Source organism: Orbicella franksi, chromosome 1 (assembly GCF_964199315.1).
Source record: "Orbicella franksi chromosome 1, jaOrbFran1.1, whole genome shotgun sequence".
Classification (NCBI taxonomy): Eukaryota; Metazoa; Cnidaria; class Anthozoa; order Scleractinia; family Merulinidae; genus Orbicella; species Orbicella franksi.
In genome coordinates this window covers 28,468,556-28,520,876 of record NC_138145.1, presented here as the reverse complement: position 1 = coordinate 28,520,876, position 52,321 = coordinate 28,468,556, and the positions used below count along the sequence as shown (strand labels likewise).

Below are 52,321 nucleotides of genomic sequence, written 5' to 3'. Positions count from 1 at the left end.
TGAGACTTACCGCGAAAATTTTATTTTTTAACTAAGTAAATAACTGTAAGCTAATTATAAATTTTGCATTCCAAAACTGTAAGTTCAACTTCTAAAACCAAGCATATATTTCGGGTTTTTTTTTTTTAATTTCATCTTGACTTCCTAAACAAACTAAACCTAGGAACCGTTTCTCATCGTTTTTTTTTCTAATACTTGCTCAACTTCGTTGTTATCCTCGGGAATGCAGCGGCTGTTAATCAAGGCGAGACGAAGTAAACGGAGCGGTAAAACCTTTCGTCGGGTCGATTTTGCCGTTCGGTTTACGTCGACTCTTCCGACTAACTGCCCTAAGTTTCCGAGGATCCTTCGTTGTTTAATGTTATTCAAAGCCAACATAAACAATAACGGAAGCACTGACTACTTAATAGCGTTTACTATGAAGGTTGCGCGCAAGACATTTAAACTACGATTCTTTCGAAAAATATTTGGATTTTTGGGTACAAATTAGACTCCATCGATTCTAAATAACTGAAATTAAATATCGAAACAAACTTAACGCAGTTCTAGGTGATGTGAACGGATGAAAATCGCCCGTTTGCTTTCGCTTTAGCGCTTTGGTGTTTATTTACTTTAGCAAAATATGCTTAAACCTGAAAAGAAATTACTTATCCTGAATCGCTTTAACTTTGAGCCTATTTAAACACAAGCGAAAATTCCTAAACTTGTATCAGTTTGGACGGTAGAGTTTCAAGTGACTTGTCTTCTTTTGGTGAAGTTTGTGGGTGGACAGTCGGCAAGTCAGATCAATGATTTTTTGCGTTCGATTCTTTTCTTGGCATCCTTGGAAATTACTAAACATGACTTGTACTTTAGCGCTTCCGTTTTTGTTGTCCTTCCAGAGGAAATGTCTAGATACAGTGCTTGGAACACGCATCTTAAATTTTATTATTTTGGCATTAATCTTTTCGCGCAGTACTTACGGCCCTCAAAGCTAATAGAAATTCCAATTCAAACGTGTGGTCTTATGACGTAGTTGAGTGAAACCGAGGAGGCATGGGGGGCAAACTCTCACGTCCTCATTATGCCATCTCCACTTGAGAGCAAACGGCCATATCATTAAAGTGGTCACGTGTCGTCATGAAAGATGGCGGAGCAGATAAATAAACCGGGATTTGAAAGTTGGAATTTTAGTGAGGAAAAGAAAAAACACTTCCACTCAGAGCAGAGTGGAAACAACCCAACAAGCAGGGAAAAGATCGGCCAGATTTTCTGATTTTATTTTTTTCTAACACAATAAAAACGCAAATAAAGAGAGAAAGAGAGTGTTGTAGTTTGTACAAGCAATCCACCATAACTAACCAGGTAAATACTCGTGTCCATGACTAAGTGTAATCTTTCACGCTGCCACAGGGGCCCGAACACTATATCGGCAGTAAAAATAAATGTGCTGTTATTTACCTGTTTTCTTGTGTCTTTTTGAATCTTAAGAAGGGATTTGAATGAAGCGAAGGCGGTTTACATTTCCGAATATTATCTGTACTTATGACGCTCCGATTACGTCTCAAGTTTCGATTAACGTCGTTAACTATGAAACCTGAGAATCTCTCCCCTCGATAAGAGTTATTAGTTAACGACGATAAGAGAAACTTGAGACGTTATCGGAGCGTCATAATTACAAAGAATATTCGAAAATATAAACCGCCTTCGCTTCAAACAAATCCCTTCTAAAGACTCAAAAAGACACAGGAAAACAGCTAAGTAACAACACATTTATTTGTACTGCTGATATAGTATTCGGGTCCCCTGTGGCGCCGCAAGTTGTCCCACAATCTTCTCGAAAACGGCGTGACAAGTTATTGAAAACATTAAGTCATGTAACACAACGCGCAACGGGCGAAACGTTTGCAAAACAAGTCGCTTCAACGGCTACAGAAAGTAGAACTAAGTTCCAACTTTCCCTAACCGCTGTAGGAACTGTTTCGTATGAATTCTGTCCGTTACACGGTATGCTAAACGACGCAATGTTCCATACAACGCACTTGTCACGCCGCCATCGAAAACATTGAGAGACTAGTTGCGTGAAAGATTACACTGAATAAGAGGACAACAAAACAAGTTCTGCTTTTAAGAAAACCACCACTGAAAATAATGTCTGCTATAAAACTCTCATCGTACCACTAGTATTTGCGAGTTGCAAACTGTCCTTGGTTGCTCAAGGAGTCGACTTAAAAACAAAGTTGCCCTTCCCTAGATTCACACTTTACGTGACTGTCAGAGAACGTCTTTACGTAAGCGTGACGCAAGTCTTTGTACGTCACGCTATAATTTGGTTACAGAAATCTAGACAATTCACAGGCCTAAAAATGCGTAAAATGGTAAAATCCAATTGGGTTGCCTTAAATAAAGGCACGGGCGATTGAAAATTCCCTATTTGCGAGATATGAACCCGTAACTCCTTGAAAATAAACAATAAACCCTGCGATAAAATGTCAGCGTGCAAAAAAAGCTAATTCTTTAAAAACGCGCGCTACCCGACAATGACTGTTTTGTTGGATGTTGACATCAAAAACGTTTGCCCCGAAAAAAAAATTCCGAAAAAGCCATTTTCCAAACTGAGCAACTAAGAACATTTTGTGTCTTACAAATACAGCAATGAAATGAGGCATTAAACACAAAGACGCACTACAAACGGGATAACAAAAACAACACTAGATATTTAAAAAAATGCAACTTTAAATTGTGACAGTAAATTTCCAAATAATTTTAAGAATTTTGCAATATTTCAAGAATTAAATAGTATCCAACTTTGGAGACGGCTTCGTCCTCAAGGAAATTAGGTGTCTTTTTTAAAATTTTTTCTCTTTAAGTGTAAATATTTCATAATAAAGAATTTTGCAATATTTCAAGGAATCTGTAAATATGACTTCAAGACCACATTGTATCGAAGTGTAGAGACAGCTATCTCAAGTAGTGCGTCTTTGTGGATCTGAGAGCTTTACAAAATACATTGCATTTCAGCAGAGATTTCCTTCTACCCTCATATCACTAACTTTACAGTGGCCCATATTTGTCAAGGGACTTCACTTAAACACAACTGAAATGGGGTGTAATTATTTTCATGGATTTTTCGCAAGTTCTGGACCATAAAACAAAAAAGACTTCATAGCCTAATTTAAAAGAGATAAAAAAAATAGAACTGATAATTGATATTCATTTTGTAGTTATCCCTTCAGCAAAAGTTCAACAAAGTAATGAGAATTTAGTTTTAACAAGAAAATATGAAATTTCTTTGATGTAGCTATTTTACACATTTGAGATTTTGTTCCTAAACTGAGCTGCACAAATTAAAATGTCCCTTATGGTACTAGACGTATTGAACAGTGGAATCAACAACTTAGTTCATTTCTGCATTCAAAGCATTACTTATATCTAATAATTTCCAATTTTCAAAGTAATAAGAATTTAGACAAAGGGTAAACTCTTTTATAAATGGAGCTCTTGGACACTTGACTTTTTCATACATGACGTGATGTACATACAGCTTTAAAAGCTGGGAAAAAAATCCCTAATTAACCACTGAATCACAAAGTGGAATCCCAATTTTGATTTCTAAATTAATCAATAATTCATTGTAATAATTCTGCATAGTCAAAGTAATGAGAGTTTGGCAGAAATGAAAATTAAATCTTTTTGAAAATTTGTAGCTTTTTAGAACTCCATGAAAAAGCAACGATAAAACCATTGAACAGCCAAGTGGAATCACCATTTTCATTTTCGATTGATCAATAATTCATTTTATAATAAAGTTTCCATATAACGCGCGCTCTGATTGGCTGAAAGAGCGTGCTTTATCAGAGAACAGAACACGGGTTGATGACAGTAAGTTGGCTTTCAAATTTTTACTTCGGAATGTTGACAAATTTGCCCCAAATTAAACATCCCCTGTGATTCAGACAAACGCAATGGAAACGAGCTATTTGTCTGTAGTAAATAGGGCTCACAGAGACCATTGTTAGCAACAGTAGTGTTAAAACTGTACTAAAATAACAAGTTTTGCTAGATTCCCGCCGACAAAACACGTAGCGAAATAAACAAATTCTCAACCTAAACAGTGCTTCGATAAAAGACATCATATTTGTTACGAAGGCAGAAATTATACTTAAGAAGTAAAACAACGACAGAAAACAACAATTGAACTGTCTCTGTTTATGATGAGAAACTTTATTTTTGTAAAAATGCTCAATTGCTCAAACAACACTTACATGCAGTGTAGTAACGCTCGTTCTCTGGTCATCTCAGCGAAGTGAACCGACGAGTGCTCAGTGCAAAGCTTGCTCTGATATTCTCTTCTGTGTTCGGAGCAGAACCAGTGGGAGTCGTTTAATCTTTCAAACTTTTACGCTAGTTCGGGCAATCTTGCTGCATGCGGCTACAAGCCGTAAATAACTGTAGCTCCTTTCAAATTCAACACGGCATTTCGCATATTCATCCGCAAGCTTTGAGCTCAGCGTTTCATAATTTCCACTGGAAAAGTGCACGTTTTCATGGGCCACAATACGGCCGGATTCCTCTGGACTATAAACCTTCACCTGCCTTTAGATCCGTATTTAAAAATTAACTTAAAAGCGAACTTTGAAGGCATCGTTCTTCTCTCGAAAGCCGCTCAGAACTACTCGAAACTGAAAGCTTAGCTGAAGTCCAGTTTGTGATGGACAGCTGTCGCTTCGTTAGCCAATCAAATTATTTGAACAATTCTAACAAGGATTTTGATTGGCTTATTTTAGCGTGCTTTATCACAGAACAGTGCACGGCTGACGCCACTTTTGCTCATTTGGAAACTAAAGTTTGGTTTGAAAATTCAGCCAAATGCGTGGGGAAATTATCGGATTCTTTATCATAAAACAAATAAAGAAGCCTCGACTGTGTTCTGTTCTGTTGTAAAGCACTTAGGAAGCAGTAGAGCACTCAAGAAGTAGGGAAAAACACTCGACTACGTCTCGTGTTTTCCCCTACACTTCTTTCGCGCTCTACTGCTTCCTGCGTGCTTTACAACAGAACAGAGCACAGTCGAGGCTCCTTTATTTGTTAATTCATAATCCCTTATTGTCAAAGTAATGGGAATTCAGTAAAAATCGAAACTAAATCCCTTTTATGGAGGGGATAGACAATTGACATTGACAGACTTGAAAACACCCCTCCCCCTTGACAACTAGATCTATTAATTTTTTTTTCATTCACCAACAATTCACTTTAACACTTGCACGTTGAACTTAAACTGGTGATTAACAGATTGATCAAAACAAAATGTTTCAAACTTTTTCAATGCCAGTCGTCATATTTTCCAAGTATTTTGCCGATTTGGGTTACATGAACTTGCAAAATGTATTGTTTTCAAATTCAAGCTGAAGGGATAGGTATTAAGAAATAAAATTGAATGCTGAAGTCACATTTGTACCAATGGGCCACTGTACAGTAACTACAAATACCACAGACATGCATAGCCAAACAGAAGTCAAATTTCAACTACCAGACATCACAAACAATATCATGCATTTTAAATAAATTTGTTGAAAGTGGATAGCACCTCAGAGAAGAATGTGAACAATAACGTGAATAAACATAAACACAGAATTCTTCAAAAAAATCACATGCAAGCCATAGAATTTGTAAAACAGCTTTTCAGAGAGTAATAATATTTTGTACTCAATAAGTTTATTCTAGTTGTCAACTGTAACAGCCACTAGTAAAATCAGTCAGTCCTTAAAATGTTTTAATAAGGAGTCTTCAATTTGGCAGTTACTCAATTATCAATTTGCCAAATTCTAATCACTTTCTTTAAGCAATGAAATGTATCAAGACACTGTGGCAGCAGAGTTTTTCTTCAACATGTCAATAAAAATTAATTTGAACACAAAATGAAGTCTCTTGTCATTTGTTGTTTTGAAATGGTTAATCAACAGAGAGGAAAGTTTTTGGGAAAAAATTGTCTTTATAATTGGACTGCAGAAACATCTTCAAATATACATGCACATGTATGCAGAACAAGAATAAATGCAATGATAGGTCATCTTCTTTCAGAAGTGTTCTCACACTTGAACTGGAAGCATTGGTTGTAATGAGTCTCCATTCCCATAAGGTACATGTTGTCTTTCCAAATCTGCTTTCTAACCAAGATGCAGACATTATGAGTCTGAGGTGATATTAAAATAATTGAAGCCCTTCTTGCAAAAAGCTTCTCAAACTCATTAATAATTCATCAAGTTTAAACAATGGAAATCATGACCATGACAATGTTTGGATATCTGATCTCAATTAGCACAGATTTTTTACGATCTTATTTCTCCATTTTCTCCTTAGTTTTGGTTTCGATTGAGAAGATATATCAAACACTCAAGACAGTGTTTGACCACATTTCTAAACACCTTGAAGTTCGTCAAAAATACTCCGCTACGTATCGTATTTTCAACTCTCTTCTCGGTGTTTGGAAAGGTGGTCAAACATGGTCTTTTGTGTTTGATATATCACTTCAATTTACTAAAATGTATGGACACAAAATAATCAAGAAGTCCTGCATGGGTTTCAAGGAGGAAATACAGTTATGTGATAACACAGAATAAAACCAAAAGAAATGCTATCCACTGTAAAAACTAATTTTACCTACTGAGCCAGTGCATTTTAAATTGAAGGGGTGAGTGTAAAACCATGCTAAGTGACGATTTGGGTGAAAAAAAAATTTTGCGAAAGGGCTTGAATTTTTGCATGTGGTCTTCAATGTAATAGAAAAACGTGGTCCTGTATTTTTCCCACTGGTTTTTACTTCATTTATACAGACGCCGCTAGGAAAACCGCGTGGTTTTTTTGCATACGCAAAATCTCGAAAACGAAGTGAAGCTTAGCGGAAAAACTACGGGACATTGCTAAACATACCTAAACAAAACTGCATGCAAAATTTGGAGCATTTTCGACAAAGTTCACTTTTGATTAAAATACCTAATGCCCTTTTCCCGCCGAGGCCTTCAAATAAACGGAGCTGGGCGTTTGTTATGATAAACAGAGCCGATCCTTTGTTATAATAGCCTAGCCAAGCCTTTGTTATAAGTCGCAGTCTTGCCTCGGTGTATCATAACAAAGGATCGGCCCGCCGCAACCGCAACGACTTTGATTTCACTTAGAAAGCAGCAAAATGTCAATTTCAGGTCTAAATAGGTTAAATGTTGATTTCATGTTAACACGTGACCACAAGGATGTTGGTTTCACTTAGAAACCAGCAAAATGTCAATTTCACACAGTGCATAAGCTCAATGATGTCGATTTCAAGTCTAAATAGGTTAAAATGTTGATTTCACGTTAACGCGTGACAGCAAGGATGTTGGTTTCACTTAGAAACCAGCAAAATGTCAATTGCACGCAGCACATAATCTCAATGATGTTGATTTCAGGTCTAAGTAGGTTAAAATGTTGATTTCACGTTAACGCTTGACAGCAAGTATGTTAATTTCACTTAGAAAACAGCAAAATGGTAATTTCACGCAACCTATAAGCTCAATGATGTTGATTTCAAGTCTAAATAGGTTAAAATGTTGATTTGACGTTAATCCGTGACGGCAAGGATGTTGGTTTCACTTAGAAAACAGCAAACTGGCAGGAACCCATGATGGGCTCCTGAAAATGGTAATTTCACGCAACGTATAAGCTCAAAAATGTTGATTTCAGGTCAAAAAAGGAGTAAATTAAAATAAAATAAAACAAAAAAACATTTCAATAAGCACTTTTCCAAATACGGCAACGTCTTAAATGGCTATAAATCATGAGATAAATACATAGTTTTCGACAAACGCGATCGTAGCTTTACGTCACGTACCGCCATAACTTCGAAGTTCAAAATGTGCTGGTACCTCTTATGCCTGATGAGGGTAACAACTTTGGTCGCTGTTTAGTTTTGGATTTAAGAATCTGATGACTTCAAGTGAAAACACTCTGTAAATAGGGCTGACAGATTAACAGATTAACCCTTCTGCGCAACGTATGGGTCTCCATACATCTGCATTTCCGCTGATCCCAGAAGCTCAAAACACTACAAATCATGCCGATTTGAAATAAAATCAACATAACCTGGATCACAGATCTATGTTACAATCCATTGCTACTTGTTGGCCATTATTACATTTAAACAATCTAGTTACCAGTTCGAGAAATGTCTGCAGAACGTGATCGCAATGCATGCCGGGAAGGGTCTTTACTCCTCGTGCGGCGGGAAACATGGCAGTCGATACAAGACAAATTTTATATGCTGTGGCTACATGCCCGGCAGCCGGACAGGTTTTTTAGAATACTCCATGTCCGGCAGTTAGACTTAGAAATTTTTTTATAAAGTAAAACACCATAAAAAGAACTTAAAGACAGGCGACCCCAAGAGGAATCGAACCCCGGTCGTCAGCATGGCAAGCGATACTCATGACCACTGCGCCACGGTAACCAGACGGCAGAAAAACCGGAATTTCTTAATTATTTATAGTTACCCTTAGCATTATTGAAAGCTAACCGTAAACAGGCTAACCAGAGAGCTATTTAGGCTAACCGGAGTGCTATTCAGGCTAACTGGAGTGCATTTTAGGCTAACCGGAGTGCTTTTTAGGCTAACCGCAGTGCTTTTTAGGCTAACCGCAGTGCTTTTTAGGCTAACCGCAGTGCTTTTTAGGCTAACCGGATTGCTATTCAAACGTTTTGACGGCCGGTCACTTTCTAATAGTCTACATTATAAATCCCGATATTTCCGGGTGCCGGGCTCACCAAAATTAGTATTCAGCCATATAAACAAGGATTTGACATTGTTAACTGAAATTTTTAAAAAATAATTTTGACTACCGGACACGGAGTATTTTGAAAAACCTGTCCGGCTGCCAGTCATAGAGACACAGCGAATTTTATAAGTCTAAAACCAGTTCTCGCTTTCCAAACTTTGATGATAGCAACACTTGGCAATTGGGCCATGACTCACCAGAGGGTATTTCTCTTGGGCAAGAACTGCTCTTGGACTTTGCTGCCTGGCTCGATCTGACTTTGAACGCCGATGACACGATTACGGTATATCAGCTGCCTTCGAAGTTTCAGAACACATTTTGATTCTTTAAAATGTGCTGATGACTTACGGGTTTATCGAGACTTTATAATGCCTCTCAACCACCAGGCAGGCATACAAGGTACTTTAAAACGATGCTTAAGATATTAGTTGACAGAGCTCTAATGCAGCACACCTCTTTTTTGTTCGTTTGACGCTTGATCGATTCACGTGTTGTGTTCACGTCACAATAACTGATGTAAACAATCTGTTCCCAGATTTCCGCTCTATATATGCTGTGAGATTTGATTTTGACTTCATACACTATAAATGTTCTGCCTGTTTGCTGTTCAACAAATAAACTCCTAAAGACATAGCTAGGAAAAGCCAAGTATTTTTGCACACATTATAACTCGAAAACAAAGCAAAAACCAGCAACAAAAATACAGGGCCGTGTTTTTATATTACATTGAAGACCACATGCAAAAATTCAAGCCCTTTCGCAAAAATTTTTTTTTTCACCCAAATCGTCACTTAGCATGGTTTTGCACTCACCCCTTCAATGCTCCCTCATCATAGGCCTGCAATGCGTGCAGAGAGCTAGATAATAAAGCTCTCTGCACGCATTGCAGGCCTATGATGAGGGAACATATTATTATGACCAAGCAAGCATGTCTGTGGTATTTCAAAATTAAAAGCAGAACTTGGTTTACATCACAGAATGCAATGATCAACTCAAAACTAAACCTTAACATATTTAAACTTGGAAAATAATAGTGAATCACAACAAGGTTGGAGAATGGTGGATGAGTGTCTGGGAGGGAGATTGAGGAAGTGACTGTCCCATTCTCCGAGGTGACAAAGGAACAACAGTGGTCCAGTGGCCAAGCACAAGGAAAAAACTTGAAGTGGCATTCAGTAGTATGCCTAGTGTGAAAGGACTGATGCTTTGAAAACCTGAGTAGAATTTGTCTTGGCCAAGTGACACATTGTCAGTCAGTTGATAAGGAAATTTCATTAAGGTGGCTCAAAACAGTTTCCAGCAGTCAGATTTTGATGGGTCGTTATAAATTTTTGAAAATTTAAGGTGGTTCTGAACCCTATGTACATACAGAATTGTTTTAAACTGTGCCAAAAGTTGCATCTCATCATGCTTATCAAAATTTGCAAAAAAAAAAAGAAAAATTTCACCTTGCCATTTTTGAATTGTAATCCCCTAAAGCTGAAAGTTGAGGTATAAGTTGAGCAGTGCCTGTTTTTAGTTAGTTTGGTGATCAGTTGTTGAAAGTATGTTGTACTATGGATTTTTGTTTGATTGGAGTTAGTTAGTAGTTTGGTCTATTTTTTTTTCCCAAGGTATACAAAAGGGAACCTTCCCATTTTCTCCATTTATTCCCTGAATTTTCCCTGATTTTGAAAAATTAAAATTTCTCTGACTATTTTGGATCCTGACCTGTGGCAACCTATAGCAATAGTGCATCATTTAAAAAAAGGAAAAAAAAGTGGTACAATTCAATTTTTTCCGACCCTAGAATTTGATGATCCCATTTTTGGTGATTTGGAGTACCCTGTAAGGATGCCCTTTGGGGGATTCCCCTGAAGGAACCAGGTTAAGTTTTGATTTGATCACTGCATAAGAACACAAGTGTTTACCTGGTCCTGGATTGCAATAAAATCATCAATTATGTTTGGACCATGATTGAACTGATAAATTGGTTCTGCTTCCCATTTTGCTTGGAAGAGTGAGTAACAATCATTATACTGCATCTTGGACAAAATGCTGGAAGATTTTCCCCTTACAAGATTTTCCTTCGATAGTGATACCTTTGTTGTTCCATATGGTCAAGTCACCTTTGAAGCAGTCACCCTTACATTGGTCTCGTAATTCACTAAGTTATTAAATAAATCTAGAAGTTCTACATGTAAGTAAAAGAGGGAAACATTAAATAAATGTCTATGTTTTTTTCTGCAACAGTTGCAATACAAGAGAAACGGTGATCTTCCATATTTATTGAAGTAAGCATTGGGAATTGCTTTTGAAGCATCACTGGGTTCACTTAGTAACCTACAGTACCTATCCACCTTAATCGAAGTATTTGTAGTTAAAAGTTGTTCAAACATTTGGAAAGTTTAGAACTGCTCCACACGGTTTTTGATACAATGCAGTTCTTTTTTGTCCATTTTGCTTCCCCAAAGAAAGCCCAAGAGCTTTTGTGGGATACGGTTTACTACAGTACTGTGTAAAACCAATGCAAGTGATTTTTGACAAAATTCCTGACTTTTCGTGGCTTTTCAAGGAAAATTCGTTTGGAATGATATTTCGTTGATTTTTGCCGCAAATTTGTGACACCTATTGTTTCAATCCACATGATTTTTTGAACAATAATACGCTCTTCCCAAAAATTTGTTGTAAATTTGCGAACCATAATTCGCTCTTCCCGAAAATGTGCTGCGAATTTTCGAGCAATAATTCGCTCTTCCCAAAAATTCGTTTAGAAATTTTAAATAAACATTCTCTCTATTTATCACTTGTGACTTCACTACAAATGTTTGAGTGACTACATGAATATTCTCTCTGTAAAGTCAGCATTACAACTGCCAAGTTTTGCTTCATATACTGGATCAACTGTTCCACCTACCTACCCCAGTTACCTACTTATTGTCAAATTAATGTTTAACTGTTATTATAATTCCAAAACCCAAAAGCATGAAAGCTGCAACAAACTTGTTGTGGTAGTTCCTTACTGTTATTCACTCTACACATGTTGAAACCCCCACTTTCCTTTAGTATAAAACACGCAAAGTTTCCTGCGTGAAACCCACTCTTCATGCGAAGGTTTATCCTAGTGTTACTCGCATCATCAAAAAGCTGTGCATTACCGCTTCCGTTACAAACCTACCACGCTCTGGGAGATCACAAAAGCTGTCTGTAGAAGCGAAAGCTTTTATAGATCAGCAAATGCAAAATAACGATGAGATGACAAGTGCCCAGATCAAGAAGAAGCTGGTAAAACAGGGAGTGGCTGTTAGTTCATCAACTGTGCGAAGATCACGCAAGCGGCAAGACCTGCCTCTACAGCGGACTAGATACTGCCAGCTTATATGAGATGTCAACAAAATCAAGCGGTTGGAGTACACACAATGACTCCAGGAGAGAGGCGACACTTTCCACAACGTGATTTTCAGTGACAAGTGCTCCATTTCCCTTGCATATTACCAGCACACACCTTACTGGAAGTTATATGAGCCAACCTAGCGAAAGCCCAAGGCAAAGCACTCACTAAAGGTTCACGTCTAGGGAGAAATTAGCAGACTTGGTGCCACAGAGATTTGCATCTTTGATGGTATCATGGATGCTGATCTATTAATTTTTGTAACATCCTAGAGACCACGCTTGTTCCATTCATCAGAGAAAGACTTCCACACATCCAGACAAGCACACATCCAGACAAGCCTAGACCTTCTTCAAGGAACACAACATTAACTGGTGGTGTACTCTCCCTGGAGAGTCCTGACTTTAACCCAATTGAGGACATGTGACATGAGCTTAAGTTCTTCTTGGAATCAAAGGTGAAACCACTCAACAAGCAAGAACTGGTGGATGGGATCAAGAAGTTCTGGGAAAGGAGAATCATGCAGGAGAAAAGTGCAAAATATATAAATCCCGTTCTGCACAAGGTGATTCCAGCTGTGGTGGAGGCTGAGGGTGCTGCAACCAAATATTAAACAATGGCTCTTTTAGCAGCCACCGACCCCTGCTTCGTCGAATGCAGATTCGTTCTTGCACTGTAGGTTGCTAAAATTGGCTTTGTTAGGAGCCACCACATCTCATAAAAGTCAATGACCAACGCGAATCCTTGATTTACTACAAACGTTCTAAATAGACACAAGATTCCATTACGCTAGTTATATTTTTGAATTAAATTGAGTAACCCACATGGCTACATATTTCTGAATGCCTCCCTTAAAACATTCCCACTTTTTATGGCTGCACATGAAACACTTTAACAAGAAATCAATCCTGTAAACTTGAAGTTATTTTTTACCAAAAGGCTGTTACTTCCATTGAAACGTTATAAAGAGAAATTGAATGTTTTTTGTCCGAGTGGAAGAGAGGGGGGTTTAACAATTTTGGAATTCGGAGGGCATTGGGGGCAGAGCATTTTGGAATATTCAAAGGCAAGGGGAGGTTAAAATGATCATGCTGCCTGCAGTAGGGTATGAACATTTTCTGTAATCACCCAATGTTTTATGTCTAATGGTGGTTGCCACAGGGGAGGGGGATGTGGTGGCTTTGAATTGACTCACACATTCAATGTACATTACAAACAAAAGAATTTCAATAACATTGCCTTCCAAAACATATGGCAGTTAACACAAAGGGCTGCACTATAACCCCAAATAACTAAGACATCTTTTGTTATGAAAATTTAAACAAAGACAAATAATTCATCTGAAATAAAACTACTCACTTACCAAGATGGATATCAGTAGCGTTTCTTTTTATTTGATCTTCCCTACTACCCATATTCGTGGCAATACTGAAGATAAGGCCGGGGGGAACAACACTCGCTGAAATACTGAAGATATGGTGGGGAGAGGAGGGGGGGGGGGGGCCGCAGCCACATGATGATGTTTCATACAGAACAAAGCAAAGGAATCTAGCTGGGACACATTCAAAATGGAATTCACTGCACATTGCCAGAGCCAACTCTTTCTAAATAAATCAAATATATTTTTTATTCTCTAAAAGCTTACCTGCAGTCAAATCGCACGCCATCAAAGCTTTCCAGCTCTTTGTGATAAAACAGCAACATTCTTCTGATAAATATATATATAAAAAAAAGGTGCACTAAGATAGGAGAAATCCTCTCTACAAACAAATTATGAAAGCAGCGCAAAGAAAGGCGCTAAATAAACGGTAAATAAGAAAAAAATCAACCTTTTCTCCAGTCACATTCAACTTTCGCGGTTCCACAACATGGACGAACTGTCCTTGCAAAGAGTGCTGGGAGAGTTCACACATCTCGCGCGTTAGCCTCGCGAGTTCGTGTCGTGAAATATTCTCCATATTTTGATCTCTGTTCATTAAACCCTTCACGGATTATATATTAGTGGTAGACTGTTGTGAGTGGACCCTGCCTCCGTCCTCGTTCCTTCTGGAAAGAAATTCATTGGTGTTTGGGTAGCCCGTAATAACGCATTTCAGTGCGTTCGAAAATAACTTGACTTTGCGAGCTTGTCGGATGCAGGTCGGATGGCAAAACACTCCCCGATTTTTATTAGGGGATGGGGCGGATCCCTAGTTGTTAGGTTTCATTTAGTGTTTTCGCACTCCAGTCAGCAACTACATATGAATAATTCGTAGAAGAACCTAGTTTTAACTTGTTATTATTTCAATTCATCTCTTGGGAAGTGTATTTTGTCTGAACCTCTGGTCTGAACCGAGCGGGAACCGAGGCACTCCTGGGTAGTACTGGGTAGAGCTTTGTCTCGATTGTATCGGGATGAGGTTCGTGTCACTTCTTTAGTACGAAGAAATCCACCGCCAAACCAAACAAATGTTATGTACGCGTAACGCTGGATCAAGTAAACAGGATACATTTTCACTTACGGTAATTTTACGACTAAAATTCTATCTGCTTGGTCTCCTTCGCAGCCGTTATGAGGGTCGTCACGCAACGCTTCTCTCCACTAACTATTAGTGGGAAGAAGAGTTCCGTGACGACCCCCAATAACGGCTGCGAAGGAGATTGAGATCTACCTCGATCTGGCCCGATTTGATCCTTATAATTATTGACAATTATTTTTGTGCTTTATACCTGTTTGCTTATTCCCGAATAGTATGCATTATATGATAGTTTTTAATCGGATCATTGTGTAGGCTATGTATATCCCCTCAAAAATATCGGGGAGAAGGAAACTGCCCTAGGAGAGGTTTTAGTTCTTCAGTTAATTAGTAACAGCCACTTTAGTGACAACTGACAAATAGACAATCAAAATTTTAACTGATAACTAACATTTGCGCCCCTCCTACCCCTGCCCCCCCCCCCCTTCCCCATTCAGACCCTCTTATTTTGCCAACACGAGGGCTTTTCACTCCTGCCAGAAATTCAAGTTGCGCTAATGCTTCCAGTCTGGCCCAACCCCGGAGAGATATAGTGTGGCCATTTTTTTTCAATGATAGCTCTCGTTTTATCTACATACGTAGATTCCCGGCGCCTTCAGTCATGCCTAGTCTGGTCCATTAACTGTGTGTCGAACATTGTGCACATCTCCCTTCTTTTTCTTTTTATCTTTCCCGCGTCCTTTCTCATGTCTACCCCCTGTTTGTTAACCCACGAGTTCACTGCTGTTCATCCCAGTTGCACTGCACTGTTTATAATAGCGTTCTTCATCAAAATTATACAAATTACTGCAATGGTCCTCGGTTGTTCCAGTTCTCGTATCCGATTGGTTCCAGACCTCACACCAGTCCACGCATATTCAATGGCGACCACAACCACAAACAAATAAAGTCAGATTCAACACAGGTAACATTAACTTATATTTTAATATTTAAGCTTAAATTAGTATATTGGTAGACAATTAGCTACAACAGGATATGTAACAGTCTCAAATTCAGCTTTTTATCTTTGCTAATGTCAATAGCCAACTGGTTAGGCAACCAGCAGCTAGCAACGTTAACATGATTAATGCGCCTCCATTTTCAATACTGCTTCCGAGTTCAGTTTCTAGCATCCTACACAACTAGCACATCGAGGCATGGGTACATGTTTCAAATTATTTCATAACTTTACTTCTTTATGTTAAATAACCGTCCTTGATAGAACTGCTGAGACAAGAAAAATCTATTAAGGGCTAGCTACCTTTCTATCTTTCCCGCCTCCTCCTCCCTAACGATGTTGTTTTTTTTCTTTCTTTTCATCTAAAAAAATTACTTCTCGTATATTAGCAACATTTTAAAACAACATTGAACGGATATGGGTTAAGAAGTGGATAAGCACAAGGTTTATAATTTTTTTGGTTGTAGTATTTGACGAAAGATGGTTATCTGCGCAATTCTTGAGTTTGTCTCAACTAGGTCTGTCTAGGATTGAAGTCTGGATTACATGCATATATAGTCATTTTTTTTTTTCTTTTTCAAGTTAAATATGGCGTTTTAAAGTTTAAAGTTCTCGTCCATAGTGCATTATCCTGTAGACCTTTCTGTCACTTTCTTATCCGCTGTGTTCATCAGCGATAACGGGCACGTTGTAGTAAGAGCGTGTCTCATCATGCTTGTCCAAGTCACAATATGGTACATTCCTCGTCATCAACACCTCCAGTCGATCAATCAACTCCGAGAAACTGGGACGAGAGGATGGATCTTCATTCCAGCACTCAGACATCAGTTCATATCTATCATGGATTAGAAGATGACAAAAAGTTAAATAACCGCATTGCGGAACAAACCCGATCAATCTACAATATTTGTTAAAGGCAACTTGAAATACATTACAAGGCTAAATCAGTTTCTCGACATTGTGTAGGTGCATGGAGGGGCAAGATGCGCAAAAAAACGAAACTTTTCAATAATTGTGATCCAAAATAATATGAAAATGAAATGAACGTGACGTGTTGCATCCTGGATCGCGCCCAGAAATGTATCATCGGTAAATCTTATGATAAGCTATGTCAATGATTAGTTGTTTATAAGGAAATTTTGTAACTAGACCAATTTTAATTTTCACTACACTGTATTAGTATTTATTAGGTTTTATTATTGAATTTGTGACTCTTTTTTCGCTCTGTGTCCCCTATTAACCTCTCTAAACCTTAATTCCCATCCATGCTTCAATAGAAAACATTTACCGTGTTTCCATCGAGTTATAGAAACACGAGTAGTAGTTTGGGAAAGGAGCCGAAAAAAAAAAGCTTGTTTACTTTGATCAACAAAATGCAAATTCTCTTTGCTCGCGCCATCATTATATGCCATCAGATAGTGAGTAGCGTAGCAGTGTGCCCTTGTTAACAAAATGACGGCCGTTTCTTGGCGTTTTCGATGTGTCTGTGAAGAGGATTTAGATAACTTGAGGTTTTGAACGACTGGTAGATTTATACTGAAACAATTAGATTATTCGCTCGAGATTTCTATGCGTGGCACGATTTCAAACCAATCAGCGCGCATGTTTTCTTTGGGCTATTTGCTAAATCGCAATATTGCAAGGGTTTAGACAAATCTTGTGAAAATTTGGATGTGTATAGTTCATGTTACTGATACATGTACTTCCAGGTAATTCAATTTAAGCCATTGGAAAGTGATAAACTTCTGGTCCATAACATTGGTTGTTTTTATAACAGCGAATTGAAGTGTCCGTAGGTTGAAGGTGTTCTTCAGCGCTATTTGTTGCCTTCATGTGTGCCCCTTGTCTTATGTTAGCAGCAGCATTAACAATTGTCAGGATAGCTGCGTCTTGACATAGTTGCTTGTTCTCATGTATCAGTTGTATTCTGGAAAGACAATTGAACCCAAGCTAATTTAATCACTTACACTTCATCAGAACACATATCAGGCCTTTCCATGCGATAACCAGTCTTCAAAAGTCCACACAGCTCTCGATTGGTTAACGTGGGATACGGCACACCTCCTGAAATGTACCAAAAAAATATATATATATTAATAAGTCATAAAAAGGTAAGTTAACAAACCGAGAAAACATCAACCACAAATTATTGTCTCATAAGAAAGTAATGGCTAATTTCGGAAATAAAGGAAGAAAGAATTTAGTATAAATAAGAAAAAGTAATAGTTTTCGTTTAACTTACCCATGGTGGCCATTTCCCAAAGAATTATGCCGAAGGACCAGCTATATGAAAATATAAAACATCAATAAGTGCTGTTCTGTAATTACATGTACTCAACACGACTAAGATTTTAAGGCTTTCTCTTTTTGTCCTTGTATTATAATGACAAGCTGCCCCACGAGCAACTTCTACGCTTCTTTCGTGCTCTCCAAACTTCCTGCGTTTCATAACTCGATAATACATGCTAAATCCTTGAAAGGGCAAGTTGCACTTTTCCATGTGTGCGTCTGAGGGTTACGGAAAAGGCTTTGCCATCACACAGAAAGATTGACTTACACATCACTCTTGATGGTGTAAATGCTGTCATTAATTGATTCTGGGGCCATCCATTTCACAGGAAGCTTCTTCGTATTCTTTCCACTATACACGTCCTCGTATATCTGTCTCATCAACCCAAAGTCTGACACTTTGACTCGGTTATCACTGCCAACCAGAATATTACGAGCTGCAAGGTCACGATGAATGAAGCCTTTCTCTGCGAGATGATTCTAAAACATCACGAAAGAATTAAAAGAGCACAATTTATTTATAGAAATAAAGATTATGATACTTTTTCTTTTTTGTAAGCTATGTATTCAATCTTATTAAGCGTGTTTGAAATCGTACCACTAAACGAGGCACGCAAGACCCATCTCGGACATACAGATCGGATGATTTGTTTAGAAAACTTTTCTTGTTGAGGTCGAGAGTCACTACTAGAAAGTATCTTTACATTTTATCTCAATTCGAAATAGCTATATTAATACCTACCATTCCCTTTGCTATTTGCCAAGCAAACGAAAAAAGCTTTTGAGTAGTAAAGCTGTCTTCTTCTTCGTCGTCATCATCATCAATATTTTCAGTTGATATAAATATGGCGGCAGCGTTGCTGTTTCTCTGAGATGTCGATGGCATCGGCAGCAGTTCCATTCCTTCCTGATCCAGGAGGTCGCCTTCTTCGTTGTCATCATCATCAATACTTTCACTTGATTTCAATATGGCGGCAGCGTTGTTGTTTCCCTTTGATGTCGATGGTATCGGCAGCAGATCTATTTTTGGCTGAAACAGAAAACCGCTACTGTTTTCTTCCTCTTCGTCGTCATCATCATCATCATCATCATCATCATCAATATTTTCAATTGATATCAGTATGGCGGAAGCGTTGCTGTTTCCCTGTGATGTCGATGGCATCGGCAGCAGTTCCATTCCTTCCTGATCCAGGAAGTTGTCTTCTTTGTTGTCGTCATCATCAATACTTTCACTTGATATCAATATGGCGACAGCGTTGCTGTTTTCTTTTGATGTCGATGGCATTGGCAGCAGTTCCATTCCTTCCTGATCCAGGAAGTCGTCTTCTTCGTTTTCGTCATCATCAATACTTTCGCTTGATATCAATATGGCGACAGCGTTGCTGTTTTCTTTTGATGTCGATGGTGTCGGCATCAATACGATGTTTTCCTGAGGAAGTAAATCGTTGCTTTTTTCCTGAATAAAGAAGGCAAGAAAACAAGAACATAACCTAACAAGTAATGATAGTAAACTAAGCGTGTGTAAATTATTTCGTTATTCATATTTTGAGTACGGAGGGCAGGATAGAAATTGTGGTGCTTGTTTCAAACATAATGTAGCGTAAGAAAAAAAGCTAAACTTGGTGAGTTTTTCTTGTATTGATTGTAAAACATTTGTAGTAATATGTCGAAGTTGCGCTGCTGTACAATTGTTTTTTTTTTATTTTTTATTCTCAGTTTTGATTTTGGTTTCAATGCAAAATCTCTCTCTTCTTAAAAACAAAAACAAAAAATAGGAGGATTGATACCCGAAAGGCGGGAGACATTATAAAACCTTACATTCCGTCGAGAGGTCAGAGCCGAAAAGTTACATCGGACTAGATTGGTGGGGGGAGGGGAGGGTGAGGTAAAGGGTGAGTTCAAAGACTGGGTAAATTGTTGTGAGAGTAGAGGGGGATAGCTTCTTTATCTCCGGGATTTTAAAGAACCATCAAAAGGCTCTAGTTCGTCCCTTTATGGGATGTCCTTGGCTATTTATCCATACTCCCATCCTGCTATTTAAATGCAGTCAAACTGATCACGTTTTAATATTTTTTATATCTGTCAACTTTTCTTTTTACGTGGAATAAAATATTCTTCTAAACTTTCCTATTGAAACTTTGACGTCAGGGCTAAACCGTTTTCCAAAACAAATTTGAAGAGAATATTTGGCTAATAGCATTATAACGACAAATTGGAGATTAATGATAATATATTCTTAAATGGTATTCAAGCTGTTTCTTACCTGAGAAAGCTGTCCAGAGGACATGGCGATTTCTTTGTTAACTTGAAAACCACCAGGAATAACCAAGGCCCGATTTTCATCCTGAAGGTCTCGTTGTCCCTGATAAATATACATTAAAAGTTAAATATTTTAATTCTTATCGATATTATTATTCATTCACTCGCCCATTCATTCCTTCCTCCCTCCCTCCCTCCCTCCCTCCGTCCCTCTCTCCCTCCCTCCCTCCCTGCCTCCCTCCCGCCCGCCCTCCCTCCCTCCCTGCCTCCCTCCCTGTCTCTCTTCCTCCCTTCCTCCCTTCCTCCCTCCCTTCCTTCCTTCCTTCCTTCCTCCCTCCCTTCCTCCCTTCCTTCCTCCCTCCCTCCCTCCCCCCCTCCCTTCCTCCCTCCCGATCAATTCACCCTGGCGGTCAGCTTTGTGACATATCAATTGAAAGGTTATTTTCTTTTAAGCCTTAAATATTTGATTGCAGATACACTAGATACACTATACAACATTCCCCATCCCTCAGGTTACATACTGGTGAAGTCAAAGGCCTCAGAACTTTTAGTCGCCACTCCATCACACCACTCACGTTCTTGAAGCCCTGAACAGATCTGATTAGAATAGTGTTTAATGTAAGGCACCTACTTGGTCACATTCGCTCACTTCTTTTTGAGCATTGAATACTTCCTTCTCTTCATAACATTTCTCCTCTTCGTTAGCATCAGTGCCTTGGTTTCGATTGATCTAGAGTACAATGAACACGATTAGGTCATAAATAACTAGCACGATTGTTCTAAACGTAGAAGTAATTAAGTTTCAAGATGAGAGCTGAACATTATCGACTGGAAATTTTGTTATATTTAGAACCCAACACAGCCCACTTGGGAGACATCTAGCCACTGAAAATCCTATAGCTGCAGGTTAAACTGTGAGCTGTGATAGATTTGCAAGAGCCCCATATAATTAGCTCGAACTGTATCGTGAAGGACTACACCACTGCCCTACCGTTAAATCCAGTACTACCAAACACTTGAGGCAACATCAAATTGATTAAATATTCCTTTGGGAAGCGTCTTACCGATCGCCTCCTTCGTCGCAACCACTGCAACAGGTCACCAAACGGAACGTACTCTATCACCAGGAACTTGTGCTCCTGCAAAGTGCAACAACCAACCAGGGATACAATATTCTGGTGTGCACCCAACAGCTTCATCTGCTCTATCTCCTGCAAGAACTCTTCTTTTTGTTCTTTGCTTGGATCATCTAAACACAAATGATGTAGTTAAATTCCTATTTGCTACGAATAAAAGATTTTAAAACCAGATTCAAAAATCAATCCACCATATATTAGGCTTTGCTTCAGTCATGGTCTGAGTACATTCCGACAGGAAATTCAATTGCGTTTCATGCTCAGGACTAGCTGCTGTCCAATTTAGGAATAATGGGACATGAAAAGAAAATAAAAACAGGCGACAATGATTAGTTTTAATCATATTCACACTATAAGGAGAAATGGCTCAGTTTTGTCGTTCGTAATGTCGCCTTAAGCTTTAGACTAGAAAGATACAGCTTGCGATCTGATTGCAAAAGACCAAGCACGATCACCGAAAATTTAAATCTCTTTCAGGTGTATTTTACAGACACTGGACCTACCCAAGCTGTGTAACAATTCACCCTTTTACCCTTGATTTTGCATGATGACTGCAATTACCTCGCAGTTCTTTGACTGCAACCACCTGGCATGGTTCCTCGGGCTTCAGTGTCTTTCCAGTCTCGAAAACTTCTATTCCAACTCGTCTCTTTAGAGTTGCTTTGTAAACCACACCAAACGCTCCTCGGCCCAACTCTTCTTGGTATTCTATTTGCTCGGGAAGAAGTTCCCACTTGTCTAGCGGGATAATTTCGCGAGCTGAACGAGCTGATCTGTGGAACGATGGGAAAATAGTATAAGCACAAAAAGAGTTGCTATCAAATAGTATATCGCAGTACGCTATTATTTTAGAGAAATCTTGGTGTTTAAAAGATGAATGCATTAGAGCTTGGCGATGAAACCCAGCCATTCTGCCTGTAAGTTCCAAATTCGATACCACGTTTTGTAATAGTAAAGACTGCAGTTAAGCATATACCATCGAAGCTATCCTGGCTTCCGATCGAGAGGTATTGTTATTTCCTCTAAATGACATGCTAGTCCACTTCAGGCTACGTCCGCACATTTCCTCAGGTTGACCTGGCACTTTGGCGTCATCCATTTTAAAATATCCCGAGCTTGGGAGATTCCCAAATATATTTCTTACTCAGGAATACAACACAGTGACCTCAGTCAACGCACCAACCTGGACCGCTAGCAGATTCCGAGTCCAACGCGCAAAGCTCGTTGAGATGCAGCACGAAAAATGGCGAGCGAAAGAAGGAGAGAAGGGCTTGGTGCGAGGAGTAAAAGATTGCTCTCTGGCTTTCCCGTACCACACTCCTCTCTTATTTTTTCTCTCTCTGTTTTTCCCACTGCTCCCTAACTAACCAGTGGATCACTGCGCCTCCCATCATTTTACCAAATCATTTCACATCCGATTTCTTGTCTGAACATCACATTTCAAAGTTAAACTATGTTCGTCCTGTGGTACGGATATGTTATATGTAGGGTCAATTTGTAATAGTAAGGTTTTCTTTGCTATTTAGGTGAATAAATTTAAGCAACAAAGAGGCAAGGTCTCCATTGCGTGTCAAAAGAGTGTGCCTGCTGAGAATGGAACCGGCTGTAATTAACTTATACATACAGCTTTTAGCTGTAAAATGGTAAAACATTCAGAATATCTCATGTTAATTGTCCCAGCTTTGCAATAACCAATTTATTTACTATGTTTCATCGTAATTACTAACAACAACAGTGAATAACCTTTTGATTTGCTTGTGATGAGACCGTCTGTAGCACCAGAAACCTAGAATAAAACATAGCACCAACAACAGAATGAAGGCGATACCAGATAAGATGTAAATCATCCTTTCATTGGAGATCGCGGTTTCTTGTGTTGGTTGGCCAACACGATTTCTTGTGTTGGTTTCTTGTGTTGGTTGACCAACGCGGTTTCTTGTGTTGGTTTGTTGTGCTGGTTGACCAGAACTCCTTTCCGTAGGCACTGAAAAAGGATAATAAATTTATATCTTAAGGAGGCTGGAAGTTGAAGTAATGTTTGAGGACTACATTGGAAATAACTGAATGATCAACATTCCGAAGGCTGCCAAAATTGGATGAAGTCATAACTCCAATTTGGCAAATTGAATTTTTTTTTTTTTCACTAAATGAAAAAGTGTATCGTCCTGTTTTGCTTTAATAATATCGCACTTGCAGCTGTCTACAGTTGAACTTCATGATATTTGAGACTACTGTACTGTTCAAATGAAAGATATAGAAAGATACATCTACGAGCCTGTAACTACAGACGCCACAAGTTCATGACCTTTTAATCGTTCTTTTAAACGTTATCATTTTATTAAAATTTAGTAAATCGGCGAATTGGTGACGAATTTTACACGCATTGATCAATAAATGAGCGTTTTCTATGCAAATTTAAATTATCTACCATTGTAGCTACGTTTGGAATGATCTTCCTTGATTTCGTTTTTAAAAAATAGAAATGATCGAAAGTCGAATTTTCTTGAAAAAAATGACCTTTGACACTATATAACATTTTCCCGCAAAAACGTGGACGGTCATCCCAAATGTGAGAGGATGGAAATAATTGAACTGCATCTAAAACTCGTTTTTGTTGAATGATCTTGCTAAAAACCGGCACTAATTCTTCAAATATTTGTTATTTTCCGCTAAACGTCACGTCAAACGTCACGTGACAATGCTAAGGACGTTAAAACCTAACTGTGTGCTAAATTTGGTTTCACTGTTACTTGTGTCTTTGGAGAAATATCTAACAAATTGTTTTTACCGATAAACTTGGTGAACTTGCTTATGGACCACCCGAGCACAGTGTGAAACCAGGGGCGGTGAAACCGAGGCTGCTGAAACCGAGTCTGCCGAAACCAGGTTGAAGACTAACCGATATCCTCTTTGTTCAACCTAGTCGTCTGATTTAAATAACATTTTCACTTGGTTTCCAGTCACTAGAAGACTTTAAAAAGCCCCAAAGTCCGTTCTTAATAGGGTTCAAGGGTATCCGCGAACTTGTGGCTAAGGATGCCAAATGTCCATGACAATGTTAACCCTTATTACAGCAATCGATGACAAAACTCTGTTTCGGTGTATTGAAAATTACAACGCTCAAGAGACATCGTCTCTTACCACACTGCTGATCTTCGTTTTGCAGAAAACTCATGTTCCAGTTTTTCTCGTGAAAATGAAATGTAGTCGGGGATCTTTATGCGATATAAGGCGAGATTGCTGTCATCATTTTGTTAGCGATGCCCACCGAGTTTGCCAAGCAGAAAGGTCTCTGATGAGTCCCTTGCAAGGTACGAAACGAGCTGCGTAAGACTAGCCACGAACAGAGTATTATATCAAGTAACTGTCAACTTTAAATGAAATGTTAGAAATTATTAAAGTGGGAGATAAACTTGGTGTACTCTTCAAGTTTTATTTTATCAGCTTCCTTATGGTCCCACTTACCGCTTGAAACCGAGGGCAACGAAACCAGAGTGAAATTTAGCAGATATCCTCGTCGCTCAATCGCTCCATCTGAGTGAAATATTATTTCCACTTGGTTTCCAGTTACACGACGAGTTTGACCGGTTTTATCACCACAGTAATCATGTCTTTTGCCCATCCCGTCGGTGATTCTCAAAAAGTCTTTGCTACAAAGAAAGGTAAATAATGTTTTGCACCAAACCACTAAAACTGAGTAACTGAGTATAATCGTGAGACATTCCAAAAAAAAAAAATTTAATTGAAAACTACATACTACCAAGGCTCCTGATACTACCTGGCAATAAGAATTGTCATGCTTTAGCATGCATTATCGAATTATGATACACGCAGGAAGAAGCACAAGAGCTGCTTGAGGGACAGCAGAGCTAGAGCAACTAGCTTCTTGAGTGCTCTCCGAACAAAATGATGTGTTCCAACACGAGATGAATTGTCGTGACTAACTTTTGAACCAAAAACAGTAACCTAAAAGAAAATGATGACCTACAAATACAGCCAATGCAGTCGCAAATGACATCCCTTATTCCACGGCTTGACAGGTAATACAAGCAGACATTTTACTCCAGTCGTTGCTCTCAAATACTACGCAACGCGCAAAATATCTGCGCGTATTATCTGTCGAGCCAGCTGAAAACAGGTAACTATATATAATACAAAGCGTGCAGCTGACTGTTTACAGAAAGTCGTGATAGCACTAAGCCTTAAAGAAGATATGCTTATATGTACCAAATTGTACCAGGCTTTGGACAGTCCACATCTGCTTTTGTATAGACAATGGAATCAGTCTAAGTAGAGTGTCTGGATGGGAGAGTTGGATCTCAGTTACCAGTTTCCAGAAACAGATATCAGATCTCAGCAATAAGTTTAAAAAAAGCGTCAATCCGATTCTCAGCCACCAGTTAAACCCACCCAGATGCTGCGAGGAAAATTTAGAGATCATAAGTGAAAAGAACTATTCCTACTTACTTTTAGGCACCTGTATTTTTGCGTTTTCGAGATTTGACAAAAATCGCGAAACTTAAGACTTGCGAACAAAACACCCGGCGAATTTTACACTCTCAAAGTTAAATACTCAACACGAAAATGGCAAGTGGTTTAGGGCGCTGGTGTTGTAATCCGGAGGTCCTGGGTTCAAGGCCTCCACCCTGCCACTAGTGGGATTTGTTTCTCGGTAGTCCCGAGTTCAAATCCTCGGTCACGCTTTGTAAATAGCCAACTGGTCTGCCTCCTGCCAGTTGGGATTTTTAACAATGTTATGTTTATTTGAAATATTTGTGTCCTTTGCGTCAGTGGCATGCCTGTAAACTAGCTAAGCTTAGTGCTTGTATAGCTAAGTGCATGACCACTATAAATAAGATTTGCATTTTTTTTTACATTACATATATTCTCCCCTCAGAGCAAAAAAGGTGAAATACTGTTTGAAGCAACTAGAACATGCATTTGATTGAAGCTTGATATTTGTAGTATGTGTGTGAGATTTGTAAACAACCGCGACCGCAGTGGTTAAATCAGGTTAAATTTGCCAAAGCGAAAGGCACTTTCGCCATTTTCTTATTTTGGAGGCATAACGGTTTTATAGTTAACCAATTACAGACTGTTTCCTTGACTCAACAATAGACCAAGATGATGTATTACTGGATAATTCATCATCTGACGACATTTTCCACTGAATAAAATCGCCAAAAAAAACCGAGTGGTAACTTTGTAGGAAATACGTACACCGACGCGAAGTGGCGCGATCGAAAGTTACACACCTTATGACGTCACTAGTTGTGACACTTGCATTTTTGCCCTGGAGGGATAAAAATAATTGTTTTACGCGCCTGACCAGAGGTTAAATTGGAAAATTATGAATCAGTGTAACATTGACTTTAATTTTCTGGAATAAAAACGGGGGCAAAAATTTTATTTCATAGGCACTTTAAATATGCCAAGCAACTTACAATGCATGTGTCATTGAAAAATTAAAGACGTGTGATCCTTCAATATGAAATTGATAATCTCGGATAGCTTTAAAATTTATGTGTTATAATATCCATATTTGATCAACAGCAGATGAAATAGATAGGAATGCAGCATCATGTTTGCATTCTCTCTAACATGCGAGACCAAACCCATAAGGGAGCCAAATGTGTCGGGGTTTTTGCAGGGCTAGGCATATACCAGGACCCCGGGAGGGAGTAGAAGGATCAAAGGATCCTAAATAAATAGAACACGTACGGGCCGAACCACCCCCTAATGTTTCATAAAGGCTATATTTGCTTGGTTTATATATTTCTGAACCAAGTTTGGCAGATGAGCTTTCTTTGTTCTCCAGTTTATTATAATTTCGAAGTTGTGACAAAATGTCGTCAGATTATGACGTCATAATTGCTGACGTCACCAAAACGTCCCATAATTTTTTGTAAAATCTGATAAAAAGATTATGTCATTGGAAAGGCCTTGACTTGAGGAGTAAAATGCCGGAAACCGTTTTTTGCTATGATGATTTTTTTTTTGAGATATGTTAAGTTAAAATATATTTTTTTGTTGTCCCCCCCGGAATTTGCTTAACCATACTGTCCTTCTTAAGTCAGTCTCTCTGGTTTATCTTTTTCAGTTTTATTCTAGGAAGGCTAATAATCTAGAAAAATAGAAAGCTTGATGTTGTCAAAAATCGTATGGTTTTAGAAATTTGATTTTCGGCTTTGTTAAGATGGTATTAACAGTAAAAAACGGGTGACGTCACAGGTTATGACGTAACAAAACTAATATTAACGCAATAACACTAGAAGGATAATTTTTTATTCCGATTTTCTTCTTTATTTTTGCTTTAGTCATCTGGCACATCACATGTGCAACATAGCTGGATTTGCTGGAACAAAATTACGGCTCCAATTTGGGGATTTTTCTCAAGGGGGGGACCCCATATTTTGCAGAGTTATTTTTCATATTTAAAAATGCCATATTTCATTTAATTTTTGTGATATTGACAAAATTTTTTCAGGTTTGAACTCCCCTGATGTGCTCTTTCGAACACATTGTAAAAAAAAACATGACGTCATCACTGTGACGTCACAACTTTGACATTTACTGACATTTTTCACGTAAATATGATTGGCAATAGGTCTCCTGCTCATCTGCCAAGTTTGATGTAGAAAGAGTCAATACTTTTTAAGTAATGCGAAATAATGTGAAATATCCAAGAACGGACGAAACATTTGGGGGGGGGGGGGTGGTTTGGCCCCTACGTGGAATGTTAACAGAAGCGTAACACCATCACATGTCACTACGTTACATTAGATACACTGATATACCTCGATAATCACAGCCATATCACTTACCCGCAAAATGGACTTTCTTCCACATCAAAATCCTGAAAGTAAATGTTCATCGACCAGCCTTCTGGAATAGGACATGTAGATATATTGTCCGCATTCCTTGGGTAGCTGACAGGATATCCTTCACTGATCAGAAAGCCGATCTCTGGGCCAAACGCTGTTAATACCAGTTAATTCACTTTAGTGAAATGGACATCCACTAACAACCTCTCCCGGCTTAAACCAAAGTTGCATGACTTAAAGATGAGAATTCATGTTTACTTTACTGGGCTGTTACTGTTTTCATGGACGTCTTCAAAGTTAGCACATAGAGCTTCAGATTTAGCGATGAGTACCTTTTTCCGTGTTTACGTAGCCTCATCTCAACACGTGAGGGGTTGGGAGAATTCGAGATAGTTATTCAAACCCGGGACAAAGGTCAAGCTAGGTTTTCAAAACTTTTTAGTATTCTTCCAACTCCTCAAGTGTTTAGATAAAGCTGTGTAAACTCGAAAAAGTACACTGCCGGTATTGCTTATATAAAATATTTCTTAAAAATACGTGCGAATCTAAAATGTCACAACCGTGTTTACATAAGCTCATCTAAACACACCTATCGACCAATCAATGGGTGTGCGCGTACTATCTCAGTTATTTTATTAAATAACTTCTCAGTAATTAATTGGCCATTTCTGCAATTCATTGACTCCTGACACCCAACATTGTCCAGAGGGGGCGGGGAGGGGGGGCGGTGGGGAGTAAAATTGGATTTCGGTTTTAGGGAAAAATAACACTGTTTCTAATGTTTTGGCCAGGATTAAAGGCATTCACCCGCCATTCACCTTCATCCTTCACTTGTCATTCTGAGAATGTGTCTTACATTTCTTGTCATCGCTGCAATTGCCTATACATCGGAGAGACTGAAAGGCCGCCGGGAGAACGTTTCAGCGAGCAGCTCCGCAGTTTTCAAAACCGATCCCGTGGGTTTCCCGTAGCTCAACATTTCAGCTCCGCCTCCCACTCTGTGGATGACATCACGGTCTGTGGCTTGAAACAGTGCTCTGGCAGCAACATCAGCCACAAGCAGCATGAAATGAAATTAATCTTCAAACTGAGCACGCTTAGACCCAACGGATTGAACATTAACTTTAATTTCTTGTGACTATGTTTCCAGCGCGTATTCCACATACGCGCGCTAAAAATGTGGTTTTCCTATGTCGCAGCACGCCTTTGTTTACTTTGTACTTCGTACGCGCACTTTCCGAGCTTGCGTACGCGTACAGTTGTTTGTATGGCGTGGCTTGATCATTCCACCTACTGAAGAAGAGCTAAGCCCAAAATGTTTAATTTACAAGCAACTATTTGACACTTTTCAGAGCCTTTTGAGCCTCATATTTAATTCAAGATATGTCGTTAAGTACAATCACTGCATGAGATGTCAAATAAATCAAGAGATAGTATGGCCAACGAATAGTCAGAAACAACTCTTTGATAACAATTTGGACAGCATGGAACTTCACTTTAAGTTATAGTTTTCAACCCATTGGTTTTTGCAGTACAGGGGCTTAGCGCTTTGCACCCAGAGGGCCCTTACAGGGCGTTTTCTCGAAGTTTACCTGCGACTAACTCTCAAGCATTGTACTATACATGACAAGAAAAGAGAGATTAGGCCAGAAAGAAATCTCTTACTTGTGAAATTGACTTGGAGTTCTTTCACGTCAGTTCCATACTGGTTGATGGCCTGGCAGGTGTAGTTTCCATCCTTGTCCAGACGGATGGTTGCAGTGTTTGTTGTATTCACCAGTACTGTAGAGTTCCGTATCAGTGCTGTGTATATGGGAGGAGTTCCTGTGGCTGAACATGACAGCATGCCTCCTTGTATTGCTAACAGAGCAGCTGGGAATGTTACCATTGGTGGAACTAATCGGTTAGAAATAAAAAACTTTTACCCTTAATATTCATTGACTGAACCATACCTGCTTACATTAATTTTAAACAAATCAAATCTTGCTGTAATACATGCAAAAATTACATCAAAACGCTGCTTTAGTTGTGAAGCACACATATATATGTGTAGATATATTTGTGGAGCAAGGTCAAGTTGCCTGCTCAAAACAACCCAGAGAAAAAAGAACTTCTGGTATGTGTGAGATAATTATAAAACATGAACTGTACATGGAGTGTAACTGAAGAAATGATCCTGGCAATAGATTACTATTAAACAACACAAATGTCTTCCATTTTCTGCTCAACTAGCTATTGGATGGAAAGAAAGCTGATGTAGTTTGTTTTCCCCGGAAGGCCTTGCGCGACAGAGTCCTAAAAGGTAAGGCCTAAAAACTGTCAGTGCATGCCTGCTCTTAGATTGCACACGTTACTTACGTTATTTTCGGTCGACGGAAAAGAACAGAAGACATCCGTCTACCGGAGAAGGTAACGAGTCAACGATTTCAGGTAGAAACTATTTACAAAGTGCATCGTATTATTTATCAGCTACCTTGTCTTATCGATGTCTGTATCTGGGCTTCGTTCATTGCAACATCGTAAACTTTCATTTCCGCGACTTTCCCTTTGAAATATCTATTATCGTTAACTCTAACCCCCATTCGAACTTTGTCGGCGTTGGTTGCGATCGCATACCTTATGCGTATGCGATTAGAGACATTTAAATGTCCATTGATAAACAGAGAGCTAATTCCGGTATGATAATTGTACGTTGCTGCAACATGAACCCACACTCCAGTTGGAAGAACCTCCGCGCTTAACAATCCAGAGGCCGACAGATCAGAGAGCCTTAGATTAAATCTGCCCCGGTCAATCCATATCTGGACTCCTCGGCCATCTTTTTCGTAACTGAATAATGGTCCATCTTGGCCTCCGGGTCGAACCCAGCACATTAATGTGATTGAGAATCGAGTGTCCAGGCCCCCTGTATTCGGAAACTCGATGTAGCTGCTAGCAATGCCATAAAACATGTACGCTCCGCCTGGTTCATTGTACGGTCCGTACGTAATCTCAGCATTCCCCAGGATTCCCTTTGGCTGCCTGTTCTCTTTTTCTGCGGCTTTATAGGGTGCATTCAAGGGATAGAAGGCAACAGGTTCTGGAACAGCTAAGATTAAAAAAAAAACCCATTATTTACATTGTCAAAAATAACAAGAAAATACGATAGCAGTAGAAAGATTCTATAGGACAGAAAATTCCGAATTGGTTCTCTGTAGTCATCTAAACCCGCCTTTTGGAATTGGCCATCAGGGGTCGAAGTATTTTGAAACACCCAATGACTGGCCAAAAGGGAGAATTGAGCTTTGTTTCCCGGAGACCCTATCAGTAGACCCAAGGACAGCGTCGTGGGTGTTATGGAAACTTTACTATTATTGGCCGAGAACTTGTATAGGGGCTTATATTCGAAACTGCATAATTACCGATGGCAAGAAATTTCATTAACAACTAATGGCGACAACAGCTTCAACCTGGTACTTTCACTTAGCAAGGACGTACGACTTGAAACCGCGTGAAATCAATTTAATGGGAGGCCTTTTGAGTTTGTGGAGAGAAGTAAAGTTTTTGATAATTGCTCCTTACGTTTTCGAGATGAAAAGTCCTTTGGGCACTCAGAAATTTCACTTGCCTCAAAGGAGGCTATCTCGAAGCAGAATTCGAGAATTCGAAGCTTCGTAAAGTGTGTTGCAAAATTTCAAATTTGCATCGTTTTCTTAAGTCATTATTTATGTCACTCTATAGATACCGTGCGATCGATATTCATTGGATTGATTGATTCTCTTTAGCGATTTCTATCACCCCCGCAGTTACTCTCGCAGAAACACGCCTACTCACTCTTTTTCAGTCTTGGTTTTATAATTGTTCAAGAAACATCTACCTTCTGTGCCTTGACACGTTTTAAAGTTATTAACCGCGCGGCCATGGGCCGAGCGCGGTTCATGGTTTACCCGTGGTTTTTTTAACCGCGCGGCCATGGGCCGAGCGCGGTTCATGTTCTACCCGTGGTTTATTTTTTTAACCGCGCGGCCATGGGCCGAGCGCAGTTCATGGTTTAGCCGTGTTTTGTTTTAACCGCGCGGCCATGGGCCGAGCGCGGTTCATGGTTTACCCGTGGTTTTTTCGTAGTTTTGTCTGCGACCAGACCCAAGCTTCCACTGGGCCAAATTTTGAGTCACGCAACCTGTGATGTTTACTCGCCAAAAGCTGTTGAAACATTAATAAATCTCATCTCCGATACTGACTTTCGCGGGAAAAAATTAAAAACCCAGCGTTCGTCAAAAATTATATATTTTCAGCAGAAATTTAGCTCGGAACATATACATATTTATATTCCTTTGAATCGTCGATGAAATGACCTTTTCCGGATATTTTTTCTTTCGGGGTTAACAAAAACCTCCGATTACAAAATCACGCCGAACCCACACGTTGCAAAAATATCTCTTCAAAACCCTGACTTCGAAGCGATATAACACTTCAGCGTTAATAGCTACCACACATCGGCAGGCGGTAAATTTATTCGTTAACAATCCAGCTTTATCGTGTTAAAATTTCAGCGAAATCGAACAAAACCAGAATTAATTCGAATTGTTTTGTGACCTCACTCCCCAGACTTGACCTAACAAAGGAGGCAACGGTCGCCCATATCAACCGAAAAACACGAACAAAGCCGACGTTTCGGCCAAAAAAACTCCAGAATTATCGCCTGAGAGCTTAAACTTGAATGGGAACATCTTTTTCGAACTTTTTTCAACTGATTTAGACGAAAGACTGGCCTCGGCGGGCTACAAAAAAGACCAAGAGAAAAACAGAACAAGACAGGAGAACAAGCCGATAATATTTCATCGCATGGCTTTCGGCACGAAAACGAAAATACAGCTTACTTCTGGATAAATTCAGCCTTAGAAGCCAGCAACCGGCCTGTATCCTTACAAATGTCCTGATTTCCATCTCCAATTTTGAGCAAATAAACATTTCGTCGACGGTGACCGCCATTACGGTGGCTTGCATACTAAATTAGCTAACTTGACAAAATTCTCCCGTGGGGGGGGGGGATATGACGAAAAGAGCTGAAAGATGGCCTATAATTGGCTAATGACGAGATCATCCCACTGTCCAAATTTGGTGAGAATCGAAAGTAACGCCAATTTTCTGTCACGTTTTCAATCTGTGGTCACAGGAGTGGCCAAAATCGATACATCGGTCGGGATAGAGTTTTATTATTAAATTATATGACTTGTGTGACTACTTTGCTAGCCCTTTACTCGTGGAAAACACCAAGTAAATTTAATAATGACTTTTAAGAAAGAAAGCTGTTGTTAATAGTGTTAATAGTGTTAATCGTGTCATTTATATCGTTCATGCCCATACATATCCCGAAGAAAGTTCTACAAAGATTAAGACCATAAGGTCATCGGAGATTTGTCAATGGGTACCACTGATGGTGCAATAATACAGTTTGTGTTGATCAAGTGATGTGATGTCTACAGTAAGAAAAAAATCATCAATGACTGCTTTGGAATGTGCACTCCGTTCCGACGGTAGTGCTAAGCAAACAGTTAAATTCTAAAAGCGCGGTTATAAGATCTAACAGATCTTCTTGTTCCGATTTGTAGGCGACCAGACCCAAGCTTTCACTCGGCCAAATTTTGAGTCACGCAACCTGTGATGTTTACTCGCCAAAAGCTGTTGAAACATTAATAAATCTCATCTCCGATACTGACTTTCGCGGGAAAAAAATTAAAAACCCAGCGTTCGTCAAAAATTATATTTTTTCAGCAGAAATTTCGCTCGGAACATATACATATTTATATTCGTTTGAATCGTCGATGAAATGACCTTTCCGGATATTTTTTCCTTCGGGGTCAACAAAAACCTCCGATTACAAAATCACGCCGAACCCACACGTTGCAAAAAAAAACTCTTCAAAACCCTGATTTCAAAGCGATATATCACTTAAGCGTTAATAGCTACCACACATTGGCAGGCGGTAAATCTATTCCTTAACAATCCAGCTTTATCGTGTTAAAATTTCAGCGAAATCGAACAAAACCAGAATTAATTCGAATTGTTTTGTGACCTCACTCCCCAGACTTGACCTAACAAAGGAGGCAACGGTCGCCCATATCAACCGAAAAACACGAACAAAGCCGACGTTTCGGCCAAAAAAACTCCAGAATTATCGCCTGAGAGCTTAAACTTGAATGGGAACATCTTTTTCGAACTTTTTTCAACTGATTTAGACGAAAGACTGGCCTCGGCGGGCTACAAAAAAGACCAAGAGAAAAACAGAACAAGACAGGAGAACAAGCCGATAATATTTCATCGCATGGCTTTCGGCACGAAAACGAAAATACAGCTTACTTCTGGATAAATTCAGCCTTAGAAGCCAGCAACCGGCCTGTATCCTTACAAATGTCCTGATTTCCATCTCCAATTTTGAGCAAATAAACATTTCGTCGACGGTGACCGCCATTACGGTGGCTTGCATACTAAATTAGCTAACTTGACAAAATTCTCCCGTGGGGGGGGGGGATATGACGAAAAGAGCTGAAAGATGGCCTATAATTGGCTAATGACGAGATCATCCCACTGTCCAAATTTGGTGAGAATCGAAAGTAACGCCAATTTTCTGTCACGTTTTCAATCTGTGGTCACAGGAGTGGCCAAAATCGATACATCGGTCGGGATAGAGTTTTATTATTAAATTATATGACTTGTGTGACTACTTTGCTAGCCCTTTACTCGTGGAAAACACCAAGTAAATTTAATAATGACTTTTAAGAAAGAAAGCTGTTGTTAATAGTGTTAATAGTGTTAATCGTGTCATTTATATCGTTCATGCCCATACATATCCCGAAGAAAGTTCTACAAAGATTAAGACCATAAGGTCATCGGAGATTTGTCAATGGGTACCACTGATGGTGCAATAATACAGTTTGTGTTGATCAAGTGATGTGATGTCTACAGTAAGAAAAAAATCATCAATGACTGCTTTGGAATGTGCACTCCGTTCCGACGGTAGTGCTAAGCAAACAGTTAAATTCTAAAAGCGCGGTTATAAGATCTAACAGATCTTCTTGTTCCGATTTGTAGGCGACCAGACCCAAGCTTTCACTCGGCCAAATTTTGAGTCACGCAACCTGTGATGTTTACTCGCCAAAAGCTGTTGAAACATTAATAAATCTCATCTCCGATACTGACTTTCGCGGGAAAAAAATTAAAAACCCAGCGTTCGTCAAAAATTATATTTTTTCAGCAGAAATTTCGCTCGGAACATATACATATTTATATTCGTTTGAATCGTCGATGAAATGACCTTTCCGGATATTTTTTCCTTCGGGGTCAACAAAAACCTCCGATTACAAAATCACGCCGAACCCACACGTTGCAAAAAAAAACTCTTCAAAACCCTGATTTCAAAGCGATATATCACTTAAGCGTTAATAGCTACCACACATTGGCAGGCGGTAAATCTATTCCTTAACAATCCAGCTTTATCGTGTTAAAATTTCAGCGAAATCGAACAAAACCAGAATTAATTCGAATTGTTTTGTGACCTCACTCCCCAGACTTGACCTAACAAAGGAGGCAACGGTCGCCCATATCAACCGAAAAACACGAACAAAGTCGACGTTTCGGCCAAAAAAACTCCAGAATTATCGCCTGAGAGCTTAAACTTGAATGGGAACATCTTTTTCGAACTTTTTTCAACTGATTTAGACGAAAGACTGGCCTCGGCGGGCTACAAAAAAGACCAAGAGAAAAACAGAACAAGACAGGAGAACAAGCCGATAATATTTCATCGCATGGCTTTCGGCACGAAAACGAAAATACAGCTTACTTCTGGATAAATTCAGCCTTAGAAGCCAGCAACCGGCCTGTATCCTTACAAATGTCCTGATTTCCATCTCCAATTTTGAGCAAATAAACATTTCGTCGACGGTGACCGCCATTACGGTGGCTTGCATACTAAATTAGCTAACTTGACAAAATTCTCCCGTGGGGGGGGGGATATGACGAAAAGAGCTGAAAGATGGCCTATAATTGGCTAATGACGAGATCATCCCACTGTCCAAATTTGGTGAGAATCGAAAGTAACGCCAATTTTCTGTCACGTTTTCAATCTGTGGTCACAGGAGTGGCCAAAATCGATACATCGGTCGGGATAGAGTTTTATTATTAAATTATATGACTTGTGTGACTACTTTGCTAGCCCTTTACTCGTGGAAAACACCAAGTAAATTTAATAATGACTTTTAAGAAAGAAAGCTGTTGTTAATAGTGTTAATAGTGTTAATCGTGTCATTTATATCGTTCATGCCCATACATATCCCGAAGAAAGTTCTACAAAGATTAAGACCATAAGGTCATCGGAGATTTGTCAATGGGTACCACTGATGGTGCAATAATACAGTTTGTGTTGATCAAGTGATGTGATGTCTACAGTAAGAAAAAAATCATCAATGACTGCTTTGGAATGTGCACTCCGTTCCGACGGTAGTGCTAAGCAAACAGTTAAATTCTAAAAGCGCGGTTATAAGATCTAACAGATCTTCTTGTTCCGATTTGTAGGCGACCAGACCCAAGCTTTCACTCGGCCAAATTTTGAGTCACGCAACCTGTGATGTTTACTCGCCAAAAGCTGTTGAAACATTAATAAATCTCATCTCCGATACTGACTTTCGCGGGAAAAAAATTAAAAACCCAGCGTTCGTCAAAAATTATATTTTTTCAGCAGAAATTTCGCTCGGAACATATACATATTTATATTCGTTTGAATCGTCGATGAAATGACCTTTCCGGATATTTTTTCCTTCGGGGTCAACAAAAACCTCCGATTACAAAATCACGCCGAACCCACACGTTGCAAAAAAAAACTCTTCAAAACCCTGATTTCAAAGCGATATATCACTTAAGCGTTAATAGCTACCACACATTGGCAGGCGGTAAATCTATTCCTTAACAATCCAGCTTTATCGTGTTAAAATTTCAGCGAAATCGAACAAAACCAGAATTAATTCGAATTGTTTTGTGACCTCACTCCCCAGACTTGACCTAACAAAGGAGGCAACGGTCGCCCATATCAACCGAAAAACACGAACAAAGCCGACGTTTCGGCCAAAAAAACTCCAGAATTATCGCCTGAGAGCTTAAACTTGAATGGGAACATCTTTTTCGAACTTTTTTCAACTGATTTAGACGAAAGACTGGCCTAGGCGGACTACAAAAAAGACCAAGAGAAAAAACAGAACAAGACAGCAGAACAAACCGATAATATTTCATCGCATGGCTTTCGGCACGAAAACGAAAATACAGCTTACTTCTGGATAAATTCAGCCTTAGAAGCCAGACACCGGTCCCAAATTACTTTCTGTATTCTTACAAATGTCCTGATTTCCATCTCCGAAAGATTTTGCCCCAATTTTGAGCAAATAAACATTTCGCCGCCAGCGACCGCCATTACGGTGGCTTGCATACTAAATTAGCTAACTTAACAAAATTCTCCCGAGGCGGGGATATGACAAATTTGGTGAGAATCAAAAGTAACGCCAATTTTCTGTCACGTTTTCAATCTGTGATCACTGGAGTGACCAAAATCGATACATCGGTCGGGATAGGGTTTTTTTATATGACTTGTGTGACTACTTTGCTAGCCCTTTACTCGTGGAAAACACCAATTAAATCTAATCATGACTTTTAAGAAAGAAAGCTGTTGTTAATAGTGTTATTATTGTGTCGTTCATATCGTTCATGCCCATACATATCCCGAAGAAAGTTCTAGATTAAGACCATTACGTCATCGGAGATTTGTCAACGGCTACCACTGATGGTGCAATAATACAGTTTGTGTTGATCAAGTGAAGTGATGTCTCCAGTAAGAGAAGAATCATCAATGACTGCTTTGGATTGTGCACTGCGTTCCGACGGTAGTGCTAAGCGAACCGTTTCATTTTTAAAGCGCGGTTATAAGATCTAACAGATCTTCTTGTTATCATCATAGCCTTTCCTGGTGCATTTCCGAGTTGCCTTAAGCCTTTCTATCAAAGCGCGGCCTGGTTCACAACCATTCATATATAAATGAGTTTAATTTGCATGTGAAGGAAATCTCGTTTTCATATGAAAGGATGGGCACTGATACCAAGACCACACTATTTTTAACGATTTGTCTAAGCCCCGGAACGTCCAGGTACAAACAATCCAAGTTCACGAAATCGAAGTTCAGGTTTTCTACGACAAGTACACAAGGCTATGAGAAAATGAAAATAAATAGAACTAATCGATAAGCAGAAATTACGAAACTTACCGACTGTGTCGTTCTAAGTGTCACAATACGGCTTGATAATAAACGTCCACTTCCATCATCGACAACTACTTGCGTTAGGCTACTCACACGTGACTGACACATGACACACCGGACGCGGCTCCGTAATACGTGCAAAACGGTAGCTACAGGCACCAACACTCGCTTTAAGAAATAGGCTAAAGATAAAGCGTCAACTCATCTCCTCCGTTGACTCGAAAGGCCTTCAAGCATCAAACTCCTCATCAATTATCATTTCTTAAAGAGTGTCAAAACAGCTGTGAAATTCATTTGTCACCACAAGCTCTATGACAATGTCAGGAGCCTATGACAATGATTGAAAAAACCTGTTTTAACGTATTGGAAATCGGAAACTAGTGTTTCAGTTTTCGACGTGGAATTAAAATTTTGGGAATTACTTAAGAAGGAGATAAACTTGGTAAACTTGATAAGCTTAATCAGCTTCTTTATGGTCCCACTTACCGTGTGATGAAATTAGAGTGAAGACTAACCGAAATCCCCTTTGTTCAACCTTGTCGTCTGATTTAAATAATATTTTCACTTGGTCTCCTGTCACTAGAAAATTTTTGCCGGTCATGTTACCGCAGTAGAAGCTAAGCATCGTTCCCATCCCGTCGGTAATTCTCAAAAAGTCTTTGCTACAAAGAAAAGTAAATGATGTTCTAGACCAAACCACTAAACAGAGTAACTTGTGACACTCTTAATTCCAAGTAATAAATACATATTCTCTGGTGATAAGAAGTGTCTTATTGCATTAAAAAAAATTATTGGTTCATGCTTTAGCGTGGATTATCGAATTATGATGCACGCAGTGAGTTTGGAGTGCACGAAAGAAGCGTAAAAGTTGCTCGAAGTGAAAAGAAAGCAGCTCTAGCTTCTTGAATGCACTCCAAACAAAATGGTGTGTCCGAGCACTGGAAGCGATCGGGGGGAGGGGGGTACTTCCTATAATGGCGTGTACGGAGAGGCTCTGTCCGAAAGGGGTACGTTTTTCAGGCTTCACGGACATAAAAGGGTAGGAACTTCACAAGGTGAGGTATACGAAAAGGTAGAGAAATCTGCCATTTAGTTATTTCAAAGGGCCTTTAATTAAAATATTTTTAACAGACGCACTTTATGGCTGTATGGTTTATTTTATTAAGCACTACCAGGAGCCCATGATGGGCTCCTGGCACTAAACAGAAATGACAAGATTTCATTCTTCCACGATTTATTCACAATGTGGTCCAGTTATGAAAGCATGTGACAGGGATACCTTTTTTCGATTAAAGGAATACGAAAGGCTTACCTTTTCTGTCAAATTGGTTTACAAAAGTGTAAGGGGTTGGACCTCGGGGCGGAACCTCCCCCTATGAAACTTTGTTAAGACCTCGCCACCCCCCCCCCACCCCTCACTCCCCGTCCAGAAGCGATCTTCACGAAACGAAACAGAATGACCAGATTTTGAAACAAAAACAGTTCAAAAAAGGAAATGATAACCTACAAATATGAGGATGCTTTAGCAAATTATTATTATACTACAGGTGAATCAAGCCCCTGTAAATACAGTTGTATTAAGGTTACGCAACAGTCCAAATTTAAGGATTTGTTTTGGAAAAACGGTTATCATTCTTAAGCCTAACAAATACGAAGGAGTATGAATAAAGATAACCCTACCTTGCTTCAGGTGTGTGTTTCCTTAGTTCCTGTGCATGAGGTTTCCAGGCCGATTGATTGCAGTTTAGCTGATTTTTTGGAGATATAGACGACAAAGCAGTGAAGCTAAAAAACTCCTAAATTGCAATCAATCGGCTTAGAAATCTCATGGGAACCATGTCGGGAACAAATCCTTAAATTTGGGCTGTTGCATAACCTGAGTACTACTGTACAATGTATGTACAGGAATACTCATTTGCAAGCTTGGGTGACCTGTGATTATACTATAATTTAGCATAGCCCCCGAGCAGGAATAAGATTTTAGACGCTCCAAACCCTGGAGCAAATATCCACCTATTGTAGGGGGGGGGGGGGGAAGAGTACTGCAAATTAATGAAATTAGTGTTCATCACATCAAAAGAGACACTTCCAGTTCTCTGTACAAGTAGAGTTCTGAAAACCTATTACTAATAAATGTAATTTGGACCATCGTAAAGGGAGTTAGATTCACTAAAAAAAGAGTATTTACAAATAAAGCTCAGAAAAGGTGATAAGGTTATGTTCGCATTGGACAAATGCATAGATCCAGAATAGATAGAAATTCATCCGAAGAGTAACGCCATCTCCACATTAGATAAATGTAGCTAATACACTCAATCACAGCTATATCACTTACTGGCAATGTTCACTTTCTTCCACATCAAAATCCTGAAAGTAAATGTTCAGCGACCAACTTTCTGGAATAGGATATGCAGGTGATATATTGTCCGTATTCCTTTGGTAGCTGTAAGGATATCCTTCACTGGTCAGAAAGCCAATCTCTGGGCCATATTCTGTTAATACAAAGACGGCTTTTGTAGGTTTCTTCCGTATTACAAGATGCACATTTTAACCAACATTTTAGGGGAATGGACATCCAGTAGCAAAGGCCTAGCAAAAATCTCTCCCAGCTGAATTTAAACCAAACTTGATATGATTTGAAAGATGAGAATTCATGTTTACGCTATTCGACTGTTATATAATAAAGTTGAGTATAGAGTGGCGGATGAAACTGTTATCATGGACGTCTTCAAAGTTTGGACATCGAGCTTTAGATTTAGCAATTAAGTACTTTTTCCGTGTTTATGTAGCCTCACCTAAACACGTGAGGGGCTGGGAGAATTCGAGATAGGAGTTACTCAAACCTGAGACGCAGGTCGAGGGTTGGGAAACCTTTTGAGAATTCTCTCAACTCCCCAATTGTTTAGATGAGGCTACGTGAACTTGAAAAAGTACTCTATTGCTTTTATAAAATATTTCTTAAAAATATGTGCGAATCTAAAACGTCACAACCATGTTTACATATGCTCATCTAAACACACCTATCGACCAATCAATGGGAGTGCGCGTACTATCTCAGTTATTTGATTAAATCACTTCGCAGTAATTAATTGGCCATTTCTGTAATTCATTGACCCCTGATACCCAGCTTTGTCCAGAGGGGGAAGGGGAGTAAATTGGATTCCGGTTTTTATGGAAAAATAACAGTGTCTCAAACGTTTTGGCCAGGATTGAAGGCATTCAAGATATGTCCTGAAGTGCGATCACTGCATACGATGCCAGTTAAGTCAAGAGATGCTATGGCCAACGAATAGTCAGAAACCGCAACTGTGTGATAACAATTTGGACCGCATGGAACTTCACTTTAAGTTATACTTTCTAACCAGTCGGTTTTGGTAGTACCAGGGCTTAGCGCAATGGACCTAGAGGGCCATTACAGGGCGTTTTCTCGAAGTTTACCTGGGACTCACTCTCAAGTATTGTACTTTATTTGACAAGAAAAGAGAGATTAGGCCAGGAAAAAACCTCTTACTTGGGAAATTGACTTGGAGTTCTTTCACGTCAGTTCCATACTGGTTGATGGCCTGGCAGGTGTAGTTTCCATCCTTGTCCAGACGGATGGTTGTAGTGTTTGTTGTATTCACCAGTACTGTAGAGTTCCGTATCAGTGCTGTGTATATGGGAGGAGTTCCTGTGGCTGAACATGACAGCATGCCTCCTCGTATTGCTAACAGAGCAGCTGGGAATGTTACCATTGGTGGAACTAATCGGTTAGAAATAAAAACCTTTTACCCTTAATATTCATTGACTGAACCATACCTGCTTACATTAATTTTAAATAAATCACATCTTGCTGTAATAGAGTCACAGATTACGTCAAAACAGGGTTTTAGTTGACACATTGACACAAATACATATATTTGTGGAGCAAGGTCTAGTTGCGTGGTCAAAACAACCCAAAAACGTGTGATATGTGTGAGATAATTATAAAACATGAACTGTGCATGGAGTTTAAAGTGAAGAAATGATCTTGGCAATAGATTACTATTTAACAACACTAATTTCTTTCATGTTTTGCGCAAATGTAGCTATTACCGGTAGGTGGAAAGAAAACTGACGTAGTTTGTTTCCCCAGAAGTCCTTTCGTGCCAGAGTTCTATCAAGTGGCCAAGACGTTGCTTTTAATGGCCTTACAAAATGATTAGTGCGTGTGACTTTTAGCGTGCAGACGCACATGCAGACATTCAGTACATTCTCCGGTTCTATTCATCATTTCTTTTGTCATCTAATGAGACGTTGTTTTGCGAAACGAGATGCTGAAATGGGTGTCTGCTACCTCTTGCGAGGTTGTCCAATTATGGGAGCTTCAATAATTAAGGGAATCATCGGAGAGGGTGAGGAGACAACGATTTCGGGAAAAGTGCAGCTACCTTGTCTTATCGATGTTTGTATCTGTGCCTCGTTCAGTGCCACATCGTAAACCCTCATCTCCGCGATTTTCACTTTGATACCAGCCCCTACCAAAATATTCGGGGTGGTTTCAATCTCATAACCTTTGCCAATATTTTTCGAGACACTGAAATGTCCATTGATATACAGCGAGTTATTCCCGGTGTTGTGATCGTAACTTGCTGCAACATGAACCCACTTTCCTGCTGGAGGAACCTCAGCAGTTGTTACATCAGTAAGTAGTTGAGAATTTCTTTGCTTAACGATTTGATTGTAAAATTTGCCGCCAGCAATCCCGACTCCCAATTCAGAACCTCCGTATGTGATTAGTGATCCATCTTGACCTCCGGGTTCAACCCAGCACATTAGTGTGATTGAGAACCGAGTGTCCAGGCCCCCTCTATTCGGAAACACGATGTAGCTGCTAAAAGTGCCATAAAACATGTACGCTCCGCCTGGTTCGTTGTAGGGTCCATTTGTAATCGCAACATCTCTCAGGATTCCCTTTGGCTGCCTGTTCTCTTTTTCTGCGGCTTTATAGCGGGCATTCAAAGGGTAGAAGGCGACAGGTTCTGGCACAGCTACGAATTAGAAAAAAAAAAACATTATTTACATCGTCACAAAGAACAAGAAAATGCGATAGCAGTAGAAATATTCTTTAGGACAGGAGGAGTTGGCCATTTGTATGAAGGTAGATCGTGGACAAAATGTTCGACTCGTCGTTTCGTTATGGCGTTTCATCGTTTCCGCACACCGATACTTCTAGTCGAGTCGTTGTTTTCCGAGTTCGACTCGTCCAGTTCGACTCGCCGTTTCAAGAAGTCGACTCATCGCTCCGTGAATTCGTCTCGTCATCTTGTCAGTTCGATTCATCGGCCTCTTCGACTCGTCGTTTTACGAGTTCCACTCATCACTGACCACATCTGTTTGTCTTCGTTTGCCGTTTTGCCGTTTCGTCGTTTCGATGTGGCGTTTCATCGTTTCGATGTGGCGTTTCATCGACTCGTCCACTCATAGAGGCTATAATTCGACTTACATTACATGAACTGTTACTTGATTCCATGCACTTATACATGAAGTATTTATCCATAATTTGTTCTCTGCCAACTGAAAAATGGATTCCTTAGAGGGCTACCGTCGCCACAGCATAGAATTCGTCTTGAATCGCGTGTATGATCGTTTTCATGAAAGCGGAAATGGGATTGGGTATCTAGTAACACACCTTGTTCTTGATGGTGATCATAACGCATTGCAAAGACGGTTGTTAAGTTTACAGGATGCAGGGGTCGTCCCAGCATAGATATTCCTATGCAACTTTTGGAACAATACCTTGAGAATAAATAATCATACTGCGGAACAAATATTGCTCGACTTTTCTGTGTGTCAATCAATCAATTAATCAATCAAGCAATATGTTTATTTTACATTTACATTAAGACAAATATGAAAGCATGGAGGCACACTAAAGAAACCTTTACGTGTTACAAATAGTTATGTAGTCCCCCCATAATTAAATGACCTTAATGACAAAATATCTAAGAAATTTGGTATCAGGAATAAGCAAGTAATGACAGCTGTGTAGTACTAATTAAATTGCAATAAGCAAAAATTATTCTGATAGTTAAAACTGTTTAAAAAAAGGGATTTTTAAATATATTTATTGAAAAAGACTTTTATTTCATGTGGAATAGTGTTCCATATATTAATTATTTTATTTCTTCTTGTGTAAACACCTTAATTTGTCCCTTTTTGTGTAGATTATCAGACTTCCTTGTAAAATGGTTATGAATTCAAGTATTTTCTGTACAGAAATCATTGAAATACACTGGGAGTGTTTTTAACCTAAGATTGAAACAAAAAGTGCTAACAAGAAAGATCCCTAATTTGTTTAATCCATAAATTCAGTTTTTTAGAAAGTAGACAAGAGGGACGTAGTATTCACACTGTGAAAACATTACCTTTCTTTCATTGAAAATATGCAACTCGTCAACATTCATATTAAGCAATATGCAGAAAGTTTCTATGGACCAACAACCCACAGGCCAAAGGTTTGACCCCCAATGACTATGGGAGAAACTCAGGACTTCGCGGCCCGCGAATTCCCTCGTGAGAGGGCGAAAATAGGCCATGCATATAAGCGCCCTGCTCGTGAGCTTCGCTTGCGTGAGAATAAAATGACGGATCTCCCACCAAAAACCACTCGCTCACGACTCTCACCAGTTACGCAGGCCACCCCGTGGCAAGAAATTTCACTAACGCCGTATGACGACAGCAGCTTGAACCTAGTACTTTTTAACCTGGTACAATTTAATGAGAGGCCTTTTGAGTTTGTGTAGGGAACCAAAGTTTTTGATAATTGTTCCTTACGTGTTCGAGATAAAAACTCCTTTGGGCATTCAAAAATTTAACTTGATTCAAAGGAGGCTATGTCGATGCAAAACTTCAGAATTCAAAGCTTGGTGGAGTGTGTTGCAAAATTTCAAATTTCTATAGTTTTCTAAAGTCATTATCTATGTCTATAGATATCGAGCGATCGATATTCATTGATTGATTCTCTATATCAATTGCTATCCCCCCCCCACCAGCCCTCCCCCCCCCAGCAATTACTCTTGCAGAAACACGCCTTATAGTTGCTTTTTTCTATTTTTGTTTTATAATTGTTTAAGAAATATCTACCTTCTCTGTCTTAACATAGTTAGTATGGTCTTAACACGATTTAAAGTTATCATGACAATTATAAAGGCATAAACTTCATTCAATTGTCATTTCTTACAGGGTGGCACAACAGCTGAAAAACTCATCAGAAATCCTCTGTTTTGACTTTTGCTGTCTGAGTAGAAGTTTATCAAGGCATATTGTCCAGATACAAAAACTGTCTTTCCAGTCATGTGACCACAGTATTTGCCAAACACCCGATTCTTCTCATTGGCAATCTGTAAATAATCTCGGCTACAAAGAAATGAAACATACATTAAAAAGTGACTTTCTATAACAAAGGGTCACTTCAACCTGGAACCCAGATTCTTCATTCCCCTTGACCAGCATTCGAGAACCGAGCGACCCTGGAAAGTACTGATTAGAAATCCACTTGAATTGCGCATGCCTAGCTACCTCAGCCGGGTGTATAACAGTTGCGTGACTTCTTACAATGTGTTAAGTTGAGTTAAAGAGTGGGTATGTGTAACCGACTGCCATTGTAGTATCTCACTTCATTCTCATTGAGGTTGCGTCGCACTATCCACAATTAATAAATTTATACTAGTGTTCTTATGCAAATATCGCAAGTGGTTTGGTTGAGTGACTTGTATTCTATCATTCAATAGAATCAGAGTACGGCAAGCTCTGAAAGTGAAGCGGGGACAAGCCCATTCGTGTGTACGCATAGGACCCATGTTGAAAGAACAGTAAACAAGCAGGTGCACACGAAGAGGTTATTGGTTCATTTCTTTGTTTTAGCGGGGACAGTGTGCAAGAGCAGTGCTTACGATGCGACATTTAGAACTGGGGTCATTTTTTCCTGCTTCATGACCGACGAATTCGACACAACTGAATTTTATGCATCATTTTGCGTTGTCCCCGCAACGTAAATAAATAAGTTAAAAACAAATTACAATATTAAGAGAGAAAGCCACATCAACCTTATTAGCTGGTTTCTATGCGGGTCCTTTATCCTGGTCGAATTGGTTTTTGTGGAGGGAGGAAAACCGGAGAACCCGGGGAAAAACCCTCGGAGCAAGGCGAGAACCAACAACAAACTCAACTCACATAAGGCACCGGACAGGAATCGAACCCGGGACACATTGGTAGGAGGCGAGCGCTCTCACTACTGCGCCAACTCTACTTCCTTTTCCGCACCAGCAAAACTTTCAAACTGGAAAAAATGTCGTTGCAACATGTCCTCGCTTCATGTCCGCTAGTGTTTGCCGATCTTAAGAATCTAAATCACTATCTTTCCTCACGGTTTCTGTCAAGACTTGATCATTAAAAAATAATGATTGTTAGAAGATGTAGTCTCGAGATAAGAGAGTCAGGTGTGACACATTATATTATGAGGCCTTTGCCTAAACAAAGACATCCCATGCTTGTGTCCTTGTCCCATTTAGAACACGAATTGTAACACTGATGACGATAAACATTAAGAAATATGTACATTAAAGGACCTTATTATTTCTCTCAGTTAATACGCGCGCTATGATTGGTCAATTTAGCGGGCCGTATTCTACTGTACGGCACGCTAAAAATATAGCTGTTTTGGTTGCCAAAATGTTTCGTGATTTATCGCCAAGTTTTCGTAACTTTTTTAGCAAGTAAAAGTTTAAAACTTTCTTTTACTTCTGAAGAAACTCGGTCCGTAACTTACAGTACGGCCCTCGAACTCGGTTACTAAGAGGTATCTTAAGTCAGCCTCCGCCATTTTCGATGCCATCGAAATTATTGATATTGCATAGTGAAGCGAAATCTTATTGCTTCACTGTAAGTTGTGTTCCTAAAAGTATGTTTCATTATCTTTAGTAGTTTCACAGTGATTTCCTTCGTTTCGACATGCTCCGAATAAAATATAATAGAGCGTTTTCACTCACGTGGCCAGCAGCCATGCAAATTTATTGAAACAAAAGGAAGTGTTTACATAAGAAAAGAGTTCAATTCCCACAGGATTAGTATAATTTGGTAAACCATCGTGGCCGCCGTTTCATTGTTTTGGAACACCAATATGGCTGCTGTGACGTCATGTGAAAACGCTCTATAGCCAAACTCTCGCATGTGAAAAAAAAAAACAAAGGTGTGGCTGACTAGGGCCCTTTAACTTACAGCTATAATTTAGTTTCAGAATTTTTCGTTCTTGTTACTATGAGACTTCCGCAAATTCAGGTTTTGCATTCTTTTGAGAAAGCAATGCAGGTCGCTGGACCTCTCCCTACATTCACAACTTAATAACACGCTAAAAATCAGTACTTACTCGCAAGATATACTATCCTCCAGGTAAAGTTGGTTAATGGTAATATTAATCACCATGCCTTGTGGAATAGGAACCGAAGAAATACAATGTGTATTCTTTGGGTAATCGTTAGGATATCCGGGACTTCTGAGTGTATTTTCAATCACTGGACCACACCCTGCATGTATCAAAGCAAAAGAATAAAAAAAAACACAGTTGACATCGACGCAATAGTTGTTATTCCCGGAACTGTGTGTTTCCATTGGCCCTGAAAAGCCCCATTTGGTAAGTGGTCGATTACGATATTTATTTACTTACTTATTTCATTTTTATTTATTTCTCTAACTTTTTTGTATCCGTTTCAAAACCCTTCCAGACAAGCCTCTTGGGGGGCACTAGTTAAGTAATGTTTGAATTCAGTTAGCACTTCAAGATTGTTATATTTAATAGCTCATGCACTTCCGACTTAACCAAGACTTCACATGCAACTGAGTGAGAGTAAGACGGCGCACGACGGCAGGAGTGATTCAGTCAGTCGGTCGGTCAGAGATCTGGGAACGAGATTAGAGCTTACACTCATTAAGCTCGTAATGACCGTAATGGAGGAATATCTCGAAAATTATTTGTGCTCCACCAATTCGAATTTTTTTCAATATTTCCAACCAAATTCACCCTGTTTATCCACAACTAATACAGTATACATCCCACGTAGCGTCGACGAGATCGCGCGATGGCATTTTCAGATGGCCAGCGGTAACGCCCCGGCTATATGAAACGTTTCTTGGCACTACTACGTTAGGGTGATTCCTTAGAAATAACACTTAACGTTAGATTTTTTTTGAAAGTTTTTGTGGTTGTTCCTAATAATGCAGGTATTCGAAATGTGCGATAAAAAACAAATGGTACGGTGCTCGTTTAAGAGTCATAACTCGTCAAAGGTGCATCAAAATCCGTGCAATGGTACCCATTAAGGTCATTCCTCACATTTGCATTGCGCATCCTTACTGCGCATAATTTATGGCGTCATTAGCGCGGGCTCGTGCACGCGCACATTGAAAACATGATGGATTTGCCTTGATATTGAGCTCTGTCAGTTGAAAAATGGCTCTAGCTCACCAACGAGCACGGGCACCCCAATTTTTTTTCCAGTCATTGTAATCAGCTAATCATAAGCTTTGCGTGAGAAAAGACTGATTTAATTTCTATTGTTGAAAATTGAATAAATAAGAAAAATAGCAGATACACTGTGGTCTTTTCTATTTTGCAGTCGGTAACCACGTCAAGAAATTTGGTTCAAATTTTTAATCAAGGATTTAGCTTTCCGTCTGAATCACACTTAAAACGTTTATTTGTGTCCGACACATTGCATTGACTGTAGTTTAATGCGTGTTCTTATGAGTCCGGGCTCACAAAGATGTTACAATTACTGGGAATGCGTTCTTATGATAAGCATTAAATAATGCCAAAATGGGGCATTTTCAATGCCTCATTGCTCCTTAATGAGCATGGGCACCCCCCTTTTTTATTTCAAAATTGAAGTCATCATATGACAAATATTCAGTGGACAAAGTTTGAACAAAAATCTATTGTCACTTTTATTTCAGAGGAATTACCTGAAGTGCGGTTTTCTTTTTCTGAATGCCGCTACGTTTCGGGATATCAGTGGCCAAACACATGGAGTTAATATTAAAAAGTCTCAATAGGTACATTGCATAGAAACAATTTGATATGTGTTTCTTGGCAGAACTGTACATCTTAGATCAGAGTTGACAAGAAGTCTTTCTAGCGTGCGTTTTCTAGCGGTGGTAAGGTTCAGGTCAGGAGTGAAAGGGTAAGTAAACATTTTTGGCAGTAATTTTTCTTTACCAGACGTTAAAATTTTTTCTTACTCATTCAGTGGAAAGGCAATGTAATCTTAAATTTTTAAGCTTCAATTTATAATTCGGCATAATAAATTGCGTTAATGTCGATATGGGACAGCCCTAATTAACTTAGTGTTAGCTTGGTGATGCAATACTGAGGAAACAACTTAAAGCGGAAATGTTGAGATGGGCAAGTTTGCCTTGATATCCAGCCACTGAAATCAGGCTGAGGTGGTTCGAGCCCTAGTCAGCGCGCTTCGCTTTCTTTTTTCTCGCATCATTATTTCCAGTTAACATCAGCATAACTTAATCAACATTTAATTTCCGTCTACGCCGATTAAAAAGTTTACGCGGGTTGAAAGTCCACGCATATTCCCGGATGAAGGCCACCATCGCTAAACTCATTCATTAAGCATGCGCGCATGAATGAGTTAAAAATGGTCGCTTCTCGAAACAGGTAATGTTCGCGGACATATATCCGAGCATATTTCCGCTCCAAATGGAGGCTATTGTTTATTTATGTTTTCAGGTATAACACCGCTAGCACGAATAGGTTAAATAATACGGCTAAACATACTTTCAGAGTTTACCTTAGAGACTTCGCTGTGATTTAAAGCGAGTCCCTGACTGAGACGTAATCGTAGTTTTGCGAAGTGTAGCCATTAAGCCATGCTACATTCGATATACAGGTCTGTTAATTAATAGTTGTTAAATGTTGAAAAGATGCTAAATCTCCATCTTTATTATATTACAAACATTAGAAATCAGGAAAAGTACGTGTATACTTACCGTGTGGACCAGCAGTGAAATGCATCAGGAATCCCCTTTCTTGTTCGATACCGTCTGAGTGGAATTTGATCAATATCTGGTCTCCAGTTAAAAGAATGTTCTGTCCAGTCCTCTGGCCACAGTACTTACCAACTATTCTTCCGTCATTAACAATCTCTAGATAGTCATAGCTGTGCATAAGAAACGGAAACAATTGGCCGCTTTTACACGACTCAGTTAGTTCAAAAGGCCATTAACTAAGATAAAGCAATCAGAGATCGCAATTCCTTTATGGCCAAGCTTGGTCGGACCGTATTCGGAGAATATTGGCCCTTTTTTGTACTGACTGATAACACATATATACCAATGACGGATGTGACAACATACCACGGTTACTTTTATTTTCGCATTTTGTCTAATTAGGTCTATATCTCGGGGGAAGTAACATTCCAAAGAGATGGACAAGATGTCAGGCTGTCAAAGCGGAGAACACCTTTTATTCTTTCCTATCCCACTGGAAAGCAGAAGCTTTATACGCGCAGAGCTTTCAAAATGGCTCCTCGATCCCCGACACTAAACGCAGCATCTCAAACCATAAATTCAGATGTTCTGCTTACTATGATGTAAAGGCATGTAAGGGCCATTTGCTGCAGTTTTGGAATTGAGAAGTATCTATATCGATTACATATAACGCGCCGCTATCATGCTTACAATTTCACTTCACAACTGTGTTCAGTTTATCGTCATTACCATTTACACAGTGTTCAGCATACGATTCAATGATTAAAGGGACTGTTGCACGGTTCGACGCATGTGCAAGTCATGACGTAACCCCACCAAATTCCATTGTTTATAAACCAATCAGATGCGAGTACATAACTCGTTGGTCTGTTCCAGCGTAAACGGTTCGGCCCGAATAACAAATTTAATGTTCAATTCTAAAATCGCTTTTTTCTGTCTAAATCCGTTTACATCTTCCATAAAATTTGGACACCAGGTCATTCTCCTAGCTCCTTCGTGTAGCCGTGTAGCTACTCAAAGGCTATCATTAAGCTTTCGCCAAATTATAGTGTGATTTCCGAAATACATCTTGTCGATAGGAAAGCGAAAATGTACTTAATGCATGGAGTTTGAACATACGAAAGGAATTTCAATGAGAAATCTCACCTATATCTTCATGTTTTCGTGACTGACCGTGAAATTTTTAAAGGCAAATTTCCTGCAAGAGTCATTTGCACGCTTCCGATTGTTTTATAAACAATGAAATTGAATGATTAACGCTGTAGCTTGCGCATGTGCCGAGCCGTGAAACCCTCCCTTTAATTTGTTAAGGAATTATGAGAAGAGTCTCAATTTATTAACTGACGTTATTAAACAACTTTTCATAACATTTGACTGTCTTTTAGTTGAAAACAGCACATTTATTACAGTGAGGAACTTACAGTCCTCCACGCTAGAAACTAACAAAGTTTGATACTTACACAATAATTTACATATTTATCACATTTTTAGTTCCTTGTACTTATTTTGATTGTCTATGTTAGTGTATGTTGAGTATAGTATGGGTTTAGATAGCAATTGGGACTCTAGTTCTGTTCCTTTCCCCCGTCACGTCACATCCCGTACTATTTTGAATTTATTTGCCTATTTGAAAGTTAGTTGTTTGTCTATTTGAATTTATTTGTTCTTGTATTTTGGTGACGGACTCATTAAACTAAACTAAACTAAACTAAATTAACCAGAGTTACATGTGTATCCTTTCCACTCCACCTCCACCCCCCCCCCTCAAAGACATTATAAGAGTTCAAGATTCGATCCGAGTTCTCTGAATATTATAAATAAGCCTTGTAACTATTTTCTGATTTGTTGTCCTTTGTTATAAAACAAGAACAGTCTCATCAAGTTTCATTCACTCCATATAAAAGCTTAAAGTAACA

General features: G+C 39.2%; 2 protein-coding genes across 2 annotated transcripts; both read right to left on the bottom strand.

Moving 5' to 3' along the window:
- Window positions 1–15,574: 15,574 nt before the first annotated feature.
- On the bottom strand, window positions 15,575–23,164 carry LOC145501369 (uncharacterized). The gene is made up of 10 exons (XM_081480865.1): window positions 23,034–23,164; window positions 21,852–22,063; window positions 21,219–21,403; window positions 20,786–20,884; window positions 20,159–20,257; window positions 18,638–19,351; window positions 18,164–18,375; window positions 17,849–17,889; window positions 17,574–17,670; window positions 15,575–16,441 (listed from the first exon to the last, which is right to left on the bottom strand). Exons 1-10 carry the CDS (start codon window positions 23,135–23,137, stop codon window positions 16,261–16,263), a joined length of 1,944 nt encoding a protein of 647 aa, XP_081336991.1. The 5' UTR covers window positions 23,138–23,164; the 3' UTR covers window positions 15,575–16,260.
- A 15,683-nt stretch (window positions 23,165–38,847) lies between these two features.
- Window positions 38,848–48,021, bottom strand: LOC145501355 (tolloid-like protein 1). Its single transcript, XM_081480847.1, has 6 exons — window positions 47,776–48,021; window positions 45,592–45,767; window positions 42,800–43,399; window positions 41,902–42,132; window positions 40,726–40,882; window positions 38,848–39,052 (listed from the first exon to the last, which is right to left on the bottom strand). Exons 1-6 carry the CDS (start codon window positions 48,015–48,017, stop codon window positions 38,848–38,850), a joined length of 1,611 nt encoding a protein of 536 aa, XP_081336973.1. The 5' UTR covers window positions 48,018–48,021.
- Window positions 48,022–52,321: the final 4,300 nt, after the last annotated feature.

Excerpts from the sequence above, each read along its gene's own strand:
- LOC145501369 (XM_081480865.1), bottom strand. The coding sequence starts at position 23,137 with ATGATTTACATCTTATCTGGTATCGCCTTCATTCTGTTGTTGGTGCTA. Across the intron at positions 20,885-21,218 it reads TGCGACGAAGGAGGCGATCG|ATCAATCGAAACCAAGGCAC; the intron begins GTAAGACGCTTC and ends ATTGTACTCTAG. Across the intron at positions 18,376-18,637 it reads GGCAAATAGCAAAGGGAATG|AATCATCTCGCAGAGAAAGG; the intron begins GTAGGTATTAAT and ends GTGATGTTTTAG.
- LOC145501355 (XM_081480847.1), bottom strand. The coding sequence starts at position 48,017 with ATGGAAACACACAGTTCCGGGAATAACAACTATTGCGTCGATGTCAAC. Across the intron at positions 40,883-41,901 it reads ACTCCAAGTCAATTTCCCAA|AATATGGCCCAGAGATTGGC; the intron begins GTAAGAGGTTTT and ends TTGTATTAACAG. Across the intron at positions 39,053-40,725 it reads GAAGAAAGTGAACATTGCCA|CAAAGACTTTTTGAGAATTA; the intron begins GTAAGTGATATA and ends TTTTCTTTGTAG.